Source organism: Sesamum indicum, linkage group LG6, assembly GCF_026168435.1.
Source record: "Sesamum indicum cultivar Baizhima isolate 11 linkage group LG6, ASM2616843v1, whole genome shotgun sequence".
Lineage (NCBI taxonomy): Eukaryota > Viridiplantae > Streptophyta > Magnoliopsida > Lamiales > Pedaliaceae > Sesamum > Sesamum indicum.
The window spans coordinates 27,059,059-27,111,025 of NC_142662.1; the positions used below are offsets into that span (position 1 = coordinate 27,059,059).

Here is a 51,967-nt window from a genome sequence, read left to right on the forward strand (position 1 = left end):
AATTCCTTCAAGGTTTCCTTCACATTTTCCAATGATCCGATGTCATCAAACGTAACTCCAATATCACCCGGTGGAACAACCTCAGCAAGGAGTTTTTTCTCAAATTCATTTTCAGTAACCACATCCTAAAATTCAAATTGTCATTCTCACGTAACACATTGTGTGAAACAATACACGAGAGCATCAACCTAATGTATGAGCAAATTATTCGGAGATAGAAAGTTTCACCTTCAGGGATTTCTTCACACTCTTATTTTCGTTTTGAATGCTTTGCAGAATGTTGAGCCCATAGCTGATACTGCAATATTAAGGCAGAGTGAAAAACAGTAAGAAACTTAACCAACCCCAGCTAGTCATTTTTTCATCTTCTGTAGTTTTGTTTCTGCACTCAGCCTTCTGTTATTGCTCAAGGAATGTCAACATAAATTCACCTTTCACTTGAAATGACAAGTTTCAACTCCTGGGATGAAGCTTCAGAGGAATGCATAAAGTGATGGCTTAAAGCCCAGCCAATAATTTTTTCAACACCTATTACCATGAGAACAAGCATGAATCCATCAAACTGGAGCACCTCACACCTAATTGGGAGATTTAAGTTGTGTGAAACTGGCTTACTTTCATTAGTCAAAGCTTGGTCCTTAATGCATAAAGTCTCCAGATCAGGACAATCGAGGCCAGTGCGCTTGAGAACCTGAAAATCATGTGAAAAGAGAAAAATCCTGCATCAAGTCAAAGTAAAAGCTTATGACAACTAGATGAGAGGAAAATACGATGCATTTACTTCAAGTCAAAATTTATGAATACCAGCAAATCCAAGTAAATAGAATTGGTCAGCATTGAGGTAATGCCAGCGAGGCGAGATAACATATATTATTCTTCAGTTTACATTTACGGATCACACTATGCCCTCAATATATTATCGTGCCATCAAACTGCTATATTGAAAAGCCATCAAACTCCACCAAATCACGTACATTAAAAGAAGGGGGGGAAAAATTCCAAAGTTCTCTCAATATACTTGAATGGTGTTACTCGTAACAAATCTATAGCAGCATATAAAAGCCAAAGAAGAATTTAGCCAACATCCATGAACGAAGCACGTTAGTATTAGCACATATCAAATTTCAGGGAAAACAATGCAAAGCAGGGAGCATGATGAAGGAATAATGGACAGAAATGACGCACCGAGCGAATGCTACCAATGTTTGACTGTGATTTCAGTGTTTCAGTATCACGATCCAATTTTTGTTTCCAGTCCACCAGTACTGCTTCGTCCTGTCATATTTAAATAAGATTATCAACTTGCTTCTTAACAATAGAAACATCAAGTTCAGATCAAGATTTTATTACCTGGGGAATCTGTATGGTTACTTTGTTTGGGAAAAGGCGGCTGAGCTGCTTCATTGTTTTTGGAGTTTCTTTACTTCTATCATGCAACCTACCAAAATTATCCTATAGACACGAAATTGTCTATTAATTTAAGAAAATGAGCCATTTTTCAGGGGTAACTTTGATAAATTGCAATTGCCTGACTTGCAGGCAGGAGCAAGTGTATGAGTGCATTGCTTGATAAGCAGGTATCAATACGACAAAGATGAATAGCAACATGATATCCTCCTAAGTAAACGCACAGGTTATATTCCAGTACCTTTTTATAAGAAATTGCTCAAAAAGTAAAGAATGAGTGGAGACAAATCTCAAATGGAAATTTCCTGTTATGTTTAAACAGATGACAACAAAAAGATAACATGAATCTAAACTTTACTTAACAGTTAATTGGACATACCGGGAAGGCAAGGTCGAGCAATGCTGTTTGGTTGCTTCCAAATTTTGTGAAAAGCAATCCACCAGGATGAGACTGAGTTCAAAATATAGATTAAAGAGTGACTGTTCTACAATATATAACATACAACAAAATGTTGTGGTTACGGGTAGAATAGGTTTAAAGAAAACAACACAAACTTACTTTCTCCTTTCGGCTGTCTGTCTGAGTATGTGACGCAATTACAACAACATTTTCTGGCAAAGTTTCAAGCTTAATTTTAAAGGCCGCATATGCCTCAGGATTCCCAACCAAGCATTTCTCTATGTCTTTCAAAAACAAGATTAACGGAGCACTTTTACTTTCTTCAGAAGCAACCTACAAAAGTTAAAATTTTCATATATATATCTGTTCTTTGTTCTTTTTTGAGGGAGTATATATCTGTTCTTAAGCATACAATGCTCGGTAAAAAAGAAACCTCGTTCTTTTGCTATTCTTATAGTCTGTACCACGCAGTAGATTTTACCTCAAAGAGTTCATTAATGGCGAGCTTTTCAATGTCATCAGTGCTGGAACTATCAAGGCGGAGTAAGTCAGCTGCAAATAAAGAAAACAATAACCATGATATAGGCTCATTTACACTTTATAAATGCATAAGCTGACTTTGTAAATCCATTAGCTCAGGAAATGACATAGATAACGCAAATTACCTGCACAAAAGAAACCATGATCTTCTTCACAGAGGCCCCCGAGATCATTACCTTCTGGAATTGCTCTATCAAATCTAACCCCAATTTTAGAAGAGCCATTTTCCTCAAAAGCAAGTACCACCTTGCCTCTGTAACCATAAGTTGGACCCCTGGACAAAATATATGTCATCCGACATAGATATGGGAAAAGTATATCGACAATCAAAAAATTCAATAATCATGGTAGCAATTCGTGCGGTTCCTAAACCTGACATCCTATGCAATTTTGTGGATGACCAGACATTAAGTAGACTGAAAGCCATGGTCAGTGAACAGAGGGAAGAAACATCAAACCCACCTCTGGCAATGATGACAGCAAATAAATCATGCCGACCTAAAGAGTTTTACCTGAGGACAGTACTGGAATGTCACCCACAAGGCACTCCAAAAACACACGACTTAGAAACGAGAGGTTCAACAAAACATACAAAAATCACCTAGTTCAATTCTAGGTATATCTTCACCACGCATTGGTCCATGATATGAGCACCTATATAATTGGGATTACTTGAAATCTCACAAAAATGGATTAAGATGGACTCAATAGACACCTGAAATTTCCACAATCAGTATCGACAGAATATTCAGAGGATGCTCAAGTCATCACGCCATAAGTCAAATTCATTACTGACAAGATCAGCAGCAGAAATATGGCTCAACAACTGTACTATATCTTATACAGCTCATGGCAGAAAGAGCAATGTCATGAAATCCAGAGTCACTCACCCAGCAAACTCAATTTAAATTTGCAGCATTTACCTTATCGGAGTTTGAGTAGGAGAAAACCCTGATGGTAAAGAACCCACATATTTCACTCTGTCTCCTATCAAAACAACAATGTAATTGCTTAGAAAGTGTATTCTTTCAAGCTAAACAAAAGGTGAGGGGTATGGAAATCTTTGAGAGTTTGAGTATTATACCTTTTTTGAAAGTATAGTTTTTTGACGAGGCAGTAGATGCTTCCTGCTTAGGTTGGACCTGAGAGTTCACATTAGAACACCCAGTAATATCAGCCTCTACACTAGAGGGTGGTTTTTTAAGGTGTAGTGCCGCAGCAGACCGTTTAGCAAACACACTTGCTCTCTCTGGCTTGGAACTTTCTTTTACAGAATCAACTTCTTTTGTTGATGGTCCCTAAATGATTTTCTAATTGTCAGTCAATTGAAACTAACATAGTTTAAAAGACACTGATGAACAATATGAACATCTGAAAAAGCTACAAAAGAAGCTTACACCAGGTAATAGAATAGTATTAACAATAAGGAGGCTGACACCAAAATGTTTAGCTAGAGCCTTGGCCAATGTTTCCTGGTATATTTCCGAGCCTATGAAGGAAAAAGACAAAGCCAATGATCGAGAACAAGAGAAAAAAACTCATATACATAAATAAAACATGAAGCAACATTACCTGCTGGGCCTGACAACAAGATCCGCGGACACACTGTAGGGAGATCCGAAGTATACTTTGCAAATTTATCACATTTCAAATGTATGTATGTTGAAGCAATAAGAACATTCTTGGTGGTCTCACTGTCAGAAAACAAAGACTTAGTTATATTGAAAGGACAGAGAGGTAGAATGATAAAATGGTTAACATATAACTGATTAAAAAATTCCTAAAAAAAGGATAGTGAGAATCTAGCCCAAGGAATAACTGCATTAAACCTGTACTCCTGTAGTTAAGCTAGTTACAAGATAAAACTCCTTGGGGTTAAACATACACAGTTATATATCATTCGAGTTCACAGACAGTCAAATTGAGGAGAAAGAGCAAGTAATTGAGCATGTAAAAGATGACGAAAATGTGTACGCAGAAATAGAAAAATCAATGACTACAGATACACAAATCATTGTTGCACTCATATAACAACAATATCAAACTGATCAATTATGCACCAGTTACTAAGGCAACAGATGAACTTTCCAGAACCATTTCTTAAAGTAATTATGGACTGCTTATAGCTTACAGTTTGCTTTCTGCAATCATGTCTCGTTGTGGGCATATCAATACAAAAGGCTTTATTAGATTGACTGTGCTTCTATTTGTGATAATTAATGGGGAAGCGGGGGGCGTCGATAACATGAAAGAAAGGTAGACAGTAGGACGCCTACAACCCAAAACTTTTACCTTAAATAATATGGAAAATTCTCAAATGAAACCTCGATGTTTTTGCACTGTAGTAATCCTTGTCGCAAACCGTCTTTGAACGCTTGTCGTCTTGATGATATTGAAATGGTAGGATGAGAATCCTTGCCTAGATCTCTGATTGCCCTATGCTCATCAAGTATCCTAGATATACTGCCACTTATATCCAATGCAGGAGCAACTGAGCCTGCTAGAATCTGCAAAAACGGTCTCAAGTCATTGTTTTCAGCTAGAATCTTCCCATTCTCAGCATCAACATTCAAATTTTCGTTGGCAGCATTAGGAGATGGAGCAGCAGTCTTCTCAACAACTGGTACAGTGGCGCCATCACCATGGTCAGAAGCATCTTTCATTTCAGTGTCCACACAATTGTCTGACACTTCACAAGCAGAAGGTAATGCTGGTATTTCAGGACCATGCTGCGCATCTTCGTCATCCTGACACGATGGAGGAAGAACAGATAATTCATCATGGTTATCTGATAATGATGCCAGTGTCGATGCAACGGAAACAGCAGAAGGTTCTCCTGATCTTGCCTCAATGTGTAATCCTTTTATGGATCCCCCATGAGCTTCTAATATGCTGACTGAAGGTGGCACACCCGTTTCAGAAGCATTCATGCTGGTGAGTTGTTGGAAAATCTAATAGTACGTCAAGGAAATATGCAGGCATCTAATAAAGAATAAATATCACTTCCCCGGCGCATCCGCACATAGCAAACTATAAATATTTATGATTCTAACAACTATAAACAAAATTAACTATCACAAAAATAATATAGTCAAACAATAACTCAAATCTGTTGATAAAAGGATACATAAGCATGTTTACCAGTCGAGCTGAAAACCACTTCATCACCTCCATTTAGAGGAACAGTGGAATCTTTGGAGTAAATCTTTCCATTCACTTGGACAGCTCCTTTTTTCCCAGTAATTTCAAGCAGCGTAAGTGACTCTCCTCCCTAGAGTCAGTAATAGAATCAATCAAACATCAGAATATGTTTCCAGCATCTTGACGAAATACCATACCATGACGAGTTGAAGTTCTCACCAAACTAACTACAAACAAACAAAATAACATTTTACCTCTGACTCCATATGCTTTAGATTGCACAAGGATTTACTAACTGTTGGATCTCTCACCCACAAGTCACATTGGCGGCCTTGACCAACAGTGAAGGTAGGACGTTCCATGACCACATGAGGATTCTGAGGGGAAAAAATTGTGCCAAAATAAAAGTGATAATTGTTAGATGCTAGTTAAATTGAGAGCAACATTCATGCTACTTCAGAAGAGTATACAATACATGAAACATGCTGAGGTAAGACCTAAGTCAAGAGGAGGGCTGGGGGTTGGGAATGTAGGACCAAGAGCAAATGAGTGTGAGTCGTGTACTTAAAAATTTATAAGAACGGGATCCTTGACATCTCTACAACAAACCTATAAGGGATTACAACACCCAAATATGATAGGAAAGCTTGGCCAAGGAATTAACCCTGTTATATTGTGTAATCAATTCCACTACAACAAATTAATTGAAGAAACTAAAAGTTCTCTTGCAACTAATGCTTAAAGTGGATAGCACCCTTCCCTATATTTGAGCAGCATTTCATACATCAACTAAATTCACAGTCAAGAACAAAATTGATCCAATGTTGAAATGTATTTGTTCTAGTTCTGGAACTTTTCATTCAGAACACGTAGTAAAAACAGCAAGCCTACCTGTGAACACTGGGAGAGAAGTTTCCCCCACGCAGCACCAGCATTGGATTTCAGTTGCCGTTTTTTTCCCCGATTCACGGACGGCCCACCGGGCTTCCCTTTCTCCACATCAATAGCAGAATCACCTGCATCCATCCCCAAAATTACTAAAACCATAATAATCTTGAAGTATTGACGAAAAAGGGAAACACAAAATTCAATCGAATCAATGCACATGCGAAGCATTAGATCGCACATAGAGTCCTAGAAGAACCCAAAACCTCACCTGGGGCCACCGTCTCCGGCGCTACCTCCGCCGCCACATCATCCGACTGCTTCTCTCCGCCGCCGTTAGCCAGATCAGCCGATCCAGCCTCCAATTCTTTCGCCGCCACCGCCCCAACGACTTCTTCCGAAGCGCGTGAATCGCTCGTCGAAGAAGAAGACGCCTCCGCAGCCTGCATGCACACAAAACCCTCAAAATTCCAAAACCACCAGAAAACCATGATCAAGGAAAGAGTAAAAAAATCACTAAAAACAAAACCCTAACCTTGGATCGTTTTCCTTTGGGCAGAGAAGATGACGGAGAAGAAAGGGCTCGCTTAGAGGTAGAAGAGCTCCGCCGCGTTTCAACCATGTTTTCTGATCTAGTAATCTTAAAAAAAAAAAACCTAAATTTTTATCTTTTCAAACCAAAAATCAAGAAACCTATCCAGGAGATAAATAGATATATTTACGCACTTAAATTTATTAATAATTATAAATTATATAACACATGTCTGTGTTAATTGTAGAGAGAAAGAGAGGGGGAGAAGAAGAAGAAAGGAAAAGAAGAGTGAGAGAAGAGAATGAAAGACGAATGACTACGGGAGATCGGTTATGCCAATACTATAGCCTTCGCCTACAATTTTAATTCTTTCGTGGATTTTGGAGTTCAATAAGTTATTAGGAGTGAGGGTGTTTTCACTAACTTTATTCAAAAACATATCTATATTCTATATCATTGTTTAAAAATAAAAGAGTTTGTAAAATATTTTATTTTTCTTAAATAAAATTTTGAAATATTTAGATAAATAAATTTATAAAACTTGTAAAATATTAAGATTAATAATTTTGTCATTCATACGCCAAAACTTTAAAGGTTGATTTGGTCAGATAATTTTTTTCGAAAGGCACTTTATTATAAATTACTGACATCTTATTTTTAATCTTATAAGTTTTTTCCTAAATATTTTTTTAACACATAGTTTAAAGCAATTTTTAAAAGTTTAACAAAGTCGGATTTGTAAATAATTTTTTTTATTCTTTTATATGATTGTTATATTTGCTTTTACTCATAATATATACGATGTAGATTGTGACTCAACTGGTATTTTATTGGGCCAATTATTGTCCGTCTTAATTTACAATTCTTACGGTTTTGTTTTGAAAAGACTTATCAACCCAATCAATCTCATACCCGAGATACTGTCTATTTTGATTTTCAATCCCTTTAGGAGAAACTGCACGATTTTGTCATATTAAAACGCCGTACTATGAGAATCTATTTGGAATTTTTAAGTCGCTTAAACTTCTTCTATATAATAAATATAAAACACTTTGCTTGCATTACATACGGTGAGAGTTGTTGAGGAATTTCTTAAAGATGTCCTCAATAAAAACACATAACATGATGAGATTAATATATGCCTAATTATAAATACTAGTAGTTTATGGCACACTCTAAGTGTGTGCGTAATTCTTCAATATTTTTTTGTAATTTTTCTTACTATTTAATAAGTATATACAAAATAATAAATTAGCACTATATTTATAAGAAATTGGTGATTAAAAAAAAACAACTATATAATATATTGATGAGAAAAATGGCATCTTTTTATTTTTTTCATGCATATTGTTCTCATCTCTGTATTATACAGTTGTCTTTTTTTTTATCATCAATAATTTATTATTTTGTATATACTTATTAAATAGTAAAAAAATTAAAAAGAATATTCAAGAATCACGCACACACGTAGAGTTTGTCATAAACTACTTGTTGATATATTAAAGGAAAACACCCTTTCGGTTTCTCTTTTGCTTTGATGTGCTTTTTTTTTTTTTTTTTCATCTACTAATTTTTATATATTTTTTTTCACTATCTCAAAGTGGTAAAAATTATTTTTTAAAATAGTTATTTATTTAGAGTTAATATTTTTCTCTTTCTACAGCTTCAAAATATTATTTTTAGAATTATTTATTTTTTATCAAAATAAGTCCACCGGTAACTCTTTACCGTTGAATACTTTCAAGTCAAATAACTCAATCCTAATATCTTTATTTGGATCAAAATAATATACGGCTAATTATTATATTATTAGTATACGAAACGTACTCAAATATATATAATTAATTTTAAATATAAAAATATAATAATTATATATATCGACTGAATGAATAAAAATTATTGGGAAAAGAATATATGAAAAAATATTGGACAAAGAGCGCGAGAAAATAAAGAGGCGCGTCAGTTGAGAAAAGAGATGAACGGGAAATTAAGAAAAAAAAGATAAAAGCAAAGATTAATAAAACAAAAATTATAACGAAAAAATAATAATAATACTATTCAATTATATAAAAATTAATTGTCTCATTTTTATGTGTATATAATAAATAATCTATCACGATTTAAAATATATCATATATAAGAACGAAAAATCATATTTCAAGAAGAAAACAAACAAACGGCTAATTGCAATCGAAAAGGATATTCATTTTTAAATAAGCGAATTAATTGGCGGCTTTGGTTTTCCGGTAATTAGCTTCTGGGGTTTGGCAAATTGTGGGAAAGTCGGTCAAATTCGGAGGAGCATTTACTGGTAATAAAATCTTCCGCCCGTTATAAAATCAGATTTTGCAGTCTTTGTGGAGAAATTCGAATTTGCTTTTTTTAAAATAAAATTATTTACATAGTTCAAATTTAAAATGAATATTATACAGACTCGAACTCATAATTTCGAATTTGTTCATAGTATATCTATAATTTATACTATTGTCAGCTCTTTCTGTTTGGGCCTAAACAAAATTTAAGCAGATAGACGAAGAAATTGCATACGCATGTTTTATTTATTTATTATTATTATTATTTAAATTAAAATACCCTTAATTATATTTATTTTTCTACTATTTTAATGTTAATTTAATTTTATTATTTCTTTATTCATGCATGTTTAAGATTAATACAAATTTAAAGTGAATATTTTAAAAATTATAACTCATAACCTCAAATTTATTTATTATAATTTGTAATTTATATTATTGTCCGCTCTTTGCGTTTGGCCCCCTGACAAAATTTAAGCCAATAGAGGAAGAAATATTTTTAAAACACATATATGAAATACTAATCAAAATAAAATTTATGATTTTTCTTTTTTTGTGGAAAAATAATTATAAGCGACAAACAACAAGCAGAGAAAAAGTATCTTTTTAATATCTGTGGATGAAATAATCATTAATTAATTAAGTTTAGTTTAGAAGTGATTTTTTTTTAAGTACTATCCAATTTATTTTTCATTTTTTTAAAAAATATGTATATAGAAACGAGGTGCCGCGATATAAATTAAAGATAAAAAATAAGAGGAGCAGATAAATACACGTATTAAAAATTGGAAGCAAAAATCAATAAAAGAAACAAAAGCAACCAATCTAAACATTATCGTCAACACACAACAAAACAAAATTCCATCTCTAGCAATGTTGTCTACGAGCAGCGGTACCATCACACAAAATCTGTAAGCTGTTGCTACACTACACTCCCATATTTGCCAAACATGCCCTTCAATATTTTTCCAACTCCATTTTTAAGATTTTTTGCTATAGTTCTGGAACAATGCTTTTCAATTTATCGAATTTAAAATTAATATGTTTAAGGTGTTTGAAATGCCAGCGTTTGAAATTGCTATAAAGAGTAATTTTAAGCCAAAAACTAAAATGCTCTTAACTGTTTTGACTTATTCGAAATAAATAAATAAAAATTTGCACTAAACTTTATTATAATATCTTAATTCAAGTGTTCTTTTTCTACTTTATTTTCATTTAAATTTGATGTTAGAGTTTCAAATAATTTAGCACTAATAAAATTTATAATTTCGCATGGCCTTCGATATCTTATTTGTTCTATTATAAATAAAATATAGGGCTTATAAGTACAAAAAAATATTAAATAGGGACGAACTTAAATCTAATTTTTAGAGAAAGGTACAAGCGTAATTTTAATATTTTATGGGAGAAAGTATTCGGAAGGAGGTTAAATATAATTAAATATTTTTATTATAAATAAAATATAGGCATTATTAGAGTATTAGTTGAAGAAGCAATGTTGGAGATTTGTGCCCACTTGATTGTTATTAGGACCACTCCAATCAAACAAAATCATATGTTTCTTGCATTCTTTTACCTTTTAATTTCCAAATAAAATGAAGGAGTGCACACATAAATCGTTGCAGAGTGATGCGCTTCAGCTCAAAAACGATATTTTTGCATTTCGATTTGTGACACGCTCTCTGTGTAAATTATATAATATTATTTAAAATAAAATATATATTAAATAATTATAAAAAAATTGACACAAAATAGGATATATGAAAAAAAATAATTATAAAAAAATAACAATAGAGTGGGAAGTTAGATGAATAAATAAAAAAATAAATATTAAATATATAGAAAAAAAAAGATATCAAAAAGATAATCTGCCTTAATCTATAGTATAGATGTGCACAAATACAAGATTGTAGTTGAAAGAATTAATCAAAACTAACAAAATACGTTAATTTTAATTGTGCATGAATCATAAATTACTAATTAAAAAATAGTTATTTGGAAAGAAACAAATTTGTGTATTATGAATATTTTAGGTAGTTCATATTTTTGCCCATCAATAATTACTTTAAAGTTGTATATAAGTGAAGAATTTGAATTTATGAATTTTAAGTCTTTAATAATTATAAAATCTAAGGAAGTTTCTATATATTATTGAATATTAAAAAAAATTAAATTTCTTTTAAATTGAGTTATTTGAAATCATTTCTAGTAGTGTATGATTGTATGTACGGCAATTTATTATATGTGAATTATTTATCTTACGGGTATTTAAAACAGATTGCAAATTCCGATATTACCCTTGAGTTTGCTCCACTTAGATATTTTCTTTATATATATATATATTGATCTTTGAGACTGAAAAAGAAAAAAATCAAAGGGGGAAAAACTCGAGAGAGAGCGCAGCAACCCCCAGCGGCTGCAGCAAGTGAGTGCAAACCTCAGAAACCCAACAAAAAACCTTATCACAATTCACATCCCAAACTTCACCACTCCCTTCTCTTCTTCATCCTCTCTTCTTTTCTCCATTATCTCTATACACTCCTAGTGAGTAGATTTTCTCCAGTTTCTCTGGTTCAATTTGTTGTTTATTACAGCGATTCCATGGACCCGAAAGAAGCGACGGCGTACCCTGTCTCGGAAGCTTCCTCAGGTTATACAACATCTTCTTCACCTCCATATTCTGATATTTTCGAAACTGAGACTTTATTGAATAAAACTGTAGGTTTGAACTATAATAGTGGGAGTAATGGTAAGGGTACCGTATCCGAGGATGAGGACTATGCGAGCGGGAATGAGGAGTTTGAGACGGGGTTGGATAATCCGGTTTTGGATGAGGTGAAGGCCATTGGGGAGGGGAATTCTGATGCCTCCGCAAAGCTTGAATCGTTACCGGTTTCTGGGGTCACGGTGAATGATAATGATGATGTTGGAAAAGGAAGTAAGGATGTCGAGGGAGGTGAAAATATGGTGTGGGGAGATTCTGAGGATGGTTCAGCTGTAGCTGGCGGTGAGGAGGATAAGGTTAGTGGGTTTGGGGGTTTTGATGAGAAGGGTGAAAGTCCGGATTTGACGGATAAATTGGGCGTGAATTCCAATGAGGTAGTGGTAGAAAAAAATGGTGAGGTTGGGGATGGCAATGAGGGGAAGGTGGTGGCTGAGGAAGTTGAGATTAATGAAGGAGAGGCTGAGAAGGAAGGAAAGAGTGGATCCTTGAGCATTGGGGATGAGGTGGATGAAGCTAAAGTGATAGAACAACCGGAGGCGGCTCTTGTTGAACAGGAAGTATTGGAGGTTGGTAATAAAGATGACGAGAAACTTACGCCTGAAGGGTATTCTGTTATTGAAAGTATTCAGGTTGATGTTGCTGGCCCAGGGGTAGCTGTTGTTGGAGAGACGGAAGAAAATGAAGTTGTACCGAATAAACCAGAGGAGGAGGTTGCTGACGTGGCTGCGATTGAACCAGAAAAATCTGAGGTGGTTAGTCTTGTGGATGTGGCACCTATGCCTGAAGGGGATTCTGTTGTTGATACCATTCAGGTTGATGCGCCCAACCCCGAGCTTGCTGTTGAGGAAGCAGAACAAAATGGAGTTGCTGCTAATGAATTAGAGGCAAACGAGGCCGCTGAAGAGGTTGGTCTTGGTGATGTGAAACTCACTCCTGCAGGGGATTCTGTTGTTGATACCATTCAGGTCGGTATGGTAGGCCCTGGGGTAGCTGTTGTTGGTGAGACACAAGAAAATGGAGGTAAGATTGAAGGAGTGGAGGTCCCACTTCAATTGGTTGGTGGCTCTACTGAAAGTGGTAATGGTGTCAATGAAGAAGTGAGTACCAGGGAAGTTGGAGCTGATAACCCAAGCTTTGAACCTGCAGCTGAGAGTTCAAAGGATGTTTTGGAGTCAAAGACACTTGAACCTGAACATTACGTGGTTGGGGATGAAAATGGTGAAAAATCAGATGCAGGAACTGTTGTTGATTTGGTCAATGGAGTTCATAAGTCCCTAAAAAGTAATGATTCGATCGAGAATGGCACCACAGATAAGATTCACACAGATGGGGAGGTCGGGCTTGTGGATGAAACAGTAGCAGCAGATAGAGACGTTAATCAGCTCTATGCCTCAGATGCTGGAACTGTGCAGACCAATGGTGTGCACGGCGGTGTTCCTGCACAAAATGATGGATTAGCTGATAGGGTTTCTGAGGAATTAAAATTGACTGCATCTGCTGAACCAATAGCTGCCATTAACCCACAAGAAATTAGAGAAGTGGGAGATGAGATGGATGAAGAAGTTCATCCTGAAGACTCCATGTCGGATGAAGACACTGATGGTATGATTTTTGGGAGCTCTGAAGCCGCCAAAAAGTTCATTGAGGATTTGGAACGAGAATCTGGTGGGGATTCTCATACAGGTGCTGACAGTTCATTTGAGCAGTCTCAGAGGCTCGATGGTCAAATTGTCACTGATTCAGAAGAAGAAGGTGATACTGATGAAGAAGGAGATGGGAAGGAATTGTTCGATTCTGCTGCCCTGGCAGCTCTTTTGAAGGCTGCAACTGGTGCTGATTCAGATGGTGGCAGTATCACTATCACTTCCCAAGATGGATCTAGGCTTTTCTCAGTGGAGCGTCCTGCTGGCCTGGGATCTTCACTTCGGTCTTTGAGACCTGCTCCCAGACCAACCCACCCCAACCTTTTCAGTCCTGCTTCTGCAGGTGGTGGAGAATCTGAGGACAACTTGAGCGAAGAAGAGAAGAAGAAACTTGAAAAGTTGCAACAGATTAGGGTGAAGTTTTTGAGGCTTGTTCACAGGTTAGGCCTTTCTCCAGAAGAATCTGTGGCAGCACAGGTTTTATACCGGCTGGCTCTTCTTGGTGGGAGGCAAGGCATCCAAACTTTTAGCTTGGATGCGGCCAAGAGGATGGCTTTGCAGCTCGAAGCAGGGGAAAGTGATGATCTGGACTTCTCTGTGGACATCCTTGTTCTTGGAAAATCTGGGGTGGGTAAAAGTGCAACCATAAATTCAATATTTGGAGAAGAGAAGGCTCCAATTGATCCTTTTGAAACTGGGACAGCTTCTGCAAAAGAGATTTCTGGACTTGTTGATGGAGTTAAAGTTCGGATTGTTGATACACCTGGTCTTAAGTCCTCTGTGATGGAACAGGGTTTCAACCGCAGTGTCTTATCTTCGGTGAAGAAGTTCACAAAGAAGAGCTCCCCAGATGTTGTTCTTTATGTAGACCGGTTGGATGCGCAATCTAGAGATCTTAACGATCTACCACTCCTTAAGACTGTTACTAGTTCTCTTGGCTCTTCTATATGGCGAAGTGCCATAGTCACCCTTACTCATGCTGCTTCTGCACCTCCAGATGGACCTTCTGGTTCCCCCCTGTGCTATGAAGTGTTTGTCTCTCAGAGGTCTCATGTTGTCCAGCAGTCCATTGGCCATGCTGTGGGCGATCTACGAATGATGAGTCCAAGTCTCATGAATCCCGTTTCTCTTGTAGAAAACCACCCCTCATGTCGGAAGAACAGGGAGGGCCAGAAAATACTTCCTAATGGTCAGAGTTGGAGACCTCAGTTACTGTTATTATGCTATTCCATGAAGATTTTATCAGAAGCTAGTTCACTCTCAAAACCTCAGGACCCATTTGACCACCGAAAGCTGTTTGGTTTTCGAGCTCGTGCACCACCTCTTCCGTACATGTTATCGTCAATGTTGCAGTCGCGTGCCCACCCAAAGCTTCCATCCGATCAGGGCGGTGAAAATGTTGATTCTGATATTGACCTGGATGATCTGTCGGATTCTGACCAAGAAGAAGAGGATGAGTATGACCAGCTCCCGCCATTTAAGCCTCTAAAGAAAGCTCAGTTAGCAAAGCTCAGTAGAGAACAGAGGAAGGCATATCTTGAAGAGTATGATTATCGTGTAAAGCTTCTCCAGAAAAAGCAGTGGAGAGAGGAGTTGAGGAGAATGAGAGAAATTAAAAAGAAAGGTAAAGATGTTGCAACTGATTATGGATTCACAGAGGATGATGCTGACTCTGGAGCAGCGGCTCCAGTGGCGGTTCCCCTGCCTGACATGGCTCTCCCACCTTCATTTGATGGTGATAATCCTGCATATCGGTATCGGTTCTTGGAGCCAACTTCACAATTTCTTGCAAGGCCAGTTCTGGATAGTCATGGTTGGGACCATGATTGTGGGTATGATGGTGTCAACCTTGAACACAGCCTAGCTATTGCTAATCGTTTTCCACTAGCATACACTGTTCAAATCACAAAAGATAAGAAGGACTTCACCATCAGTTTGGATTCATCAATTTCGGCTAAGCATGGAGAGAATATGTCGAGCATGGCAGGCTTTGACATTCAGAGTATGGGAAAACAACTTGCTTATATTGTTCGGGCTGAAACCAAACTAAAAAATTTGAAGAAGAATAGAGCAGCTGGTGGATTATCTTTTACATTTTTAGGTGAAAATGTGGTCCCTGGTGTGAAGATTGAAGATGAGATTACGTTAGGAAAGCAATATGTTTTGGTAGGTAGTGCTGGTGCTGTGCGATCTCAGCACGACACTGCTTATGGAGCCAACTTTGAGCTGCAGAGAAGGGAGCTGGATTATCCAATTGGTCAAGTTCAATCCACACTCAGCATGTCCGTTATCAAATGGAGAGGAGATCTAGCTCTAGGGTTCAACAGTCTGGCTCAGTTCTCAATAGGACGAAACTCTAAGGTGGCTGTTCGCGCTGGAATCAATAACAAGCTCAGTGGTCAAGTAACTGTGAGGACAAGCAGTTCCGAGCATCTTTCTCTCGCTCTCGCTGCTATTATCCCAACTGCTCTTTCCATCTACAAGAAACTCTTTCCTACTGCAGGCGAGAAGTATTCAATCTACTAGTTCTGTTTCCTTGTTGCCTTTATCTTTAATATTACAACAGAGCATCTTGCAAGACAATAGCTTTCCATGTTCTCACTCTGCTTTTTGAATAATAATTGAATTGTTTGATTTGTAATTCTTGATGGCACTGAGAACTCTTTTTTGGCGCAATAGAAGTGTACGGTTATTAACAGTGCAAAGTAGCGAAACAATTGTTTGCTCTTCAAGAGAATCCATATAATGCTCTATATTTTGTATCGTCGGGCGGTAGACTTATTTACTAGTTCCAGGTGCCGTGTTCTGATGCTGGATCCACGCTCTCGTTAATTTATTTACAACATTGATCCGTGTGTTTAATTATTTTGAATGGATTCTGTTTCTTGTAATACGAGTCTCAAACGATATTTGATGTCAACTAAAATTTTACTTTTAAATTTCCTCCATTTGGTTGTATTCCCCGTGTAAGACTGATGAATGTTTGTTTTATTGAGTTGATTGCTTTTATGTTGGACCAGACTTTTAAGTGTAGTTGTGTATGTAACACTCTTGATAAGTGTTTCTTGTATGAAACCCAAGTTAGGTTAGATCTTATATTAGCATTTTGGTTGTGCTGCCACCTTCATTACCACTTTTCAAGTTACATGTGACATTTACATTACTGGTCTTAATTTGTTGTCCTTAGCCATTTAGATCAACTATTCTTGTTTGTTGTCTTGAGCACTGAAAATGTGAAATTGTCATAGTTTGTCACCGCAATGAACTTTTAGGTTCCTGTGCAGAATTCTGCACAGATGTGAATTTCTGGCTGAGATGGAAGAAGAAAGTAGAGCACCCAATCCAATCCCATAGTTCATATGGCTCATATGCCCACTTTTAATGTTGGACAGGAACCTTTCCTCTTTAACAGAAAAGGGCTCATCCACAAGAACTGCTGAATATGGTATATGGAACTCTTGAATCTCTTGGTGAATGGTACATAAGTAAAAGGTTATAATGCTCAGCCTTTTGTGAATAAATAATAAATTAATACACAAAAAAGATCACAATAATACAAAAACCAAATAGCAATTTCAAATTCTCAAACTCAGTTCTCTACTTTGAATTATCAGCTCTCTTGTTCTTGTTAATTCAAACTTTAGTTTGTGTTATCTTTTTCCAAGAATTGTTTCCCCAGTTCAGCTTACCTCCATGAAGATTTTGAGCCTCCAGTCGCCCATCAAAACCTGAAATCAAGCAACATAAGATTTGATCAACAATGGAATGCCAAGACTTTTGATACTGGATCATGGAATTCAGGTCCCGAGTAGAATCATGTAACAGCTGCTCCTCCCACGGGGATGTTCGGGTAAGTCGTCTACTTCCTCACCCCCCAATCAAATAAAAAATTCAAAATCTACTCCCACGGGGATGCACCGATTTTAGGATTCGTAGATTAAATTTTGGGTTTGTGTTCGAGGAGAAGGTGGAGTTGCATAGAGGCCTTTCGTGTTCTTGAAGAAGAACTAATAAGTTTTTATTTTTTATTTGTTTTGAGAAAAATATTGTGCTTCTTGTAAGAGTTTTGTGGTTTTTGTTTGAAAACATGTAGGGTTTTTATTTACATTTAATATGGTTACTGTTTACTTTTTTTTTTCTTTTTTTTTTTTTGTATTTTGTTGTTTAATGTTTTTTTTGTATTCTGGTCCCTCAGTTTTTGTGTATTACTGCTTTTAGTCCCCCCCTCCCCAATTTTTTTTTTTTTTTTTTGTGTATTACAGTTTCTGATTGTTTGGTTTTGTATTTTCTTTTACTGCTACAAATGTTTAGATTTCTGCAATTAATCATAGAAATATTTACAATTAAATATTAAAATTTGAAGGCTAATTTAATATGTATATACTTCAAATCAACAAATACATATAACTAATAATCAATTCAGAACTATTGAAAATATTATAAATTATGGATAATTACATTTTTCTCCTTTAAAATTTTATATAATTACATGTAAATTTTATATGATTTAAAAAATTATATTTAATATCCGTAAATTCTTGGCACTTAGAATTATTGTATTTGTATTGTTATTGGTCCCCTTTGTGATGTTAAATGCTGGAGTGGAGGTTGTGTTGTGATTGACTATCTTTAATAAAATATTGCAGAAGTATGGGAGTTGTCTGAGAGCAATTATTAAAAGCGCCAGTTGTTTGTAGAGAGGAGAGCTGTCCCCTCACTCCCTTATAAGGCCAGCCTATTTACAGAACCCCTCATATTGGGACAGTCAAATGCCCATAATATATTATTTCTTGAGGACCATAAAATAAAGATTATGAAGGCAAGAATAGGACAATGTTGAAGTCCACTCAAAAGTCTTGGTGGTCATAATTGTAATATTTACGTCAGGTACATAATTTTTTTATTTTTCTCATTTAATTAATTAATAAACAAGCGAATCTTAGAAATTAAATTAGATAGTTCCAGACATAAAATCTACTAAGCAATATTCTTGATTCTCTATGCATATGTGGGCGTTGACTCCATGAGATCTACCCTCCTCTTTTACGGACAATGTTTTGAAATTCGATCCAAGATCAAAATGATTAAGTAATTGAGTGGAGCGAACCCAATTATATATATATATATATATATATTAGGAGTGATAAATGGGTGAGTTGTGTCGAATCTAAATGGATCTAATGAATTTGAATTAATAGGTTGAAAATAGGTTGGATTGTAAATGGGTCGGTTTGGGTCGATAATACTCATTTTTTTATATTTTTACAAAATTTAAAATTTTATATAATAATAATAATAATAAAATGATAATATTTTTAATACAACTTATAATATAATATAATATGATTAAATTTGTATTGTTCATTATTTATGAAAAGTAATTAGGTTACATCAAAAATTTATTTGTCATATAGAACCCATCATCAACCTACTTAAAACCCATCATCAATCCATATAGGACCCGTGAGAACTCATGACTATAATTTAAATCAATATCTTTTATCAATTCAATTATATTACTAAAATTATTTTTGATAAACTAATAGAAAACTAAACATAAAAAATCCATTTAGAACTTCATAATCCATTTAAATTTATTTAAACAAAATCATATTAAAAAATTTTAAATTCAACTCGACTCAAAATTAGGTGGGTCGGGTTGGAACAATGGGTTTCTACCCATATTGTCACTCCTAATATATATATATATATATATAACATATTAATTAATAATATATCAATTGATTAAATTGAGAAAAAAGAAAAATAAAAGTAAACTTAGAATGCTATACTTTATAGAATTAGAACAAAAGTGCATAATACGTACAAGTTATACTAATATGCTAAAAAAGTCCTCAAGTTGGATACCTGAATACGTAACATCCACGAAATTTTTATATATAATTATTATTTATTAACATAAAAAAATGAATATTTTTGATGTGATAATTTAATAGTATTTTTTGTTTAATTTGAGATTTAGATAGATAAAATAAAGTTGCATATTGTAAAAAAATAAAATTTATGGGTTAAAGTGAAATTTAGTAAAGATGAGGGGGAAAATAATTTTGTAAATTGTAAAATATAAATTAGGAAAAGAAAATCAAAGGAAGAGAGAGAGAGTAGGCCGTAAAGAGAGGAAAGGGAAAGTTGTAAAAAAGAAAACCCTTTCTGCTCTCAATTCATCAGAAATCACAGAAGGGTCTCGTGGTTTTGGAGATGCAATCGCAGAAATAGACCAAGGTTTGGTGAATACCTCAGCCTCTTCTCGATCTCGCACCATTCTTCACCTTCTTCTTCTTCTTCTTTTATTTTTTTCTAACAAAAACCAGATACCGGTTTTTGCGGGGTTGACCAGGGGATTTGATCGAGAGTGGTTTTAATAGTTGAACCGGACCGGGATAACACGGATCTCTAATAAATACTACTCACCCAATAGATAAATATATAAACCTTGTTTTTGAATGACTGCTATGGAAGCATGAGAATAGTAGAGAAAGTATATTTTGAAGGATCTTATTCTCGTGTTTGTGTTTCAGCCGAAGAGTACGCGTTGTTGGTCATTTTGGGGAGAATGGATGGGAATCGAATTATTATTATTACCGCTGAAAAAAGTTGACCGCACAACTATTTTGATCTTTTATTTATAGTTGCGGCATTTTCCCACAACATATAGCTCAGCTTGAAAAATCTAAAAAGGTCTTCGCGTCTTCTGCGACCTACTCGAAACTGATCGATTCCGCTGCCCACGTTAGCCATGGAGGTAATGACTCATTCGTCAAGCTTCCTCCTCCCCAATCCTTCCGCCGACAACGGCCCTTCGCTAACGTACGCGCTCCTCCTCCTTAACCGACGCCTACCACGATTCACTCCTCTCCTCTGGAAGCACGGTATTTGTCATGCACGCTCATCAATTTTCTTCTTGTGGTATGCTTAAGTTTATTTTTATTTAACTGTTTGGTTTGTTTTGTAGAGCAGCACAACTTCGTATTTGTGCGGACGGTGGAGCAAATCGGTTGTATGATGAATTGCCGCTGTTTTTCGCTGACGAAGACGCTTTAGCTGTTCGTAAGAGGTTATTTTATTTTGACTATTTAAGTGCTATTTTAATCTGTCGACTTTCCTCCGATCTAATTATTTTGTAGTGAACAAAGCGGGGATTGAAATGAAAGTTTATCAAGTGGAAATTTGTATACTTCAACTGTTTGGCCGTTAAAAGTTGTTATTGGAGTTATTGGTGCAACATACTTATATTAAGTAGAAATTAGTCTGTTTTTTGGGAAATACTATGCCATTGGACGTACAAAGAGGAAATAGCACTCAATCTGGGAGAAAAATGAGTATTACCTTTTTCTCCCCCCAGTAACTATGTGCATGATGTTTATTTTAATGATGAGTGTACTTTATGTTCTAAAGTTCATTTAATTTACTCGGGCGCATGTGATATATTTCCGGAAACAGTTTGTTCTGTTTTTGTAATGTCGGTAATATTAAAGCCAACCTTCTTTTGTCCGTTTCTTCTCTTTTATTGTATTTATTATGATTTTAGAATTATAATTGCAATTAAAATCTTAGATTTAATTGTTTTATTTGTGTGTCATGGACGACTAATTGCAGTTTCTGTTTTATGTGCATGTATGTGATTCTGATAGGAAAAATAAACAAAAAGGAGGATAAATGCATCCCGCTTTATTGTATTCTAATAACAGGCAACTAAACTTGTTGGACGAACTTATTTTTTCTGAACCAAAGGAAAAGTTTATTTCTGAAACACAAATGTTGCCATCTCTAAGTTTTAGATGGAACAGACATACTCTCTTCTGAGATTGTGGGGTTGCTTGAAAATGCTAGTTTCAGTTGGTGCTAACATGTGTTGTTTATGGTCCAGGTATAAGCCAGATGTAATAATAGGAGACATGGATTCTATTAGAGAAGAACTTCTAGGATTCTACAAAAATGCGGTGAGTCAATTGTTTGTTTGTTTGTTTGTTTTCTTTACAAATATAAGCAAATCATCTAATGATTTTCCAGTAAAGAAATAGAATAAATTCTGATTTAGTTTCTTGGCTTCCTGAGGACTGTGTAGTTATGCTTCATAATTTGCAGGAAGTTATACACTGTATCTTTCTATGTGATGGCGCAAGCCACTTAACTTGCAAGCTACTGTGCAAAGCCCTATTGCTCTTCAAAACCCAGGATCATTTTTGATATATTGACAATACTGCAGATTGTGCTTTGCAGTTTGATATGGTTCTTTTTATCCACCTGAAGCATAAAACTCATGGTTTAACTATTAAGTTCAGTAATTTATTCAGACTTTGATGTGACTGCTGAAACTTTAAGGATACTGGTTTATTCATGACGGTGGTATATCCCATTAATGCTTATCTAGCCAGTGGAATTTACTGCCTGGTACATTTCACTTGAGTTCAATTATATAGTTCCAGATTAGCTGTTGGTTTGCATCACATATATATCACTGATGCTTTGCATTTCTTGAGAATCATGTACCGTGCATACTAACTTGTCTTCCGATGACAGGGAACTAAGGTGGTTGATGCTTCACATGATCAGGATACTACAGATTTACATAAATGTGTTTCATATATTCAAGATCTACCGATTCTGAAGAATCAAAATGTATGTGAACCTATTAATTTCCTGAGTTATTTCTGTGCATATATCTGGTGTAACTTTGTTTCAATCTGTCGCCACCATCATGTATCTAAAATCATGAAAGTTGAAACCATGTGTGAATATATTAGTTCAATTGTTTTTTATTGTTATACTATTCTAGTCCTCTCTCATTCCAGTTAGACCAGATCATGTTGTTTTCACTCTTTGCAATCTTGATTGGGCCATGAGTTTATTTCTTCTCTTTCTTTTTCCATCTCACATTCCTTGCAAGGTTTCCATGTTTCCCTTTGGAGTTTGTAATCAGTTATAACTGTGTATTGTTTGCAGATTTGCATCCTTGTTGCTGGAGCACTTGGTGGAAGGTTTGACCATGAGATTGGAAATATCAATGTTCTATGCCGTTTCCCAAGCATGCGGATAATTCTTCTGTCAGATGATTGCCTCATCCAACTTCTTCCATGTGGTCATCATCATGAGATCCATATCCAGTCCACTGTTGAGGGACCACATTGTGGGCTCATCCCTATTGGTGGACCTTCGGAAAGAAGTACAACCACCGGGCTCCAATGGAATCTAAGTGAGTATTTATAATTATGTTGCTGACTGTCGAATTCACCTTGTTTACTCGATCATATTAGTGGTCTAGCATGCCATGCATAGACTTCCGTTCCACAAGCATCACTGGTGACGCTTTTATGCACTGACATAGTATGGTTGATTTGATGCATGTATAGGATTTCGCGTATCTTGATTTTGATCCACATATCTTCATTTTGCGGATGTTTCCATTGGGAATTTATTACTTATAGACATAATTGATTTTTTGTATGATATTCACTAAGATTTAAGCCTGATCTTATCCCCATTGCTTTGTCTTTCAGCTGATGCGGAAATGAGATTTGGTGGTCTGATCAGCACATCAAATATTGTAAAAGGGGATATAGTAACGGTTCAATCCGATGCAGACCTTCTTTGGACTATATCCCTCAGGAAGGGATGGTGACTTGTGTTTCATTAAACTGCACCGCAGTGATAATATTATATTTTTGGGAAAGCATTTGACACTATGAGTTGTGCTATATTAGATTCATTATTCAAGATTCATGTTGTAATCTAAATTTTTCCAGTGCAGTAATTTCTGTCGGGTTATCCTTGATTTTAAAAAAAAAAAGAAAATCCCTCCTATCGGTCTTGTCTCGCACTTGTGATGCTCTCTGCGAACTTTTTAAAGACAGAGCCAAGGGGACATGTCACACAAAAGGACAGTACATGGAATGTGGAACGGTGACTGATCTGGAGCATCAAGCTCCATAAATTTTGAGCCTTTGAGCATCGTATTGTGGATGAATGTGGCCTACCTTGGTGGTTGTTATTCCTTTTAAACTATCTTCACTTGCTTGAGGAAACCAGAAGCATGTTGCTTTTAACTATCTTATCTTGTAAGTATTGCCATATTGTTAGTATGGATTGGAAACTACATTTCAATGGAATTGCTTTACAAAAATTGCCATTGGATCAAATAGTTCGTCAATTTTCATGGAGTTACTCCGCTGTGGCAAATGGGCCTAAGTTTGGATATCTGGAAGCTCCAAAACCTTCACGGGTGATGTCAACCGCATTCTCTTTTTCTTGTTTTGGTGCAAGTGTAAAAAGGTCCCAATTACTTCAAAAAATACCATGGCACTACCAAACAGATTTGTTAAAAGTTAATGGCGTCGCCCGGACTGGAACCGAAGATCTTCAGAGTGTTAAACTAGCGTGATAACCAACTACACCACGACATCTTATTGGTTGCAAGCTTTCCTGTGCACAAAAATTTAACTGCGTTTTTAAACAACCGCGCCACTGTCCTCCCTTTCAGCCCAGTGTGCAAATGAGCAAAGTTCACGCTTGCCGGGAACCCATTAGTCGTAGTTTTGGCGGCAAAAGCTTCAAATCGCCTAGGGTTTCTTCTCGGCAAATTGTCGACCAACTTCACTTGTAAAAAAGATTATAGAATTTATGCAGTCTCTTCCAATAGGGCTATCCCAATTATCAAACAGTTTGCAGGCACGACAACCCCGAGCTGCTCACAGCTCCATGTGATTACGCGTCCCTCGTCTCAACGAACACCCCCATGGAAGGTGGAGTTTCGGAGTCCAACGTTATCAGGCAGATAAACAAAAATGTAGTCCACCGAATCTGCGCTGGACAAGTCATTTTAGACCTCTCATCCGCGGTGAAGGAGCTCGTTGAAAACAGCCTTGACGCCGGCGCCACTAGCATCGAGATTGCCTTGAGAGAGTACGGCTTGGAATCCTTTCAAGTTATTGACAATGGTTCCGGCATTTCCCCGCAGAATTTCAAAGTAAATTTTCTGCCTCGAAATTTTAGTTGGTTACGTCTATCTTCTGATTAGGTCCAGGATATAGTAAAGTGAAATGGAAAAGTGAGGCTAGTAAATTTACAGACTCTATGCTAGATATCTTTAAATTTTAACTTTTTCTTCTCCTTTAAAGCAATCAGCGGGAATGCTTTGCTTACAGTATATTCAGATTGAAACCCCAGGTCCAGGCAGAGCCTTATTCTGTTATGCCCTGAAGTATTATTATTCTCTCTTCTCTTTTGAATTACTATCTGTAGGTTCTGGCGCTGAAGCATCACACGTCCAAGCTCTTGGATTTTCCAGACCTTCAGTCACTAACGACTTTCGGTTTTCGAGGGGAGGCCTTGAGTTCACTGTGCGCAATGGGGGATTTGACTGTGGAGACGCGGACGATCAATGAGGTTGTTGCAACACATCTCACATATGATCGCACGGGTCTTCTGACAGCTGAGAGGAAGACTGCTCGTCAAGTTGGAACCACAGTTACCGTCAAGAAGTTGTTCTCCAATTTACCTGTGAGGAGCAAAGAATTCCGCCGAAATATCCGCAAGGAATATGGCAAACTAATCAGCTTGTTGAATGTGAGTCTTTCTGCTCTTATCTATCACCTCTTTAGGTTATTTTGTTGTCTAATTTAGGTGCTAGAGCGGTACTTCGGATGCCCATGCTTCTCTGTGGCTGTACATCCTGTAGGCTGATTGTTGATGGCCGGATTTATTTTAAGTAGACGTAAATGATTGACAATTTGGAATCACTAGAGCCATTCCTGTTTATTTCTTTGTGTTAGAAGATGAAATTGTTTAATCTTTTCGGGCTGTGTTTGTTCGTCTGCCTCATTTGTGTGATACGGTGTTTTCCGATTCTCAAATACCACTTCTCATTTATGGGCTTTGGTTTTCAGGCATATGCTCTAATTGCTAAAGGAGTTAGACTAGTTTGCACCAATACGACTGGGAAAAATGTAAGGTCTGTAGTGGTAAAGACACAGGGCAGTGGATCCCTCCAGGAGAATATTATCACAGTGTTTGGCACAAGTACTTTTTCCTGCCTAGAGCCTGTGACACTTAGCATATCAGATGGCTGTGTGGTTGAAGGCTTCATTTCCAAGTCCGGTTATGGAAGTGGGCGCAATATAGGGGATCGGCAGTTCTTTTTTGTTAATGGCCGTCCAGTCGATATGCCCAAGGTTGGTAAGATTGTGAATGAGTTGTATAGAGGTGCAAATTCCAGACAGTATCCTATCGCCATTATGAGCTTTTCTGTGCCAACTCGAGCATATGATGTCAACGTTACTCCTGACAAAAGAAAAATATTTTTTTCTGATGAAAGCTCCATTTTACAGTCTTTAAGAGAAGCTTTGGAGAAGATTTATTCATCTAACCAGGCGAGTTATTCGATTAACAGAATAGATGAACTTAGCGATGACAAACTTGCCTCCAATATTTATTCTCGGCATGAGAGCTCTCAATCGCCTTCAAAGCACTTATTTCCAGACAATGTTCTAGTTCATGAGGAAGGAGATGATGGACTATATGCAGATGGTGGCACTACTCCCACAGCAGCTGAAGAAAAAATCAGAGATTCGTTTGGTGAGGAGCTGATGCAGAAGAGTGGTGCTTGCTCAGTGATAGATGGGTTTGCACTCGGAGTTCATTGCAATCAGAAGAACAATTCTTCTGTAAATTCTGATGAGCAAATTATGGATCTTTCTGATAAAACTCGTAAACATGCTCCTCTCCAGTCAAGATCAGCACAGAAAGGTGTTAATTCACTGCAGCACTCGAGTAGCATACAGATGTCACTCAATAAGTTTGTTACTGTAAATAAGAGGAAACATGAAAGTGTTGAAACTGCCATGTCTGAGATCCCACTCCTTAGAAGTGGACCTCGTATGGATAGATTAAGAGACTACAGCTCTCCAAAGCGTTCTGCACCTACAAGATCTCCAGACAATAGTATTGAGATTGATGATCCCGATAAAATGAAACGTATTGAGTCTCAACAAGCCAAATCAACTATCAACCATGTTTTTGGTGAAGCAGATATGAGTATCCTGTTTCCTTGTGGAAAGGGAGCTACAGAGGTATGGTACTCAGTGAGTTCCTTTCTGATCAAAGTTCTCCATGATGAAAAATGCTCCACCAAGTTATATGCAGAGTTACATAAAGGATCCCTTAAGAAACAGAATTTGCAATAACTTGGAGCACCTTCTTCTGAATCAAGAAGCATTCATGCTCTGCCTAAGTTATTATGGCTTTGACATTCAATTGCACTTTGTGATGCAGAAAATCAAAACCCCAGAACAGAAAGCGAAAGATAGAGTACTAGATTCAGATTCTGTACTATCTGCTTCAATTGGCACGGACTTTCAACTTGGAGGACATGACTTATCAGATGCACCTATTCCTTTACAACCTTCAGGTGCTTCCACAGACTCTCCAGTGGTTTCTTCAGGTTCGAAGGTTGGTTTCTCATTGCGGTTCAGTTTTGAAGATTTGATGTCAAGGAGGAAGCAGAGGTTGTCAAGACTACAGAGCTGCAGTCATACATCTGGAAGAATAAATTTGAAAGGGTATACTGAAACTTAATCCTCTCTTTTACAGTAGTATGGCCATTTTCATTTATCCGGTCATTTGCTGCCCCTACAGCGGTTTTGCTGCAGCATCACTGGAGCTCTCACAAGGAGTAAATGAAGAGGGGAAGGCTAGAGCCTTAGCTACTGCTACCAGTGAGTTGGAAAGATTGTTTAAGAAGGAAGACTTTAAACAAATGAAGGTTTCTATCTTCATTCACCTTCATATGAAATTTCAAACAGTTGAAAACATGTAAAACATTTCGATTGCAATGGCACAATGTTTAATGATCCAATTGAACTTCTTCCTAATCTGCATCTTCGATACTTGTAATGCGTTACTTTATTTAATTCAATATTGGTTTTGCCATCACTAGTTTCCACCTTTTACCTGCAGGTGATTGGACAATTTAATCTTGGATTTATTATTGGCAAGTTAGATCAGGACCTTTTTATAGTGGATCAGGTAATCTGCTTGCTTCTACAAAAAAGTTACTCAAACAATATGGACAGTTGTCATAGGATTCAGTTCATGTATTTTTATTTCTCTTTGTGAAAAATCAAGCTTCTTTGATTTATTATGGTTTTGCTTCAGCATGCTGCAGACGAGAAATACAACTATGAGCGCCTGTCTCAAACAACTGTTTTGAATCAGCAACCTTTACTTCGGTAAGGCATTCAGTTTATTGTTTTTCCTATAATGTGAGAAAGTGACATATTAACTCTTGCCTGTCAGTAATTCCCCCCTTTAAGATGATTATGAGATGCTTAAGTTATTGAAAGAAACCTCTATGATCTGACTTGCTATCCCACTCCATGAAATATGTAATGAAAAAGTATGTTCGTTTTCTCGAGTTATGTTGGTAATGTTTTTATAATAACTAGTCGGCTTTGCCTGTTTGCCACTTCTCAAAGCCCTGCTACTTCTTTCCATTTATCGAGCTCTTTATATTTGACTTGTTCAGTGGCATCAAGTTTCTTCTCTTACGCATTGCATTCTGGACGAGGTTCTCATTTTCTCCTTTCTGAATTACGTTTTTCATTCAGGCCACTAAAATTGGAGGTATCTCCTGAAGAAGAGATAGTCATCTCCATGCACATGGATACCTTCAGGTATGAGGCGGCCCTCCTGCTGTTAATTGTTCAGGATTTTTAATTTCTGTTCTATTATGATATTCAACTGTGCCATGCTTTATGTTCTTGTGTGGGATTCTTAGTTCATAGATCATTTTCATACTATCATCAGTTGGGGCTGTACTTTGCACATTTTTAACATTTTAGAATTTGCATATGTTTTTAAATACCAAAATTAAATGGATATCAGGGTGGACTGATTTTTGTGACTTCTGCTGCTGTTTTTAGTAGATCTGATTGCTATATTGGCACCAGCATATACGGAATATTAGTGCTTGTGCTTGTGAAACCTGTAGTTTATTATATCGAGCTTCTTGTAGGATCTTTTTTTCAAAAATCTATACACTAACGTGGCAGTCTTGATTTGTCGAGTACAAACTAATAGTGAACACTTTCAATTTTCTTATTCGTATTCATATCTTTTTCGTTGGACTGAGATCTTCTCTTTCCAGTAATAAATATTGATATCAATTGTACTATCCTCAAATTTCAGGAAAAATGGTTTCTTATTGGATGAGAACATGCATGCTCCTTCAGGACAACGTTTCATACTGAAAGCAGTTCCCTTCAGCAAAAATATAACTTTCGGTATTGGAGGTAATATGTGAATGTCTTCTATGCATAAACATGGTGTTCTGTTATAAGTCTTAGCTTGCTTGTATGGGGATGATGGGCTCCTCCCCAAATCTAGATCAACCATTTCAGAGATCCCCATTCTCATAAGTGTCAACACTTTACCATTGTCTCCATATCTTCCTTCCATGAGTAATTATGTATGAGTGGTGAATGTAATTCGCTCTGCAATTTGTGAAACCAATATGAGATATATCAGTTGAAGATTTTCAGTTCTTTGTAATTTTCGTATTTTACAGCTGCAATAGTGGCAAGGTAGCATGCCACTTGTTTTTTGTTTGTTTATATATTTACATTTTCAGGTGGTTTCTTTTGGCTGAATACTTAAAGTTGATTCCTGTCGGGGAGAAGATGATTTTTTACGACTGATTGCTTTAACAGAAAAGCATTTGTTTTGATTCAATTAACAATTAGATGCTACTCATATTTTATAACCTTGCTATCCATTTGTTGTGATTGTTTTCTGTTTCTTTCCACAGATATCAAGGAGCTTATATCTATTCTCTCTGATAGTCACGGTGAATGCTCCATGATCGGGAGTTACCGATCAGACACTGCTGATTCAGTTTGCCCACCCAAAGTACGTGCGATGCTAGCATCACGTGCTTGCAGGTCATCCATCATGATTGGAGATTCGCTTGGGAGGAATGAGATGCAAAAGGTATTTAACAAATGGTGCTCTTAGGCCACACATCTAGGTCTCACTATATGTCCGCTCCAAATTTGCCACCAAGAAACCATTTCTTTCTGTTGTTTTGACTTCATTAGCTGCCTAAGAATACATCAGCTTCTGCTAAAAAGACGATGTTGACGGTTCTCAAAGCTGTTGTTAATCTTTGCAGATATTAGAACATTTGGCGGTCCTCAAGTCTCCTTGGAACTGTCCGCACGGGAGACCAACGATGCGTCACTTGGTTGACTTAAGAACCGTGCATAGAAGCACAGATGAAGAAGAGGTGGATTTGTGATAAAACCTCCCCTTGCAGCTACCAGTGTGTATAAGTTATTGATTGGTGATGTTAGTTAATGAACTTTTGATTTTCATTGGTCGAACAGGAGTTGTAGTCATGTTAAAAACTAGTGTGTTCCATCATCATTTGTAAACCTTACCCCGGTTGGTTGTAAATAGCATCCCGCAGATAAGCAGGCAGTTTTGTTCCAAATGTGTCCCAATTTCGATACTTGTCCCGACTTTTAATTTTTATACTGGTGTTATGGTATTTGTTACAACATGGTAATGATAATTAATGTATTAGTTGATATTCTGGATACGCATAATTGCACCCTCAGTCCTTTTTTGAATTTAAAATGGCTCAAATAATTTCCTTCAATTGAAATGCACCTTTTTAAAGTTATTCATAGTTTCATACTCGTATATAAATATAGATGAAATACAAAAATGTGGGGTGAGACTGAGATTGAGAGTGAGAAGAAAACAAAGGTTGGTTTGTTGGAAAAAGTAAAGGAAGAGAGAACGGGTGGGGGCTCCGGCCTCTAGCATTTGCCTTCATCTGTTCTTATTTATAATATATATATATATATATATATATATTTTCTTATTCTTACAGCTAAGAGGGAGGGAGAAGAGATCGGGAGAGAGGGAGGAGCAGTGTCTGTACGCTCTATCCAGTGCTCTACTATCTGCGAGTGCAAGAGCGAGGCAATCAAAGAAAAAACAGGTTCGCACACACCATCGTCTCCTCGATCGACTCCTCTCTTTCTTTCTCTCGCAAAGTTACTCGTATGTAATTTTGATTTTTTGTCGCTCTTAGGGTTTTCTTCCCACGATTACCGGTTTTTTTCTTTTTTTTGCGCTACAATGTGCGTTGCCTTATACGAGTATGACTCTGTTAATTTACCTTCTCCGTTTCTTTCCGTTGTTCTTCTCTGTCGATGCAGTTGGAAACCTTTTTTTACTGCAGGAGAAATGGTAAGTCTCTACTCGCGGCCGCGGATTTTAGGCGTTATGTTGCGTTGATTTGTTGACTGTCATTATTTACCCGACGGTTTTAGATCGGTGGATTTGTTTATTTTTTTGCAGCTTCCGCTTTCGTTACTGAAGACTGCTCAAGGTCACCCTATGGTATGCTCCTCTTTTTCTTTGTTCTTCTCAGTTACTAGAGCAATCGAAAGTTTCTTCTGGTTTGATGTTGCCTAACCTAGTAACTATGGTTCCAGCAGCCTTCAAGACCACCATATATCTGATACGAATTTTGTTGTTATATTCAATACATTCAATTTTTTCGCTAGTGTAGGAAACTAGCTTCCGTGTCATGAATTTGTTTGGTTGCTTACACTGTTTATGATTTGCCTGTTCTAACAGTTGGTGGAACTGAAAAATGGGGAGACATACAATGGCCACTTGGTTAACTGTGACACTTGGATGAACATCCATCTTCGTGAAGTTATATGTACCTCAAAGGTTCTTATATTTTTTACTTGTTTCTCTACTCGTTTTAAAAATTGTTTCCATGCTCTTATCTTTGTGCTTTATCATATCATGATTTCTCTAAAATGTAATGTTCATAACAACGCATCACTTATTTACCCCTTCAGATTTATGAGAGTGTATGATTTTAATCATATGTAGGATGGAGATAGGTTTTGGCGAATGCCAGAGTGCTACATCAGGGGGAATACAATTAAGTATCTTAGAGTGCCAGATGAGGTATAACTTTGACTGATTTTCCTCTTGCAGATGAAAGTTTCTACCCATTGTTGATTTACTTGAGTTCAATGATTTTCCATGAATGCTACTAAATTGCTGTTAAGATCTCATATTTCTTGGATATCAGTTAATATCAATCATTTTTGTAGATCGAGTTGTTAGGGGAACTTTTGCACTATAAATTGCCTGTTTTCTGAATTTCATGGGTTCTTTGAGAGCTTTGTACCTGCCGTCTCCTTGTTTAGTGAACCCTCTTTAATGTTTGGCGGTGTAGATATCTCAAAGGAGTAACTATCTCAATGTTTAGCTGGATAGACTGCGAGCCGGACATCGTAGGACTTTTTCTTTTGAACCCAATGGAAAGTTGTTAATAATCACCGTTCGCTATGATTAATTTCGAATCCTTTTGTTCTCAAATATGATGTTTTGACAATTTTGCATGTGTAATTTCATTTGTTTATCTCTGATAAAACAGACACCACAGTGATGAATTTACTCGTTTCAGGTAATTGATAAAGTTCAAGAGGAGACAAAGAGCCGTTCTGGTATAATACTTCACACTCTAGCTTACATCAACTTTTGTCCAAACAATGCCTATTACGTTATTGAGTTCAATGAATGGCTTATCTTTGTTGATGGAACTACAAAACTGTCACTCTGTTGGGACATCTTCTTCCCAGTTACTGTTTGTTTGATGACTCTCATGAGTAATGATTTTTGGATGTATGAGTTGCCTTGAGCAAGTGAAGTTTCATCTCACTCTAAAAACTTGAGATTGCCTCTGAAATTAAATCATATGCTTACTTTCAGATAGAAAGCCACCTGGAGTAGGGCGTGGAAGAGGAAGAGGTAGAGAGGATGGCTCAAAAGCAAAAGGTGTAGGCCGTGGCATGGAGGAAGGAGGTGCCAGAGGCGGAGGGCGAGGCAGGGGTGGACCTGGAGGAAGAGCTAGTGGAAATAGAGGTATCTATTTCATTCTCTTATTGGTCAACTTTGGAGCAAAAGTCGTGTAAATATCACACCAGCCAGAGATTATTCTTATACATTTAAGATTTCATGCATGTCTGTTGTGGTTTGACTATTGTTATCAAAAGCTGTTCACTTAAACTCTTCCACATTTTCTTCGTTTCACACTTGTGATCACCCGTGAGAGACATCTGGGTGTGTTGCAGCATTGTATCCCTAATTTTGACACTTTTTTGGGTATCAGCTAGGCGTAGGATGACGAGAATAAATTTCCTCACCTTGATTGCTGGTTTGATCATATGACAGGTGGGGGCCGAGGCAGGTAAAGCTGTGGAGCGGCAGACCAGATCCCTGGAGTCTGTAAAGTGGTCTTCTATTTTTTGTCCTAAGACCACTAGCATCTGTTCTTTATGAGGCATTGCATTGACTGGAGTGTTTCCCAGCTTTTTGGAATACATTTCCGTGTGGCTGTTGTTAACACGCAGTTGTCTGATTACATGCTAGGTAGAGTAATCTGCCTTGCAGCAATTTTTCTTAACATTATTGGAGTTGGTTTGCAATTTTTCTGATAGCATTGTTCCAAATGTCATTTAGTGATGCACTTAAAATACCAGGATCAACAATTTACTATGATGTTAATCGTTTTTTCCAACTACATAGGAATAAACTCAAGGCCTCAATAGGAACTTTATACAGTCCTGACGCTTTAGTGTAAAACACTCTCCTATAGAACAAAACTCTGTTTCCAGATACATTGTTGGGCGTGCAAGTGCTTCGTAAATTTGGGACAAATTAATAAATATTACAACATGGTACATCTAAAAAAGGAGAGAAATGAGAAAAAGTGGAGGGAGATGGGGTTCTAGTAAGGACTATGGCGACTTTTCCTTCGAGCTTTTGGAGATTTTTCAACCAATGTACTTGATACCCAAGAACGGTTTGCATCTGTTGAGTCATCCGACAACCAGCAACATAAGCGACCATCTTCACCACCAGTCCATCCAAAAATGCCACGACTCTTTGATGTTCTACCAGGTATGCTGCACATGGGCAACACAGTCCTCACGATTCCTGTATGACCACCTTGAAAAATAGCCTCCGGTGACCCAATCGTCTTTATACTGGCATACTTTACAGGGAAGTAACCAATCGTGCCAGCATTTGTGCCTCCAATGACCCATAGGTGATCCTCCTCAGCCGAATAATGACAATCAACAAAATAGTCAACCTGTCACCAATTACACAACAATTACGTGTTATTAAGATATAAGAAGGCCACAACACTGATGGCAAAATAATAGTAATACTACTTGATTACAGTATTCACACAAGACTTCAAATGAATCATGTCAGTGTTTTAACAGTAAGATCCCAAAAGCCAAAGAAGAAATCAATCACAAGTTTAACAATGTTGGTGCGGTTCTAGTATCTTCTGAAAGAACATTCCAGAAAAAAAGTAAAATTACCGTACATGATCCAATGTCCAACTTTCAGAGGCCAATGTACGAGCATCCTCAAAGTTGGCTTCTGTTCTCGAGTCATTCCAATCCCAAACACTGAAGAGGAGCAAATAAAGTAGGCATAAAGCTAATGTGAAAACTTATGCAATCAATATCCTTTGACTCAACATGAAGGTTGCTTTGTGACATATTACAAGACAAGGTAAAAAATTGTGGAGCCATACCTCAAGGTTTCAATATGTGTTAGGCACCACAATTTCTGATTTGTCTCACCGAAAAACCCCACTCTTCCGATTGAAGTTCCCACATTGAACACCTTGTGTAGTGCACATGAAGATTATCAGTACAAAAATGTCAACAACCATTTACCCATTAAGAAAAAAGAAAGAAAAAAAGGAAACCACAGCGAACAAAGATAACCATAGAATATTTCTTTCAAACAGAAAATAAGTAACAAAACCAAGTAACAGAGATTACCCCATAGAAATTCAACATGTTACCCCCTTAGCTCGGAAGTGTCATTTCATGCAAAGCTATTCAATGCACAAAATCTAGTACCAAATACAACCATCCAGAAAAGAGGAACAGAGAGAAGGAAAAAAAAAGGCAGTTATCATTAAAAATTTGTAGGACTTCAAAAACTCAAATACAGAACACATACACAAGCAGTCAGGTGCAAGAAGATAATCAAAACCGGAGAGGATAATCCCACTTACTGATACCAAGTGATCATCATCATTTATATCTCCATTGGTATCGAAAAGACACATTAATCCATCAACAGAAGCCGACACAAGCTTGCCTTGATGACCAGGAATGAAGTGAACCTACAGAAATTTGTCCTCAAGTGAGAAACTCAACCAAATCATGCCTCAAAAACTTTGACATTGCGCTTCCTAGAGACACCAACTTAACAAAATATTCAAGCCTAGAAATCATAATTTTCCTACTTAGGATGCATATAGAATAAACTGCATAGTATTTACAAACCAACCAATGACTTGTTGTACATCTTACATGGCAGCCTTTTCTCTTACAATTTTATCCAATTTATTTCTTTCAGTTAAAGAAAATTTAAATATTAAAAAGGTGAAATTCAGAACATGATCTTCTCCTACATCAAAACTAGCAGAATCTAGAATGGTTAACTTTTTGAGTAAGAAACTTGCATGATAACTCTATGCACTCAACCGGAAAAATGTATACATAGAGGCTTTCTGCTAAGTTCATCTTATCAAGCCAGAATAAGCCAGTCTCCCCCTATTACTGAAAGCCATATTGCTGGTTTTCCAAGTTATGTGAAGTTGGGAAAGTCAAATATTAGTGTTCTCATTGCCAACCACTATCTACCTAGTCAAGAAACCAAAAGGTATCTGATCACCTGAGTAACATCCTCCATGTGAGATTCCTCCAAGCATGCCACCTGCTTCATCGTCCTCCAATCCCAGAAAAGTATCTGTATACAGCCACGCAATGAATAGCGAGGAATATTAATTTCACTAGCGCACCTTACAGAAAATACACAGCAAACAGTACAACTTTCTGAACTGGCAACTATGCCATTAAAGTAGTAAATTGGGTATCCTACAACAGCTGAAACATACTCTAGAGCACATTTATAAATAATGCAGAAACTATGAATTAATTAGCACATTTGTGAAGTTATAATAACACACACACACAGACGGATATATATATATATGTATATATGGATATGTATACCGTATCCAAGCACTATCTAATTCATACAGGCCCCAAGGTTGGGCATTACAATAACAGCACAGGAAATCATATCCAGATTTTTAAGATCAATAAGAGCAGGATATTGTGTCCACTATGCTAAGCACAAGTGAGTTTACACTGTATTCTAAAGATTCGCTTCCAAGATAGCAGCACGGAAAAGAATAAGAATCGTTGCTGAATAATCATCAATTGATATAAATTATAATATAACTCTGTTTATGGTGAATATGATTCAAAGCTTAAATAATAATACCTGAGACTTGCATCCTGCAGCAAGAAGATTATCACCTGCACCACCAAACGAGAAGCTGAAGACCTCCTGTGATGAACCAGCATTTATGCAAGATACCTGCATTGCATGCCATATGGTTGCAACCTCAGCCCAAAACCTCTGTTGGCTGAAAACCTCTAATTACGTTCGGCTAGACTATTTGGATCTTTTAATAAGTTTGACATTGAAACTCGCAAACTCATACTAGTATTTGATAATAGTTTGTATAGTACACCTTCTTTTTTTTTTTTTTTAAGTTAACCAGTTTCCACTGTGAATCCGAAGGAAAAAATAAGGCAAGCAACGAATGTCGAGCAATCTAATTAATAGACGCATGAACCGTTTCCATTCCGACCAAAAATTGAAAATCAACAAAATTAGGAAAACACACATGCTTTGCATATTAGAAAAGCGAAAGTAACAACCTGTTGGAAAGACCTCGAATCCCACGCTCTGAAGGTACAATCAGACGAGCAGGAGTACAGCACATGCGGAGAGGATGGTCCTGAGAAGGATATTTGATTGATTGTTGAAGAATGACCCTTGCATTCCCCTAGGTACTGCCCCGTCAGCGGCGAGTACAACTTCACCGCGTTCGTCGAAAGCGACACCGCCATGGACGTCCAATCGTCCCTGACCGTTTCAATTACACGTAATTCCTTCCATTACCGCAACATAATCCAGAAAAACAACACACAGAAGAAGACAAAAATTGAAGCGAGAAATATACTTGGGAGCGATTTGGAAAACGTAATCATCGCCGAAATTTGTTTGGATTGAGTTCTTGAGGCCGAATCGCTTGAAGGCTGTCGAACTGGTAGTTGATTGTTCTTCTTCTACTTCCATCTCTTCTGCGTTCTCCATCGTTTCCCGTCTTTTACTCGTGTGGTTTTGTGTTAAGAGTTAGGGTTTTTGGAGGGGGCGAGTTCTTATAAGATGCCTCGAGCGTGGGGGACCGTAAGGCGACCAATTGGGGGCCATCACCGCACGTCACCAACAGAAAAATACCAACTTACCAGATTTTTGACACTTTTAATTCGTCAATTAAATAATGAAGTGGCGACAGTTTTGTTCAAACTTTATAATTAAGAATGTCGTAGTTTTCAATTTCTGACATGAAATGATTTGACGCATCATTGTGTAATTCTTATATGACATAATTTGTTTCAACATCAACTTTTGTTTGGATTTCATTTATCTTAAGATACATAATGCTATAAAGCGTCCTATATGAGATTGCTAGTAAGGACAATTTGTCAACGTTATGCAAGGACATATGAGATATACATGACTAGGATGCAACTGTCCAACAAACACCCACATAAAATACCTGCCTTACTATGTCGTCCACTATCCCATTTGATACGAAATATTATGCTTGTAAGAGAAGTGGAAATAAAGGGGTACCGAGTACTTGAAAATATGCTGATAATGCCGTCCATTTCGAAATCTCATACTCTAACTTAACTAAAATTACACCAGAAATTGGAAAGAAATATTTTTCTCCATAGAGTACAAATAACAATGTTTCGTTCTTCAAAGAAAGCATGCTTTCCTAAATAATTGCTGAAGTAGGAACCTCCAGCCAATAGCATAACCCACTGAACTACTCATGCTCACGAACTTGACGATGGTTCTGCTTTGCCCTCGGCAGCATCTCCCTGTGGCTTACCATCACCACCCTTCTCTTCTGGCTTCTTGACCTCTGTAAAGGAATGAGGAGATGTCTGTGATTAATTTTTTAATATACAAAGACAAACCAAGTATATCTCACTTCTAAGGACCGCTCATTGTAACTCAGATTGCAGATAAAATAACATAAGTAGTCCAGTTGATGCACCATGAGCACAGGGGCCCATCTCGAAAAGAATAACCACCAGCATCCTGTTCAAATGGTTAACATATCCAATCAAATAAAGCAAACAAACTCAATCAGTACCTTCATCATCGCTATCCTCAAAATCATCCCCCATAGCATCATCTCCAAGGCCACCCATGTCACCAAATTTCTGTAGGACATGTCAAATTGGAGTACCATTAGAATAACTTGCTATAGTTGACCAGATCTTACATTCCCAGAAACAGAAAACTTACGGAGAAATCCATTCCACCCAAATCAAGGTCACCAGGTCCTCCTCCTGAGCAGACAGAGAGGAACTCAGAGTAAGTTTATCTTTTCTAACAACATTGCCAAAATTCCACAAAGCATCTAAGCAAAATAATATACGTACCAGTATCATCATCTTCATCCACCCATTTATCCCAGTCTACTTTCACATAATGTGGTGCCTTTGCATTTCCGCGCAGTAATTTCTTCCACCACTGCTGTTCTGCTTTCTCCAAAACACAGAATATATTCCGCACGCCTATGTTTATTTTGGACTCCTGGAAAATGTTAGTTGAGTAAAAGCAAGAACTAGAAACAAGAAGGAAAAACTTGAGGCAAAACCAGCATAAATAAACTAGAAACATTGAAAAAGCCACATCCACATAAAACAAATACATCCTATTTTTCCACGCAAGCAACAAGTCCATACTATTCAATCAAAGCTCTTGGGCCAAACAAAAGAACTTCCAATCATCCTGCTATAACTTGACTAAAGTTCCTAAAGAGTACTGTTTAAAGGATTCTTTTAATGTATACGTCAGTGAAAATTTTGCTGATTTACGAGATGTTTCTGACTCATAAAAGTCCTGATGGTAGGGCAAGGTATTAATTGTTCTCCGTGAGGAAGAGTCTGGAAATAAAAAAGGATAATCAGAACTAATATAGTATGACTACTTACTTCAAAGATAATTTTAACAATGGAAAAACAGGCAGCCATCCACAGACCTCTCACGATCACTCAGTGCAGAATTGAAACAAAGGTGACAAGAACATCTCACCTCTACATTTACTTTATCAAGAAGATCTAGCTTGAGCTCATAGAGATTGTTGTCTGTCCCAGCAGTGGCCGAAAATGTGAATGTGCCATCCGGGTCTACCTTGACCTTAGGATTTTTAGCATCCGACAGTAGCACGGTAAGATATACCTTGTCCTCTCTCTCAGCCCACTTCACCTCAGGGTGTCGACTATAGAGTAGAAAATGTTTTAGATAATAGCCCAACCCTCAATGTTATAATAAGAATAAGATTAATCTATTCGCACAATCATGGTAAATGTAGAAAATTGAGGATTCAATAATAAAGCATAAAACTAAGGATGCAGTATGATAAATGAATATCCACTAATTATTGACTCTCTAAAACTTTTCAGTATGAAATGGTGATTTGAGCAAAAGAACATGCAAATTGGTTAAGTCACTAGAGTACAGATAGGATTTTGAAGAGTTCAAAAGCCAATTCCAAAAATCAAGGGCGCCATTTAAAACAAAAAAACACAAACTACAACTAGTCCATAAGCAACCTAATTCTCATATTTGCACAAGAAACCAGATAACAGAACATAAATTACAGAATCTGAAGCTAATTAACATAAACTACTTCGAGCAGAAATATTCCTCTAATACTTAAATCTCCAAATATTCTGAAGCATATATAAGCATGTTTATCCAACAATCAAAGGCAAATGAAGCAACAGTAAAAGTTGAACAAACCTCATTTTATGACGTAAATTAGGAAAACTTATTAGCAGGGCGGGACCATTATCATGAAAACTTCACTCAATAATATAAGAAATTCAAATTCTCCAAGGAATGAACTGTCATCATAGATTTACTTTCATCCAGTCTGTTCTTAGAATCAAGAAAAAGAACAACAGAATCCTGACGAAAAGGCGAAAAATCAGTAATTAAACATGCTTCGAAATTTGAAAATTGAGACAAAGTTCAACAGCCTATATACAAGTATATGAGGCAATTACTGTTTAAAAAAAATCCAAAAGTTGGAAAAACCGTAATCAGATTCTATTTGAAAAACAAAGAAAAAAGGATACGCTAGAAGAATTTTTAACACGGTTAAACTGAAATTTAGGAGAAAAAATATTACCTCATTTTTGAATTGGGCTCCTGGAAGAGTGGAGAAATAGAAGAGAATGGAAAACCCTAGAAGCAGAAGAGCATTTGAAATATAAGACTTGGCTTTAGTACTAGCATTTATAATGCCAGAGCAGAAGTCCCATATGACGAATCTACCCCTGTGAGGTACAAAACCCATTTGATCAATTATTTAAAAAACTTTTTACTTTGTCAATATTTTCCGGAAGTTCAAATAGAATAATGATACAATACAAGCTTTGGAGTAATTGAACGGAATTGAGGTTAAAATGGTCTTTAAGGCAACAAACAACTTTTTCTCTCTGGGCTGACAGCTTCAGACTTCAAATCTATGGACCAACCCATTGAGGTTGGGACCAAGTCACTATGCATCGCACGTGGATGTGGAACTAAAATCGTACTGGGTGGATCCAGCAATTGTTTAGGGTGGAAGTAGCCCAATCCAATTACCCTAAATAGCCCATCAACAAACCTTTAGCCTATGTTCCTAGCCTTAATAATTTCACCAAACACCATCTCATTAGTACTTATATCTACATAACAAAACTGAGTTTCAACACCCACAACTCTCTTCACTATTCAAGTTGGAAGAATGGTTATTTTATGTATTTATATTTTAATAAATTTTTAATAATAATAAAATATTTATAATTATAACAAATTTCATCAAATTCGTAATAATCAATAAAGTGTGAACAATAACCTTTTGCATGTGGGCTTTGAATTTTGGTCTTACATGGTTTATTGGATTTTTTTTCCCTTATATATAAAGGTACAAAAGTATGAATCTTACGATATTAACATAAGATAAATTTTATTTTTCTTAATAGTATTTTGCACCTCACAAAGATTCATATATTAAATTTAAAAAATTATTTTTATTCATATTTATAAGGATGAACATTCAATTATCACATTAATCATAAATAAACATATAAGAAAAAAATAATAAGTATTTAACACTCTAACATTTAATTGAATCCTAAATCAAGTTTAATAGTCTATATTACATAATTAGGTGCCGAATTCATTCTTTTTATTTTTCTTATATATTTTAAAAAATTAATATTTAAGTAATTTGTGATTGCAATTTTTATGGGCTTTGGTAAGAAAATAAAAATTCCGTCCTAAATATTTGGATGAAAATAAAAAGTTTCGTCGTAAATATTATCACAAATATCATTTGAAAAACTAACACTATGTTTATTTTCATTTTCAAGTTATCTCCGAGATGAGTCAAAACATACCCAATGTTTGTCATCATTCAGAAACACCTTATCTAGGTGTTTTAAACTGTTTTAGCAAAAATACATACATATACATAAAAATATATAAAAAAGACATGGTTTGACAATAAATAGTAATTTTTGTCTCCCAAATCACAACACAAAACATACAATACTTATTTTAAGTTATATTAAAAAACAAATCCAAACATATATACTATCTCTAACACACACTTATTTATTTTTATTTTTCTCTCTCTATCTTCATAAAATACAACAAAACACTCAAAAAAATAAATCTAAACATTATGTAAGTTTATTTGAAAAAGTTATGTATAAAGTAATTATATATTTTATTTATTTGCGACGGGATTTTGGACTGCATGCTGAAGACCATAGCAAAATATTACACTCAGCTTTTTTTTCCACCCCTCTTCCCTCCCCAAATCCCTAATTTTTCACCCTTTCCCCCCTTCTTCCCACGCCTCTAGCGCCCGCACCCCACCCCCCCCCCCCTCCCGGCTGCCTCTCACCGCCCCTCTCAGCCCCCACTTCAGCCTCTCGCTGCCCACCCCGCCGCCTCTCTCCGTCCTTCAGCCCGTCTCTCTCTCTCTCTCTCCCTCCCATCCTGAAGCAAGGTTAGTTTGTTGTCGGCGGCGGCTTTGTTTGGATTACAGGCTTTGTATGGGTTATGATTGATTTGTTTGTGATTTGGAAAAGTTGCTACATTGTTTTATGTGATTTGGGTTATAATTTGTTTGTTTGTTTGTTATGATTTGAATTTTTGTGGTCTTATGATTTGGGTTTTTGTGGATTGAGAAGAATTATTATCAGATTTGGGTTACAGTCTTTGTTTGGGTATTTGTGATTTGGGTCATTATATATCTGATTCCTCCAAGAATTTCATTGCTTTCTTTGCATTGTTTTTCCATTCATAAATGGATACTTTTTTTATCCAATGTCTATAATTTGAGAATAATATTTCATTCCAGTTATACCCTTTTGAATTTATATAAATTATATTTACCTCCTTACAAGTATATATATTACAAGTGGAATGGTGAATGATGGGTAAAATTAAAAGTTTATAATTTTTTTTTTTTGCTGACATTATCATTATCCGTCCAAACTTCAACGGAATTTTCGAAGGGGATGTAAGTGTAATTTTGAAACTTTTTTGGGGGGAAATTAATTTTGTATTTTTACAGCGGTCTAAGTGTGATTAACCTTATATACTATATATATATATATAGTCTCACCTTAGGCCATGCATGAAAGCCATCAACTTTGTGATAATTTATTTATGTAGCAGGAAAAGCCATGTTATGACTTATGAGTTTGTGATTCTTGTGAATATATGTGTCAACCAGAAGAGGGGCTAATGCTGAAGATTTGAGAATGTTTTAAGGATATTTTGTATTTTCAAAATGGTGAGAATTTAATCCGGGAGAGGACTTGGGAAATTATTAATAAATATGTATATATATATACACACATATTTATTATCATAACAGCTATCTTAAAATTTGAATGAAATACAGCTAACATATTTATAAGATTTGAATTTATTATTATCATTAAGTATCCTTTTGATTAATTCAGTGGATGAGTTGAGATTAAACTTTCTTCAAAATAAAAGAAAGAGAATTTAAAATTATCCCAGTTAATATTTGTGGTGACGAATGTATAGTATATAAGTTAATCTTAGTGATTCCAAGATTATGATGAATCTTCTTATAAGTTAAGGCCGTCGTGGGTAGTTTTTGCAGATACAGAAAAGATATAGGTGACTTGTGTAAATAGACGATAGATAAGGGGTGTAAATGTATTATCCCATTTTATAAAGATAAAAACAGCATTAATGTGGTAAGAAATGGAGATATGGGGGGGGAGCACATGTGACTTTACTCCAACATCCGACAAGAAAAAGATCATCCGCATTTCGAACTGCACTTGTGTTTGTTGTTTACTCTTTTATGTCTAACAATAATTAAAACTCACTCACTGTAACTCTTTTTTCTGTTCCTTTGGGTTAAAATCACAATTGTGACTTTCTTCTCATCTGTTTCTCGGTTTCGTTTTTTTTTCTTCTAATTAGCGACACGTCAACACATTTTCCGTATTTTAAGAACTCTGTCTCTCTCCTTATAATAAACACTCATCATTTACCAACCCGCTTCTTACAAGAGGTAACTTCTCCATTCTCTTTTCCCTGACTATTTACTTCAAATGGGTACTTTTGCTTTCCCTCTTTTCATTAGTTTAAATGGTATACAGATTGATTTCTCTCGATGTTGATCATGTGGACTTAGGGTTTTATTTTTTTCATTTTGGGATTGGGAAACATCATTACTTGTGGTTTTACATGATAAATGAAGGTTCCAGTTTTCAGTTAAACAGGAAAGTAGTAGAGATGCAGCAACCAGGGCCAATGTTTCCGGTCATGCCGTCATTTCCCCCTACTAACATTACCACCGAACAGATTCAGAAGGTATGTCCTAATTTCTTTTTCTGCTATTTACAGGGCTCTATCAAGTTTGGAAAGTCATTTTTTTAATTTGGGGTCATTGTATTTGGCTTTAGGTGAAGAAATTGGATTTTTTTCAAGTATCCTGATGGGCATTAACTAAGTGTTCGATTATTTGGCAATACATAATCATGCAATTCTGTACCCTCCTTCGAGGGGAATGTTTTCTACACTGATTCAACTCAGATAGCTATACTGCTATTATCTTATCCGACAGTGTATACATAGTGTTGCAACTGCATACAAATGCGTGAGGTTTGTTTTTTGGAAACTCAACATATCATATTCATGTTGTTGTGAAGGCCTCACATAAATTTGACACTGGAATTGGTTGGTTGCTCACTTATGATAGAGATAGATTGAAACATACCATATTAGTTGCCTATGTGACTTAACACAGGGAAAGTGTGGTTCGAAGGGCTAAATATGCAGACATACTTGAGTGGATGTTCAATTATTTAGATTCTTTTCTAGTTCACCACGATTGTGATCTAAGTTATTCAATGACTACCTTACTTGTTGACATCTAGTTGTAACTGGGTTATATTTCCTGTATCTGGTGAATTATACCTAATGATATAAGTCGTATATATTAACTTCTCAATTGACCCATCTTCAGAATTCTCCTTAAAAACGTTGTTTATATATGCTTTGCTCTTAGGTTCTCACTCAATCAATGTTGGCTGTGAAAGGAAAGTATACAATGAACCATAATAGGGCATCTTAATATCATCCGCCTTGAGCTCCTTACAAAATGGTACACGGTGACAAATGAATCTGGAATAGATCTTGAGTAACTCACTCCACATGAACTTATTCCGACCATTGTTAGCTCTTGATGTTATGGCACTTGCTTGACTTTGTCATGCTTACTGTATCTCAAATTCAGTTAATGTATCACTTGGATACTAATAAGTTACTCGATCTGATGGTATCTGACTTGTTTCCGATTTCTGAAATGATTCTTTGTACTTGTATGTGTTGCGCTTGTTTTTCAAATGAAACAATTTAATGTTTACATAAGACTTTCATACTAAGCGAGAGTTTTAATCATATTTTAGCAGTTTTTATCTTCAGATTTGCAATATAATTCTCATTCTGTATGCAACCTTGCTGTCAACACATGATGCAGTACCTCGACGAGAACAAGAAGTTGATATTGGCAATTCTGGATAATCAAAATCTTGGCAAACTTGCCGAATGTGCGCAGTAAGTTGTTCTCTCTTTTCTCTATATTATATACACACAGACATGCATGTATATGTGTACCATGCTTACTCACGTGTGCTAATTTTGCTACAGATTGGCTACAAATATTATGGAGCAATGGCTTGTATATTAAATGTCAAATAGAGATATATTCTGTTACAACCCATTCATATGGTGTCAGAAGAAATTGACACGAAGTAGTTGTTTTGGCTTGCCCTTTCTTACTTTTCCTAATATTTCTTTGTCTGAACATGGAAATAATAGCAATAAATTCAATTCAAGAAAACTTCTATAGTTTGATTTTAGTGCTGTTGATGTTAAACCAATGGTTGTGGGTCATAGCATATTGGTTTTGGGGGCCTCTATGGAATTAGCTGTTAGAAGTAGTTCATATAACCCCCCAAAATGTTGGTTAAAGAATCATTTTGTTTATCCAAAGACTTCTGCCATATACTTTTGGTTCTTTCTGATTCTGGATGATTAGGTACCAGGCTCAACTTCAAAAGAATTTGATGTATTTGGCTGCAATTGCTGATGCCCAACCACAAACACCAGCAATGCCAACACAGGTATCTTGTGGAGCATGTTTAGTTATGGAATTGTAGGATCTTTTCTTATTCATATGTTGGAAAATGCAGATGAGTCCCCATCCCGCAATGCAACAAGGAGGGTTTTACATGCAGCATCCTCAGGCTGCAGCCATGGCTCAGCAACCAGGTATATTCCCCCCAAGGGCACCCTTTAATAACCCTCATCCAATGCAAGATCCACAGCAGCATCAACCCCAACAACCCCATCCACAAGCCAGCCAAGGCCAAATGACCCTCAGATCTGTCGGACCCAACAATGGCGTGAGTCCTCCCCATAACGATACCAATCTTGGAGGGCCCAGCAGCAGTGTTCCCACTTCAAATTCAGGCCTAAATGATATACGTGGAGGAAATAAGCAAGATAAAGCGGATGGTGGCGCTGCTGCCAATTCTGACGGGCAGGGAAATTCTGCCATTGTCCATGGTGGTGGGAATGCCGAGGAAGCCAAGTGAAGGCCTCATAGAAACTCTGTAGTGCGGTGCTCGGTTGTTGATAAATAGGCTTCCTGTTTTAGAAGTAGTAGCTTTCTGGTCTCTGTGTTGTCAAGTAGAGAAAAAGAGATCCACGTGACCTCTGAGAGGACAGGTAGATGGCGCTCTGTCCGAGATGACTTTTATAATTATATAAAACAATCTGAAAATTGGCTGAAATTTGAACCGACACAGAAACCCACTAGACTGTGCACTAAGATACCCTACTATGCTACCAATAATGCTTCAAAAATGCATCCGATCTTTTGTTATGCCTCAATTTATTTATAATATTTTTTAAAGTTTAAAAGCATCTAATAAGATGACATTCTATTTTAAAAATGAATGAAATTGTTTATAAAGTAAAATTATTAAATTTATAAAATATCAGTATTATCAAATTTGTAAATGATATGATCAAAATTTGAAAAATTTAAGTAAGTGAAGAACAACTTAGTATTTCTTCTTTTTTTTTGAAAGAAAAAAGCTTATAAATATTCCAACTTCTATTTTTGTAATCTCACAAAAAACTTAATTATAAAAAAATCATACCAAATACATTTCAGCATTTTATTAGCTGTGAAATTATCCTATAATCTAAAGTCTCATTGTCGTTTCTATTTAAAATTTATGCGCAACTTTAAAAATCAATCATAGTGGTTAATAAGGCTTAAGTTCAATAAACAAATTTGATGTTACGGATTTGAGTCGTATCAAAATTGGGATTAAGTGTTTTATTTTATATGGATGGCTATCTCATTTTACATGAATTATAATAATTTATCGGGAATAATGCAAGTAACGCCCTTGTAATATTGCATGAGCAAATTATCCTATTATGAAAAAATAAATAGTGATTTATCTCTCTATATTTTTTAAAAATAAAATAATTTAACCTCCCTATAATTTTTAAAATGAGGCAATTTACCTCCCTGTTCAAGAAGGTAAATTGCTTTATTTTAAAAAGTACATAGGGATAAATCGCTATATTTTTTTCGTAGGGTGATAACGTGCTCATTTTCAATATCACACGAGAATAAATTACTATTCACCCAATATAATAATTTATTTATTATCTTTTAGTTTCAATAATATATCACTTATGTAATTATGTATGTACTACATTATTTTAAATATAGATATTGTTTGTCCCATTAAAGAAAATTAAAAATGAATCACGCAAATTGGGGAGAAAAGAAAAAAAGAGGCATCTATCTAGGAAGTAACAAGCTCAATGATTACGGGAATATACGAAACATTTCTACTTTTCTGTTGTATTTTTAACTTTCCTGATTCTGATGAAAAATACAGGGGTTCAGTTTTCCACGCCAAGAACACTGCCCAACACCGTGAAAGAGGATAGGATTTCTCAGCTCGTGACGAAGAGAATCGCAATCAGGATCGGATCACCGTTCATCATTTGTCATTTTTCTACTTTTCTTTTCAATTTCCGGACAACAAATCATGTGAGGTAATTCTATTTCTAGGAAGACGATATATCCAAATCAATTCTAATTGATTTCGAATTAATTATATAATCAATATAAATAATGACTATATATATATTTTTTCTTTTTTTTGAATTTGATATTATTATATATAAATTTATTGTAATTTAAAAAATTATATCTAATGCTTTTAAAATTTATTTTCGTTTAATAAAAAATCGTCGCATTAGTCCAAATTTCATGAATTTTTTTATATTAACCCTCCAAAAAATATAAGAATATATATTTGCCCCAAATTGATTTACTATTCATGTGTGTACAAGTCAAATATATATATTTTTTTATGATCAAAATCATCCTTGTACATTTTTACATGTCAATGCATGTGGCGAGATATATATTCACTGTTATAAATGATATGTTAGATGAAAAAATTATTTTTTTTTGTTAATATTAGCAAATTCAATGTATTTTAACTAATGAAAAAATCTGTTTATTAGATAGTCTAATTAATACTAAATATAATTTTTCAAATTTTATGAAAGTAAAGTTGTATTATAATTGATCTAACAATTTTAAAAAATAATAAATTATATAAAAAATATATTATTTATTTTAGAATTAATTTAGTTCCATCCAATTTATTTAATTTTCGAAGGCACGTATCGGACAACTGTTTTCTCCATCTAAATCCACATTCCACAATGACCCGTCCTTTTCCAATGTTTTCTTTTTGTTCATTAAAGACAGTATTGCCCGATTTTCCTGCCGTCTTCCGTGTCAAACCCACACTACTCTGACATCATGTATGACGAACTTCTTAATGTTTTTGTTCTAGAACAGTAGAGTTGTACCTATGGTCAACGTACAATGCAACTTCCTTTGCTACACTCATTTATTTTATTATTATTATTATTATAATGAATTATGTCTACTTCATCTGAGATTCGACATATCATAATATTTTTTTATTGATTGAAAAATTATAAATATTTTCTCACATTAAAAATAAATATATAATTCTAAACAGATAAGTGGATATTATTATTTTACCATTATTAAATTTAAAAAATAAAAATAAAAAAAGGATCAAAAAAATATTAGAGTGGGAGAAATAAACATTTCATATTGAATATTAGTTCACAAAGAGACTTTAGTAAATTTTAATAAATATATAAAATTTTTAATTTATAATACAAAAGGGCATTTTGGTTTGATTAATGCAGAAATTGAATGAATACCTAACGGAATTGGCTCGTTATTAAATAGACGTTTAAAACCATAGATATGTGTAACTATGCCAAATCTCGTAATATACTCGTATTATTATAATATAAAAAATAGTTTCATGTTTACTGTTCTCAATATCGCGCCGAACGCAGAGAAAAAAAGAAAATTTAATTGTAAATTAAATATTTCTAAAATAAATTGAATATTTACGCAATCTTTTGATGAATTCCTGCTAATGTAAATGTCATATGTATCTATATTTGGCCATAATAAATAAATAAGTCAGTTTAGATTGCGTAATTTAGAGAGTGTTTGGTTAACGTGATAAGAATTTTTACACATTTTATAAAATTTTGAATCAAATCTTTTAGAAAATAAAGTTCCGGTTCAAAAATAAGATGTTCTCTAATTTATTTTAAATGTTTTAACAGCTTCATTTATTTATTTAAATATATCACAAACCTAAATATTTTGTGGACATAAGAAATATTTTCCAGAAATTGTCTTATTATCCTTCTCTTAATTTCACGGCATCCAATAAGAATACAGTCAAAAACAAAATTATGGGAAAAAGGGCCCATAAAGTGATTTTATCTTAAAAGTTGTCGAGCAGCTGACAGCTACATCCCATAATGCACATATATATATGTAAGATAGATTACAATAGATTTATTTTCTAATTTATTATATTATAGATTTTTTATTATTTAAAAAATTATAATAAATATTTTTTTGTAATAGCACATCGTAGGAGCTATACATTAATGTATTTTATATGAGTATTTATAATTTTTGTAAATAATAAAAAAATAAAATACTTCAATTGGTTGTAATTTGTTATATTATAAAGACAGTACTGGGACGTGTGTGTGTTGTGCAATAATTATTGAGGATAAATAAAATATTACAAAGACAGTAGTCGGACTTGTGAGGAGAAAAGCCACTCCCAAGGAATCTTGAAGCTAGCAAATAATGAGGAAGTATATTCCATTATTATGACTTGACAATATTTTAATTCATGTCAAACCTTCACCCAGTCGTCGTAGAATGATCAAAATACATTTAATTAAATAATTTCTTGAGAAAAGCATCATTTACTTATTTATTTAATATATAATTCGATGAATTGTTCAAATAAACTATTATACAATTAGATATAATCATATCGGGAGACTTGAACCCTTAAGTGTTAATTTTGAAATTTCAACTTTACTAATTAAATAAACCCGTTTGATTTGTTTTTATAATATTTTAATGATATATCTCATAATATAAAATATCAGTACAATAAAGTATTATAATATATAAAGTGATGAAACAAAGCAAATAAAGTCAAAATATTTAAATGAACTTTGCTTAAGTTATATTATTCAATCAAGAAAGTGGTAAATAAAATTTTGTTTTAATTTCTAATTAAATAGTCATTAATTAATCTGAGAAAAAGAAAATTCAAATATCTGTAATTTGGAATATATGATGTGAAGTAAAATGCCAACTGTCAATATGATTATGACAGTTTTTTATGTTGAAAAATCAAACTCCCAATAAAGTCATTCTATCATTTAGGTAGTTTATTGAAATGACTAGGAAAGTAGATATTTCTTCAAGGGAATAATATATTGGGGTAATTATATATTTACGCCCCAAATTTATGGAATACTTATCCTACATTTTGTATAATTATGGAAATCATCCTTAACAACAGAAAAATAAGGATAATTTGTGTAATAATATTAACAATTTTGTGGGTATATATATAATTTTTTAAAAATTAAAATCAATTTGTATAAATAATATTAATATTTCTAATTGGTATATATATATAATTAAAGTAAAAAATTTTGATTTATACTCGATCTAGCTCATACATAACATTCTTCTCAACATTATTTTTTAATATCAACAAAGTGAAGAATTGTAATTACATGTATATATATATATATATATATATTTCTTTTCAATGGATTATGAAAATTTTTCTCCTGTGAAAATGTCAAATAAAAAGAACATGTTGAAAATATACTATTTTTTATTGAATCGATTACATTTACATCATCAATTTCAATCATTAATAATTAATATACGATAATTATTAATATTAATTATATATAATTAATACATACTTATTATTATCATAATAAATTAATAATTATTATTAAAATAAAGTGATATTAACACGTCATCAACCTGAACTTCCTCCCTCGTTCCTGCATGGGCCTAACAGCTATAGAATTCCCAATAAATTCGGACAGACTCAAATATTTGACAAGATAATGTTTTCCACATATTTTGTGGACAAAATTGTACAAGAAATAAAGGTTAACAGTGAGAGAATGCCCCAACAGCTTTCTTGTCAGTTATAAAGGACATTTGTATTTAAGGCAACTGCCCTTTCCCTCCACAATTCATCTGTCACAAATTTAATATGTACTGATATAAAGAAGAAAAGTTAATTACAATTCATTGGAGTTAACAAAAATAATTTTCACATTATTTTAACACCATTATGTTAATTTTTTTATTCTGTTCATAATACCTTAAGGTTGTTTTATTTCTTTTCTTTCTCTGTTTCTTCTTCTTATTTTTTTTTTATTAATTTATATATTGTATTCTTAATTTGTAATATACTTTAAAATATAAAAAAGATTAATTATTATATGCAAATAAGGATGACGTGCCACAACGGCTATGATTAAAAAACAAAAGACCCTCGATACTCAAAAAATACGATTAATGATTTTGCCGCAATAATTTTTAAATAGGGCTTAATGCAATTTATCCATTTGTGATATTGCAAATGAGCAAATTACCCCTCCTTGATATTACAAATGAGCAAATTACCCCATATGATAAAAAAAAAATTATGCCAGTACACCCTTAATTAGATAATTTTAAAAATTAATCATAATTATTTTTTTTTAACAAAAGCAACTCCACGTCATTTTAACAATACTACACTAATTTTTTGTTGTTTTGATAATACCTTAAATTAATTTTTTATTTATTATAAAAAATATAATTTGTTAGTTTATATATTTTATTTTTATTTATAATATATTTTAAAATATAAAAAAATATTTATTTTATACATATAGAAACTACGTGCCACGACGACTAAATAGTAAAATATAAGAAGGCTTGTCTGTGTCACGCAAATTTTTTCATAGTATAAAATACTCCGCGGCATGAATGTAAGGAGGAAAATTTTAAGATGAAGAGATTAAGACAAAATTACT

At 35.1% G+C, this 51,967-nt stretch overlaps 8 protein-coding genes across 16 annotated transcripts in view; 5 read left to right on the forward strand and 3 right to left on the reverse strand.

Annotated features, from left to right (window-relative positions):
• LOC105163145 (uncharacterized) overlaps positions 1 to 7,251 on the reverse strand; it is a 9,720-nt gene extending 2,469 nt beyond the window's left edge. Inside the window, exons 1-21 of one of the 4 annotated variants that reach the window (XM_011081389.3) lie at positions 6,909 to 7,248; positions 6,645 to 6,816; positions 6,380 to 6,504; positions 5,743 to 5,865; positions 5,475 to 5,618; positions 5,194 to 5,298; positions 4,640 to 5,094; positions 3,920 to 4,041; positions 3,745 to 3,836; positions 3,432 to 3,645; positions 3,271 to 3,334; positions 2,473 to 2,621; positions 2,289 to 2,359; positions 1,967 to 2,140; positions 1,787 to 1,858; positions 1,351 to 1,452; positions 1,186 to 1,275; positions 616 to 691; positions 432 to 528; positions 229 to 298; positions 1 to 125 (exon numbers count right to left, since the gene is read on the reverse strand). The exon at positions 1 to 125 is cut by the window's left edge and continues 55 nt beyond it. In XM_011081389.3, the coding sequence (XP_011079691.1) occupies positions 1 to 125; positions 229 to 298; positions 432 to 528; positions 616 to 691; positions 1,186 to 1,275; positions 1,351 to 1,452; positions 1,787 to 1,858; positions 1,967 to 2,140; positions 2,289 to 2,359; positions 2,473 to 2,621; positions 3,271 to 3,334; positions 3,432 to 3,645; positions 3,745 to 3,836; positions 3,920 to 4,041; positions 4,640 to 5,094; positions 5,194 to 5,298; positions 5,475 to 5,618; positions 5,743 to 5,865; positions 6,380 to 6,504; positions 6,645 to 6,816; positions 6,909 to 6,995 (2,729 nt within the window). In that variant the 5' untranslated portion in view covers positions 6,996 to 7,248. Of the gene's footprint in view, positions 126 to 228; positions 299 to 431; positions 529 to 615; positions 692 to 1,185; positions 1,276 to 1,350; positions 1,453 to 1,786; positions 1,859 to 1,966; positions 2,141 to 2,288; positions 2,360 to 2,472; positions 2,622 to 3,270; positions 3,335 to 3,431; positions 3,646 to 3,744; positions 3,837 to 3,919; positions 4,042 to 4,639; positions 5,299 to 5,474; positions 5,619 to 5,742; positions 5,866 to 6,379; positions 6,505 to 6,644; positions 6,817 to 6,908 lie in introns of all 4 variants that reach the window. The other 3 variants (XM_011081388.3, XM_011081387.3, XM_020694543.2) reach the window with 3 other exon arrangements.
• Positions 7,252 to 11,580: 4,329 nt separating this feature from the next.
• TOC159 (translocon at the outer envelope membrane of chloroplasts 159) lies at positions 11,581 to 16,283 on the forward strand. The gene is made up of 2 exons (XM_011081385.3): positions 11,581 to 11,867; positions 11,940 to 16,283. The coding sequence occupies exons 1-2, from the start codon at positions 11,819 to 11,821 to the stop codon at positions 16,109 to 16,111; spliced, it is 4,221 nt and encodes a 1,406-aa protein (XP_011079687.2). The 5' UTR covers positions 11,581 to 11,818; the 3' UTR covers positions 16,112 to 16,283.
• Positions 16,284 to 19,683: 3,400 nt separating this feature from the next.
• TPK1 (thiamine pyrophosphokinase1) lies at positions 19,684 to 23,371 on the forward strand. Its single transcript, XM_011081384.3, has 7 exons — positions 19,684 to 19,828; positions 20,125 to 20,475; positions 20,564 to 20,660; positions 21,474 to 21,546; positions 22,127 to 22,225; positions 22,550 to 22,799; positions 23,104 to 23,371. The coding sequence occupies exons 2-7, from the start codon at positions 20,343 to 20,345 to the stop codon at positions 23,223 to 23,225; spliced, it is 774 nt and encodes a 257-aa protein (XP_011079686.1). The 5' UTR covers positions 19,684 to 19,828; positions 20,125 to 20,342; the 3' UTR covers positions 23,226 to 23,371.
• Positions 23,372 to 23,543: 172 nt separating this feature from the next.
• Positions 23,544 to 30,197, forward strand: PMS1 (DNA mismatch repair protein). The gene is made up of 11 exons (XM_011081381.3): positions 23,544 to 24,569; positions 24,845 to 25,168; positions 25,489 to 26,670; positions 26,873 to 27,159; positions 27,236 to 27,362; positions 27,557 to 27,625; positions 27,755 to 27,828; positions 28,207 to 28,272; positions 28,787 to 28,890; positions 29,406 to 29,587; positions 29,769 to 30,197. Exons 1-11 carry the CDS (start codon positions 24,339 to 24,341, stop codon positions 29,892 to 29,894), a joined length of 2,772 nt encoding a protein of 923 aa, XP_011079683.1. The 5' UTR covers positions 23,544 to 24,338; the 3' UTR covers positions 29,895 to 30,197.
• A 127-nt stretch (positions 30,198 to 30,324) lies between these two features.
• On the forward strand, positions 30,325 to 33,131 carry LOC105163141 (sm-like protein LSM4). Of its 2 annotated transcripts, none has more exons than XM_088881072.1 (8): positions 30,325 to 30,667; positions 30,826 to 30,856; positions 30,968 to 31,009; positions 31,250 to 31,348; positions 31,517 to 31,594; positions 32,100 to 32,139; positions 32,405 to 32,557; positions 32,867 to 33,131. In XM_088881072.1, the coding sequence occupies exons 2-8, from the start codon at positions 30,854 to 30,856 to the stop codon at positions 32,884 to 32,886; spliced, it is 435 nt and encodes a 144-aa protein (XP_088737198.1). In that variant the 5' UTR covers positions 30,325 to 30,667; positions 30,826 to 30,853; the 3' UTR covers positions 32,887 to 33,131. The 2 variants fall into 2 exon arrangements, with proteins under 2 accessions (XP_088737198.1, XP_011079681.1); XM_011081379.3 differs by having other exon boundaries at positions 30,326 to 30,605.
• A 134-nt stretch (positions 33,132 to 33,265) lies between these two features.
• Positions 33,266 to 36,999, reverse strand: LOC105163140 (Transducin/WD40 repeat-like superfamily protein). Its single transcript, XM_088881071.1, has 8 exons — positions 36,765 to 36,999; positions 36,460 to 36,667; positions 36,017 to 36,112; positions 35,402 to 35,476; positions 34,737 to 34,847; positions 34,245 to 34,336; positions 34,032 to 34,116; positions 33,266 to 33,788 (listed from the first exon to the last, which is right to left on the reverse strand). The coding sequence occupies exons 1-8, from the start codon at positions 36,896 to 36,898 to the stop codon at positions 33,423 to 33,425; spliced, it is 1,167 nt and encodes a 388-aa protein (XP_088737197.1). The 5' UTR covers positions 36,899 to 36,999; the 3' UTR covers positions 33,266 to 33,422.
• Positions 37,000 to 37,424: 425 nt separating this feature from the next.
• LOC105163139 (uncharacterized protein OsI_027940) lies at positions 37,425 to 40,181 on the reverse strand. The gene is made up of 6 exons (XM_011081376.3): positions 40,023 to 40,181; positions 38,921 to 39,107; positions 38,266 to 38,419; positions 38,129 to 38,172; positions 37,974 to 38,043; positions 37,425 to 37,739 (listed from the first exon to the last, which is right to left on the reverse strand). The coding sequence occupies exons 1-6, from the start codon at positions 40,025 to 40,027 to the stop codon at positions 37,651 to 37,653; spliced, it is 549 nt and encodes a 182-aa protein (XP_011079678.1). The 5' UTR covers positions 40,028 to 40,181; the 3' UTR covers positions 37,425 to 37,650.
• Positions 40,182 to 41,674: 1,493 nt separating this feature from the next.
• On the forward strand, positions 41,675 to 46,233 carry GIF3 (GRF1-interacting factor 3). Of its 5 annotated transcripts, XM_088881968.1 has the most exons (6): positions 41,723 to 41,894; positions 43,355 to 43,445; positions 43,649 to 43,747; positions 44,916 to 44,992; positions 45,477 to 45,561; positions 45,631 to 46,233. In XM_088881968.1, the coding sequence occupies exons 3-6, from the start codon at positions 43,670 to 43,672 to the stop codon at positions 46,033 to 46,035; spliced, it is 645 nt and encodes a 214-aa protein (XP_088738094.1). In that variant the 5' UTR covers positions 41,723 to 41,894; positions 43,355 to 43,445; positions 43,649 to 43,669; the 3' UTR covers positions 46,036 to 46,233. The 5 variants fall into 5 exon arrangements, with proteins under 5 accessions (XP_088738092.1, XP_088738089.1, XP_088738094.1 ...); XM_088881966.1 differs by lacking the exon at positions 43,355 to 43,445 and having other exon boundaries at positions 41,675 to 41,894; positions 43,642 to 43,747; XM_088881963.1 differs by lacking the exon at positions 43,355 to 43,445 and having other exon boundaries at positions 41,677 to 41,894.
• Positions 46,234 to 51,967: the final 5,734 nt, after the last annotated feature.

Coding starts and splice junctions, on each gene's coding strand:
- LOC105163139 (XM_011081376.3), bottom strand. Junction 38,420..38,920: donor TTGATAAAGTAAATGTAGAG/GTGAGATGTTCT, acceptor AACATTTTCCAG/GAGTCCAAAATAAACATAGG. Junction 37,740..37,973: donor TGAGGATAGCGATGATGAAG/GTACTGATTGAG, acceptor ATTCCTTTACAG/AGGTCAAGAAGCCAGAAGAG.
- LOC105163141 (XM_088881072.1), top strand. Junction 31,349..31,516: donor AAGTTATATGTACCTCAAAG/GTTCTTATATTT, acceptor AATCATATGTAG/GATGGAGATAGGTTTTGGCG. Junction 32,558..32,866: donor AAGAGCTAGTGGAAATAGAG/GTATCTATTTCA, acceptor ATCATATGACAG/GTGGGGGCCGAGGCAGGTAA.
- GIF3 (XM_088881966.1), top strand. CDS start 43,670: ATGCAGCAACCAGGGCCAATGTTTCCGGTCATGCCGTCATTTCCCCCT. Junction 43,748..44,915: donor CCACCGAACAGATTCAGAAG/GTATGTCCTAAT, acceptor CACATGATGCAG/TACCTCGACGAGAACAAGAA. Junction 45,562..45,630: donor CACCAGCAATGCCAACACAG/GTATCTTGTGGA, acceptor TGGAAAATGCAG/ATGAGTCCCCATCCCGCAAT.
- TOC159 (XM_011081385.3), top strand. CDS start 11,819: ATGGACCCGAAAGAAGCGACGGCGTACCCTGTCTCGGAAGCTTCCTCA. Junction 11,868..11,939: donor TGTCTCGGAAGCTTCCTCAG/GTTATACAACAT, acceptor ATAAAACTGTAG/GTTTGAACTATAATAGTGGG.
- LOC105163140 (XM_088881071.1), bottom strand. CDS start 36,898: ATGGAGAACGCAGAAGAGATGGAAGTAGAAGAAGAACAATCAACTACC. Junction 34,848..35,401: donor ACATGGAGGATGTTACTCAG/GTGATCAGATAC, acceptor AAATTTCTGTAG/GTTCACTTCATTCCTGGTCA. Junction 34,337..34,736: donor ATGATGATCACTTGGTATCA/GTAAGTGGGATT, acceptor GCACTACACAAG/GTGTTCAATGTGGGAACTTC.
- PMS1 (XM_011081381.3), top strand. CDS start 24,339: ATGGAAGGTGGAGTTTCGGAGTCCAACGTTATCAGGCAGATAAACAAA. Junction 24,570..24,844: donor TTTCCCCGCAGAATTTCAAA/GTAAATTTTCTG, acceptor TACTATCTGTAG/GTTCTGGCGCTGAAGCATCA. Junction 27,160..27,235: donor GGAAGAATAAATTTGAAAGG/GTATACTGAAAC, acceptor CTGCCCCTACAG/CGGTTTTGCTGCAGCATCAC.
- TPK1 (XM_011081384.3), top strand. CDS start 20,343: ATGGAGGTAATGACTCATTCGTCAAGCTTCCTCCTCCCCAATCCTTCC. Junction 21,547..22,126: donor TAGGATTCTACAAAAATGCG/GTGAGTCAATTG, acceptor TTCCGATGACAG/GGAACTAAGGTGGTTGATGC. Junction 22,226..22,549: donor CGATTCTGAAGAATCAAAAT/GTATGTGAACCT, acceptor TATTGTTTGCAG/ATTTGCATCCTTGTTGCTGG.